The 72,089-nt window shown below is 42.5% G+C and overlaps 1 protein-coding gene across 3 annotated transcripts; it reads right to left on the bottom strand.

The window, feature by feature from the left end:
• Positions 1-16,131: 16,131 nt before the first annotated feature.
• On the bottom strand, positions 16,132-56,627 carry RRAGD (Ras related GTP binding D). Of its 3 annotated transcripts, XM_028494648.2 has the most exons (9): positions 56,132-56,491; positions 41,367-41,662; positions 35,737-35,936; positions 34,820-34,934; positions 33,881-34,023; positions 27,348-27,496; positions 22,284-22,358; positions 21,090-21,145; positions 16,132-16,275 (listed from the first exon to the last, which is right to left on the bottom strand). In XM_028494648.2, the coding sequence occupies exons 1-9, from the start codon at positions 56,271-56,273 to the stop codon at positions 16,234-16,236; spliced, it is 1,218 nt and encodes a 405-aa protein (XP_028350449.2). In that variant the 5' UTR covers positions 56,274-56,491; the 3' UTR covers positions 16,132-16,233. The 3 variants fall into 3 exon arrangements, with proteins under 3 accessions (XP_028350449.2, XP_054943599.1, XP_007103188.1); XM_055087624.1 differs by lacking the exon at positions 22,284-22,358 and having other exon boundaries at positions 56,132-56,489; XM_007103126.4 differs by lacking the exons at positions 16,132-16,275; positions 22,284-22,358 and having other exon boundaries at positions 17,581-21,145; positions 56,132-56,627.
• Between the last annotated feature and the right edge of the window lie 15,462 nt (positions 56,628-72,089).

The following is a 72,089-nucleotide window of genomic DNA, read 5'->3' as shown; positions in this document are numbered from 1 at the left end:
ATAGGCCTCACAATGGAGAGGCTTATGAAGCAGATACTGTTGTTACTGATCACAAGTTCGTGCACTGGATGCACAGTGAGGCCAAACAAGCCAAAACATTGAAGTTTGGAGCAGAGAAATGTTTATTGCAGGGCCAAGCAAGGAGAACGGGCGGCTCGTGCTCAAAAGACCCAAACTCCCTGATGGTTTTCAGGGAGGAGTTTTTAAAGGCAACATTTGGGGTGAGGGCTGTAGGGTGTGTGACTTTCTTCTGATTGGTTGGTGGGGAGGTAACAGGATGGTGTTCTTGGGATCTCAATCATTAACCTGGTTCCCACCAGTCTGGGGTCTCTGTAGTTGCCATCCTCCACCTGGATGGGGGCCTTAGTTCCTGCAGAACAACTCAAAGATCTGTATCAGATTGTTATGTATATCCCTTGAGGAGGAACTAAGGCTCTGTTTTAATCACTGCACTATTATTTTTGACTGCTTTTCCTTTGTTTCTGCATTCCCTCACTTCCCTAATTAGTAACTGCTGGAATCTGCCCTTTGGAACTCATGGAAAGTATAGGAGGCTGAAGCCTCTTTCCTACAAAAAAGAATGTGGGGAGGGTACACAGAAAGGCTTTTGTACCTGGGAGGGCCCCACAGGGTCCTGCTGGGTTTCAACCTGATAGCTGAGGAAACAGCATTCTGGAAGCACTAGGAACCCCTTTGGTTATTCAGCCTCCAAGTCCATCAGTCAAGCTCTGGAAGCAATAGCCCTCTGAGCTCTCCTTTTCTCCCTCTCCAAAGAGATGGGGACATTTTGCTTCTCTTTCATTTTATTTATTTATTTATAAATTTATTTTATTTATTTTTATTTTTGGCTGCGTTGGGTCCTCGTTGTGGTGCACGGGCTTCTCATTGTGGTGGCTTCTCTTGTTGCAGAGCACGGGCTCTAGGTGCACGGGCTTCAGTAGTTGTGGCATGAGGGCTCAGTAGTTGTGGCGCACGGGCTTAGCTGCTCTGTGGCCTGTGGGATCTTCCTGGACCAGGGCTCGAACCCGGGTCCCCTGTGTTGGCAGGTGGATTCTTAACCACTGCGCCACCAGGGAAGTCCTTCTTTTTCATTTTATAAGTCACCACAGAGGCAGGAAGGGGCAGGGCACAATTTTTAAAAAAATGACAGCCATTGAGGACATAAACTGGTTAGAACCAACAAAGTCCAAGATGGCAGACGACTGACTTCCACTAGACCTTGAGCCTCAGTATACGCTCATTGTAACACATCAGCAAGCTAAACGACACACCCACAAGCGCCATGACAGTTCCAAGGCCGATAATAAAAGGCCAAAAAGTGGGCGGTGACCCAATTCCTGGAAATCCCCACCCCTTCCCCAAAATAGTTGGAATGCTCCTCCCACTCATTAGCCTATGAAATTACCCACTCCTATAAAAACCGACAACCCTGTACCCTGGCACTTCTCTTGCCTTCCGAGATGGCCCATACTCTGTCTGTGGAGTGTGTTCCTCCCTGAATAAACCTTCTTTTACTTTACTATGGCTCGCTCTTGAATTCTTTCCTGAGCAAAGCCCAGAGTCCACACTTGGCGGCCATCGCAGGGACTCGCCTGACACCTGGGACGTGCCCAATCTCTTGCGCCCCACTCTCTTCCCTGCAACACCACCACGTAGTCTACTCCTTGAGGCACTTCTCCCCATAAGTCTGGCTCAGTAGGATTTATAGCCTCTCCTCTCCTGATTAAAAACAAACTGAAAATCTATTCTGACAATTTGGTTATGGGCACATGCTAAAGTTTATTACAATCTTGCTGTAGGAGCTAAGACCTCAAGGAAAACAATTCAAAGATTTCTCTCAGCAGAGACATTTACAGAGAAGAGTATTGGAGGGGAGCAGAATTTTCCACCCCAAAACGTGTCTCTTTGGAATATTATTTTAAGCTGGCTATGTTCTAGGAAACAGTAGACATGGGGAAAACTGTAAACCAAGTAGGAGCTACCTTTTTATAAGAAACATTTATATTTGTAAGGGAAATCTCCATTTGTAAGGATGTCTTCCCTCTCTGTACCTGGAGGAGGAGCATGACTAAATCTCTAGAAACTATCATGGAGAAGGCAATGACTTAAATCCACATAACAACCTTACCCTTGTTTACTATGCTTTTCCTGGTAACCTCCCATAACCGACCCTCCCTACCCTCAACATCCTCTTTTGTCGTTAGCTAAGGCTGTATTGAAGGTGAAGTTTTCACCATTTTGGTGCATTACTCAGTTTTTCTGGTTCTCTCCCATGTATACATGTTTTTAAACTTTGATTTTCTCCTGTTATCTATCTCATGTCAATGTAATTCTTAGATGAGCCAGGAGAACTTGGAAGGGTAGAAGAAAATTTCTTCCTCCCCAACAGTATTTAGATGCAAAAACAAGAGTAATTCTATTTAAAAGTCACTAGATTCTTGACTGTGAGAGGGGACCTAGTTTCTCCAAAACATTAAATTTATCCCCAAACTGCTTATATTTTTATCAGGATCACTTATGAGACAGGAGGAAAGGAAGCAGGGCACAACCTTTAAAAGAATAACATAACTGTTGAGAATATGACAAAAGCTGGTTAGAACTGGTACTTCCCTGGTGGTCCAGTGGTTGACTCCACGCTCCCAGTGCAGGGGGCCCAGGTTCAATCCCTGGTCAGGGAGCTAGATCCCACATGCCACAACTAAGAGCCCGGATGCCACAACTAAAGATCCTTCATGCTACAACTAAAGATCCCGCACACTGCAACGAAGATCCCACGTGCTGCAACTAACTAAGACCCAGTGCAGCCAAATTAATTAATTAATTAACTAAAAAAAAAAAGCTGTTTAGGACCAACTAGGTCCAAGAGGGCGGAAGATTCAGATTCGACTTCCAGTGGAACTTGAGCCTTATTATATGTTCACTGTAATACATTAGCATATGCTAAATGACACACCCACCAGTGCCATGACAGTTCTGAGGCTAACCATAAAAGGTCGAAAAGTGGGCGGTGGCCCAATTCCTGGAAATCTCCACCCCTTCCCCAAAATAGTTGGAATAATCCTCCCACTTGCTGGCCTATGAAATTACCAGCCCATAAAAACTAACCACCCCATATTTCGGGGATTCTTGCCTTCTGAGATGGCCCACACTCTGTCTGTGGAGTATGTTTCTCTCAGGGCAGTTCTTGCCTTTTGAGATGGACCACATTCTGTCTATGGAATGTGTATCTCTCTAAATAAATCCACTTCTTACCTATCACTTTGCCTCTCACTGAATTCTTTCTGTGATGAGAATGAAGAATCTGAGCTTCATTAAGCCCTGAGACCAGGTGTGTGATCTCAATTAAAAGACAGTGGTTTTAAGTCCCATCTGAGTTTTGGCTGGGTTCAAGTCCCAATCTGAGTTGTGTGGCTTCACTGGCAATGGCACAGATTATACCCATTTTACAGATGAAAACAACTGAGGTCTCAGAGAAATCAAGTAATTTACTTAAATTCTCAGTTTTTTCAACTATCAATACAAGTTCTTATCTGTGGACCAAAAAAATATTGCCTGCCATTTCAGGAAACAAAGAATGTTTGCCTGCCATTTCAGTAAACAATGTTGCCCGCCATTTTGTAAACAACAAATGTTGCAGCCATCAAGCCATCAGCTACTGCAATTGCCCCCTGAAGGTGCACCCTGAGGGGAATTCAGGATGAAGAAAAACACGATAATGGCCCTAGAGAGTTAAGAGGAATAATTTCAAAGAGTCCAGATTCTTGCATCTTCCCATAGGTAGAAAAGCACTAAAATCATTAACTTGAGATATGTGGTTTTTTGTGATTAACAGTAATCTTTTCACGTTCAACTACATGTTTTTTACATGTTCCCCCCCACCCCCAGCAAAAACTCCTATATATCCTGGCTCCTCTCTTACCTCTTTGGAACACTTTCTCAGAGATATCTGAGAGGCGGCATCCCAGGCTAGAGTCATCCTGGGCTAGAGTCCTCGGTAAGGCCACCGAATAAAACGTAATTCTTAACTTTTAGATTGTGCAATTTTTTCAGTTGACATATATTTCTGACATAATATTTTTTATCATATTGATGAATGGAAAATTTCTAGATTTTTATTAATTTCTTGATTTGATTTGAATACTTTGAAATCCAATTTACAGAGGTTCTTAAAGTTTCATTGACTTATTCAAAGCTACTTATCTAGAAAGTTGAAGAACGCTGATTCAATTCCAGGTCTTCCAACTCTGAAACCGGGATTGTTTTCACTGCACTAAAAAGGAATCAGGCCGTCTTGTGTTATATAAAGCCTTTCTTCCCTACCATTTGAAAAGAGGGACATGCTTCTTAGAACCTCAGTGCTATTTTCTTTTTTATTGGAGTATAATTGCTTTACAATGTTGTGTTAGTTTCTGCTGTACAATGAAGTGAATCAGCTCTATGTATACCTATATCCCCTCCTTCTTGGACCTCCCTTCCATCCCCCACCTCCCATCACCACCCAGCTAGGTCGTCAGAGAGCACCGAGCTGAGCTCCCTATTCTATACAGCAGGTTCCCACTAGCTATCTATTTTACACATGGTAGCGTATTTATGTCAAACCTAATCTCCCAACCTCAATGCTATTCTTGAACTGCTGTCGATGGCAAGTTCGTGTGCCGAACACACAGTGAGGCCAAACAAACCAAAACGTCGTTGTTTGGAGCAGAGAACGATTTACTGCAAGGGCCAAGCAAAGAGAACGAGTGGCTCATACTCAAAAAACCTGAATTCTTGGATGGGATGGTTCTCCGGGTTGTTCTCCGGGGAGAATTTTAGGGCTGCAGGGTGTGACTTTCTTCTGATTGGTTGGTGGCGAGGTAACAGGGTGGTGCTCCAGGGACCTTGTGCTCAGCCTAAAGTTACCATCCTCCACCCGGATGGGGGCCTTAGTTCCTATAGAAGGACTCTACGTTTATCCCTTGAGGAGGAACTAGGACTCTGCTTTCTCGCTGTACTATTGTTTCTTGAGTGCTTTTCCTTTGTTTCTGCATTCCATCACTTCCCCTTTGGAACTCATGGAAAGTCTAGGGGGCTGAAGCCTCTTTCCTACAAACAAGAAACTGGGGACACAGAAAGGCTTTTGTGCCTGGGAAGGCCCCGCAGGGTCATGCTTTAAAATATTTATTCTTCGGGCTTCCCTGGTGGTGCAGTGGTTAAGAATCTGCCTGCTAATGCAGGGGACATGGGTTTGAGCCCTGGTCCGGGAAGATCCCACATGCCGCAGAGCAACTAAGCCCGTGTGCCACAACTACCGAGCCTGCACTCTAGAGCCCGCGAGCCACAACTACTGAGCCCATGTGCCACAACTACTGAAGCCCACGTGCCTAGAGCCCGTGCTCCGCAACAAGAGAAGCCACCGCAATGAGAAGCCTGCGCGCCTCAACGAAGAGTAGCCCCCGCTCGTCACAGCTAGAGAAAGCCTGCGCACAACAACGAAGACCCGTAGCCAAAAGTAATACATTAATAATAAAATAAATTTTTTTAAAAAAAAATTTATTCTTCCACATTTAAAAGTGTTCATATTTTTTTTAATGATTTTTTTTCTTGAGCACAAAAGTAATACATGATTGTTGTTTAATATTTAGAATATGAGCAAAATACAAATCTCCTATAGTTCTGCTCAGAAATGGCCATGATTAACATTTTAGTGTATTTACCTTTAGCCTTTGTTTAGAAAGCATAGGTATGTTATTAGGGTTGAAATTCTATTGTTTATACTTTTTTTATACTAAAAATATCTGCCATGAGCTAACTGGATTGCTTGTTTTGCAAGCCACAGAGCTATTAATGACTTGTTTTTTGTTTGTTTGTTTGTTTGTTTTGCCACACCATGGGACATGTGGGGTCTTAGTTCCCTGACCAGGGATCAAACCCATGCCGCCTGCAGTAGAAGCACAGAATCTTAACCACTGGACCACCGGGGAAGTCCCTGACTTCTGTTGTTAAAAAGGAAATGATAGGCCCAAAATGGAGTCACTTGTGTTAAGCCCCATGTCAGCAAATCAAGACTCAATACCCAATTAACTGTAGTTACGACTTCTTCCAGGAATGCATTCTACACTGGTCAGGCGAATTTTCTGGTCAGCACCAATGAGGTAACCTTCCACATAGCCCCCTGCCATCCCAGTAGGTAGGTTATCTAAAACTGAAACAACCCACTCTTTTCCCCTTTCTGCCTATAAAAGCCTTCCATCTTGTACAACTCCTTGGAACTCCTTTTTATTTGTTAGATGGGATGCTGCCTGGTTCATGAATCCTTCAATAAAGCCAATTAGATATTTAACTCAGTTGAATTCTGTTTTTTTAACAGTTTGAATTGATAAATTTTATATCAGTGTCTTCCTAGAGTATAATTCAAAATAAAAAACACCTCGGAAAGCCATGTATGGACTTTATTGTAAACATTTTATTAATTACTTAGAATATTTCATGAGGTTCTGATTTTTCATTAAAAAAAACAAAAATAATGCTGCCATAGTTTTTCCTACTGTTTCCCCCCCCCAAGATTTCCCCTTTGTAATGGTTAATAAGAAAAATGGTACTAATTTGCTGGCTGGTATTAATGTTAGGAGACGTTGGTTATTATCGGGGGCACAAGTTTAAACTCTGGTTACCTAAACAAAAATGTCCGCCAGGAAGGAGTTCTTTGTTTTTTTCATGCCTCGCCTTCACTGCATTGCAGGTCTAATAGCTTTGCTTTTGTCTACCATCTGGTGGCCAGCTGAGAGATCCAGGAGAGAAACTGCCTCTTCATTTCTTCTTTCTCAATTTCTGCTATAGTCGAGATAATGTCTTCCCTGCTCATTCTATTTGAACAATTTTCTAATACTATATTCCAGAAGAAAATATTACGGAGAGATATCAAGTGAGTATACTTGAAATCAGTGGAGTGCTTACAGTACTAGTGCAGTAGATTTCTTCCACCAGATGACCCGTACCTCATTTTAAAAGATTTTCCCCATTAATAAGCAAATAAGCATTTTCTAAACACAGTACTTAATGCAACATTATTAAAATGATTTTTATTGTGGCTTTCTTAAAAATGATGTCTTTTCTTGGAAACCTAATTTGCTACCATAGCTTTGAATGATGACATCTCCTCCCAAATTACAGCTCTTGGTAGTAGGGTTGAGGAAAAGGAAACCTGCTTAGTATTGTGCTTTTGCTTTATTTGCATGGATTGCATTTCTTTGGGTTTTTTTTTTTTTTTTTTTTTTTTTTCAAATTAAGGGTGCTTTTAAAATTAGCAACAAAAATGACAATACTCATATTATATTCCTTACTCCTTAGCTCTGATGAACCAATGAGTTTGACATGAGATCTTTCATTTGCTAAACTTAGCTCTAAAGGAAACACCTGCAACTAAGATAAAACTGGTGTCCATGGGTGAAAGAAAGGTACTTCATGATGGGCCAGAAGAGAGTCCTACACAGCTGCGTCTTCTCTCTCGCACCCAGTCCTCTCCTAATGGCTCTTCAGGCACTGTCCCCCTGCCACTCTGTGCCTTTTTTTCTTGTGTCCCCATATCCTGTCACCCCGATTTGTCATTCTCTGGACCCCTTTTAGCCACTTGCTGATGGATAACACTCGGTCAGCTACAAACCAGCCAGAATAGCTTAGAACTCTGCTCCCTACCTTCACAGAAGTTTCGATTTCTATTTATTGGGAAATTGCAAAACGACAAAAAATACTATGAGTTCAATATATATATATATATATATATATTTTTTTTTGCAGTACGCGGGCCTCTCACTGTTGTGGCCTCTCCCGTTGCGGAGCACAGGCTCCGGACGTGCAGGCTCAGCGGCCATGGCTCACGGGCCCAGCCGCTCCGTGGCATGTGGGATCCTCCCGGACCGGGGCACGAACCCGTGTCCCCTGCATCGGCAGGCGGACTCTCAACCACTGCGCCACCAGGGAAGCCCGAGTTCAATACTTTTAAACAAACTTGTATTTTACTTACCACTGTAGCATCCACAAACTTTCAAAAAATAATAGTTCATAGATGTGCAAAACCATACGATGCTCAGGGTGCACAAGAATGATGGGACTCAGAGTAATTCTGCAGCCACAGAGCATTTAGACAATATTATTAACGTCTTTAGAACAAACAACCCTACCTGCTTCCTATGAAAATTCACGTTACAATTATAGGCAAATTTTGGATAATAACCAAGTCGTCCACATCTAAAAAGTGGTCCTGGACTTCCCCACGATGTATTCTTTTAGCACAAAATAACCAAAAAATTGCAGGTATGCCATACTCCGTCTGCCTTATAGCATCTTGTGAAAAAATAGCTGGGCCAGTCTGACTTCCCTAGAAGTTGAACTGGGCTTTAGGTGCAGATGTTCTTGAATGGAAGTATACACCATACATGCCAGGATAGAAAGCAAATTTTTCCCCAAAATATCGTTCTTCAGAAGAGAGAGTTGCCTTATATTTTTTTCTTTACTTTGTCCTTTTTGAACAAAGTACTCTTCAGGAAGACACTATCTCTTGAAAGGACCTCAAATGATGGCAGTTTTCTATCTTATAAAGGTCAGCTAGCAAAATTAGGGGGAAACGGTGAAAACATATTTATTAATTATTCCTGAGGTTATGACCACCGAGAACAAGCATTGGAGATCATAACTAGTAAGCTTCTTACAAAGGTATTAGAAAGAGGAATACAAGACCTATTTGTGGAGATTGTGAATATGCAAGGGAAAAAAAACACTTGTCCCAATGTTTAACAAATGGTTCCTGAGAGCAGTAAAATCTCCACTGACAGCACCCTACTCAATTCAAAACCTGTTCTATCTTAAATAACTAGAAGGGAACTGTTAGATGACTCAAAATGTTGTTCCAGTGATGAGAGACCCTGCTGTAGAAGATCCCTGTGAAGAATTTGACTAAAATTATTTGAGTGAAGAAAAAGTAACTTTTCTAAATTAATACCATTTTGTATAATTTTTGATATTAAATGCAAGCATTTAAATATCTAAATGAATAGATGGTTTAAATAAACTCTTAAATTGTTTCATTTACATCCATAAAAGTTCTACATTCAAATTGCAGATTAACTAATGTAGACTTTGAAATAAATCAAGTTGGAAAAGGACACCAATGCTTGAGGCATATGTGTGTGTGTACATATGTGTCCGTGTGTGTGTACGTTGATGGAGGAGTGACAAAAGCTCTCCCAGGTGATTCCAGTCCTAGTCCTTCACAATTTCTCTTCCTAGTCCCTTTTTATTTTTTGACTTAAATTTTTTTTTTAATTTTGGAAGTATTATAAATGCACAGGAAACAACAAAAGAATATACAGGGAGGTCCCAAACATCCTTCATGAAGCCTCCCCCATGTTAAGATCTTACATATATATAATACAATGTCAAAATCAGGAAATTGACATGGGTACAATGCATAGAACTTACTCAGACTTCACCAGTTATACAAGTACTGATTTGCGTTTGTGTGTATATAGTTCTATACAATTATATCACATGTGTAGCTCCACATAACTATAACCACAATAAAGATTCATTGCCAACAACTACAGGCCAGACAATGTCTCCCAAATTGTAAGAATTGCCTAGGTGCTTGTTTTAAAATACAGATTCCCAGACAGACCTCTGCCCAGAGATTCCCATTCCAGAAGACTGGGGTATAGATGGGAATTTGCATCTTTAAGCACCCTAAATGATGCTTAAGATCAAGTACCTTTGAGAAACACTGGCCTGGAGCATTAAATGAAACAGTATAACGTGAATTGGTGGCAGTATTTCTTGCACATTATAAACCTGATTTCCTTCCTCTTCCGCCAATATGGAAAGACATCCAGGCCTGGTCTCTCCCTGTCAGCGCCTTTACTGGTTGCTTCCCATAGAGGGGCAGTGAAAGCCTGTTACCAAGACCGCCTTATAGGGGTCTGGGAGAGTCTGGAGTTAGTTCCTGGTTACTATCTAGTTGGTGAAGGTGGAACACTGCAGGGGTGAGCTATCCATCAGCCAGAGGCAGAGAGAATTGACAGCAGCCAAAGGGACTTAGGTAATCATGGAAACCGGAAGCAAACAGAAATAGCTTATAGGAATGGAATTCTCCACAGTGATGGAGAGGGTTAGCATGGGAGAGTCTAGGTCTTAACTGCTCTACTGTACTTGGCCATTCAGGGAAAGGGCCTTAGTATTCTGACTCTCAGTTCTGGGGGACCAGAAAGATCCCCCTTGCCCCAGCAGCTTATTAGTACAGATTAAGAAAGCAGGGAGGTCAAGGCCTTAGGCAGCTGGACACCAGTTAATGTCTCCCTTCCCCCCACCCCCATCCTGAGTGGAGGGAGCTAGATCATCTCCCTTTCATGGGAAAGGGCCTTGTCCACCTGGTTCTTGGGAGTGTCAAAAGAGCACAAAAGGGCAAAACTCATGGATTCTTGATGCTGGATAAGACCGATGTCATCTGAATCAAAAAAGGACCCCTTAGAAGTTAAATATGAACTCATGAATCACTAAACTCCAAGTTAATTATATATTATAGTCAAGGATAGAGTCTATAGTAAAAGATGATCCTCTAGAGACTGCAGCCCCCGGACGACAACCCAACATACAAAAACATCCCAGGGATGGCAGTGAAAAGTGAAACTGCTCTGGTCAACACAGCAGAAAGCCCTGATCAAATGAAAGAAAAATTCAAGAACTTCCTCAGAATTTCCCTGTTTGGTAAGACCTTAAAATTAACACAGAGAGAAGGAAAACCTTTTAGGTTAGAAAGAAAATCCTCAGATATCTCTGATCTGCCCAGTGGGTTCCCTCTAGCAGTGCCTACAAATTGCAGGTCATGACCCATCAGTGGATTTTATAAAGGAAATGAAAGAGAAAAATACTAGAATGCATTGCATGTAGAAAGAATAGTACTTCATGAGATTTTTTTAAAGTAATATTTGTAAGCATGAGGGTATAATAGTTTGCATTGTGAATTGTATTTATTGTGGCTCACAACAAAAAGTTAAAAATGGACTTCATAAAGGGTTGACTCCTGCAGTTCTGTCCCAGGGCAGTTTTAAGCATCCATTCAAACATTGCTTTGAGTATGAGTTCACATGGTCATTCTGTTTTGTTTTGTTTAATTTTTATTGGAGTATAGTTGCTTTATAATGTTGTATTAGTTTCTGCTGTACAGCAAAGTGAATCAGCAATACATATATATTACCCCCTCTTTTTAGGATTTCCTTCCCATTTAGGTCACCACAGAGTATTGAGTAGAGTTCCCTGTGCTATGCAGCAGGTTCTTATTAGTTATCTATTTTATACATAGTATCAGTAGTGTATATATGTCAATCCCCATATGTACACTAATATGTATAAAATAGATAACTAATAAGAACCTGCTGTATAGCACAGAGAACTCTACCTTGCTGTACAGTAGAAACTAACACAACATTGTAAAACAACTATACCCGAATTTAAAACAAAACAAAACACTGACCATAAAAAGTGAATATTCTTGTTTATCTCTTTTTCCATAAGTGTTACCTAAAAATAAATTGACTTTTTTTTTTTTTTTTTTTTTTTTTGTGGTACGCGGGCCTCTCACTGTTGTGGCCTCTCCCGTGGGCACGCACCCGTGTCCCCTGCATCAGCAGGCGGACTCTCAACCACTGCGCCACCAGGGAAGCCCCTAAATTGACATTTTTGACGGAAAAAAAAAAATAGTGTATATATGTCAATCCCAATCTCCCAAATTCATCCCACCGTCCCCCTTTCTGCTTTTAAAGATTGTTTGCCTTTTCAATATTGAATACCGAGGACCAGACTCCATCTCAGCTTTAAGTGTAAATCATTTATTGAAGCTAAAAAATGTAACATTCTATAAAGAAAGACTATTGACTGGTATTTACTGGATTAAAGATCTTGTTTCGGATTTTCTTTTTTATTTACTTGTTTTATTTATTCACTTATTTTTAATCATTTTACTTATTTTATATATAATATAAATTTAAATTTACTTGGTTTTTTTTTTGGCCACCCCACATGGCTTGTGGGATCTTAGTTCCCAGACCAGGGATCAAACCTGGGCCCTCTGCAGTGAGAACTTGGAGTCCCAACCACTGGACCGCCAGGGAGTTCCCTAAATTTATTTGTTTTCATGAAATTGAATTGTTCCTTGGAATAACATGATACAATCTGAAGTATTTTTTAAATGATAATAGGGACCATTAAAGCCTATATTTTCACTTTACCCTGACAATTATAAAAAACTGCAAAGATACTGACGGTACAACTGAAATATAATCCCTGCCTGAACCGAACTTGAATTTTTGATAAAGGTAGATCTTCTGGAGGACCTGCCAGGCCAAATTTGACACCTTTAAAAATATCATCCGGACTTCCCTGGTGGTCCAGTGGTTAGGACTCCACACTTTCACTGCAGGGGGCACAGGTTCAATCCCTGGTCAGGGAAGTTCCACATGCCACATGTTGAAGCCGGGGGGGGGAAAAAAAAAAAAACCTCACTAAAAAAAATCATCCAACCCTTCAAAATTCTAAATGACTTTTAAAAAGCTCTGCATTAGCCCTATTTCCTACCATCAGATTCTCTTCACATCTTCCACTGTTCGTCATATCAATTTAGTAAGAGAATATAAACATCTACCTTGGACAGCACTCAAGAGTTCCTGGTACAAACAGATGGAAAAGAGGAGTAACAGTAAAATACACTTTTAAAAAATGGTTCTGAAGAACCTAGGGGCAGGACAGGAATAAAGATGCAGATGTAGAGAATGGACTTGAGGACACAGGGAGGGGGAAGGGTAAGCTGTAACGAAGTGAGAGAGTGGCATGGACATACATACACTACCAAATGTAAAATAGATAGCTAATGGGAAGCAGCCGCATAGCATAGGGAGATCAGCTCGGTGCTTTGTGATCACCTAGAGGGGTGGCATAGGGAGGGTGGGAGGGAGGGAGACGCAAGAGGGAAGAGATATGAGGATATATGTATATGTATAGCTGATTCACTTTGTTATAAAGCAGAAACTAACATACCATTGTAGAACAATTATACTCCAATAAAGATATTAAAAAATTTTTTTAATAAACTTTTTATTAAATCAAATTTTGTAAATGATATTGACTTCATATATGGATTAAGTTAGAAAAGTCTGAACATTAAAGTAACACTTAAAACACATTTTTAATATAATTCACCTCTTCTCTTAATTACAGGGAAAGGCACTACTTCAATAAACATTTCTACTTTCACAGCCTACCTCTTGTATTTAGTTACAGTAAATTAATAATACAATAAATATAGCTATTGATCTGCTCTTGGTAGAACAACTCAACTTTTCAGATGCTTGTTATGACTCTCCATGGTCTTTGCTGGAGAGTGGTAAGATCCTATACAGCGGTGGTTACAAAAACTAACATCTACAGGGCCTATCTAAAACTAGTTTATTTTCTATTATTTTTAGATATTAAAATCCTTCTAGGGCTTCCCTGGTGGCGCAGTGGTTGAGAGTCCGCCTGCCGATGCAGGGGACACGGGTTCGTGCCCCGGTCCGGGAAGATCCCACATGCCGCGGAGCGGCTGGGCCCGTGAGCCATGGCCGCTGAGCCTGCGCGTCTGGAGCCTGTGCTCTGCAGCGGGAGAGGCCACAACAGTGAGAGGCCCGCGTACCACAAAAAAAAAAAAAAAAAAAAAAAAAAATCCTTCTATCTTCAGTGTCTGTCTTTGTGCTATTTTACTAGCACAAGGTCTGGCATACAATAGATATCCTATCAATAACTGTTGAATGAAAGAAAATTATAATTTAACTCAGAAAATGGTTGATAAAGAAAGGAATGTGCTACTGGTCCAGCACTGTTGAGGGAGAATGAACCAAGGCTGGAGAAGGCGGTCAGGACTGGGCAGGCAGGGTCTTGCAAACTTTTTTGAGGAGTATGACTGATACCTGTAGTGGAAACCTATGAAGGTGTCAAGCAAGCGAGTGATGTGGTCAGAAGTGAGGTTTAGATGGTCACTCTGGGTCTTGTGTGCAGAATGGAACGGATGGATGGCCGAGGCTAAGGGATACTAGTTAAGCGGCCACTGAGATTTAGATACGAGGAGAAGGTGGCCTAGACCAGGAGAGTGGAGGGGAGGTGAAGAGAAGAGATTCAATAGACCTTTGTAAGGCTGAGCTGAAGGAACTGGGTGATTGCTTGGAGGAGGTGAGCAGGAGGGAAGAGTCAAGAATGAGATCCAGGGCTTCCCTGGTGGCGCAGTGGTTAAGAATCCACCTGCCAGTGCAGGGGACACGGGTTCGAGCCCTGGCCTGGGCAGATCCCACGTGCCGCGGAGCGGCTGGGCCCGTGCGCCACAACTACTGAAGCCCGCGCGCTGTGCTCCGCAATAGGAGAAGCCACTGCAATGAGAAGCCCGCGCACCGCAATGAAGACCCAATGCAGCCAAAAATAAAAATAAATTAAATAAATTTTTTAAAAAAGAATGAGATCCGGGCAGCGCGCTCCACTGTCCCGCAGATCTGTCTCTTGCTTTGACAGTGTTTGGATGGAACAGACCCAGGGACGACCCTTGCTCCAGCCTCCCACCAGCCTCCAACCTTTTTTATCCAGTCACAGCCTTTGGAATCAGCCACTCAGCTATCATTGGCCTCCAGGACGAGCCAACACCATTTTCTGAGCTTAGCTCCTTATTACCGATCAACCATGAGCTCCCAGATTCGTCAGAACTGTTCTAATGACGTGCTGTAGAGCACAGGGAACTCCACTTTGCTGTACAGTAGAAACTAACACAACATTGTAAAACAACTATACCCTAAAAAAAAATTAAAAAAATAAAAACTGTTCTACCAAGGTGGAGGCCGTCAGCAACTGCCCAGTCAACATGCATCTGTGGGACTCCTGCACCTACCTCTTCCTGGGCTTCTATTTCCATGGCGACGATGTGGCTCTGGAGGGCGTGGGCCACTGTTTCCACGAACTGGCCGAGGAGAAATGCAAAACCAGTGCGATGGTCGCGCCCTCTTCCAGGACTTGTAGAATACTCACCAAGATGAGGGGGGGTAAAACCCAGGACACTATGGAAGCCACCATTCTCATGGAAAAGAACCAGACCCAGGCGCTTCTGGATCTGCATGCCCTGGGTTCCGCCCATGCAGACCCTCACCTCTGTGACTTCCTGGAGAGCCACTTCCTGGATGAGCAGGTGAAACTCATCAAGAAGATGGGTGACCACCTGCCCAATCTCCGCAGGCCGGCTGGTCCCCAGGCTGGGCTGGGCGAGTCTCTCTTCGAAAGGCTCACCCTCGAGCACGAACAGGAGCCTCCGGAGCCCAGCAGCCTTTGAGGAGCCCCTCTGGTGTCAGGGCTTCTGCCTGAAGTCCCTCTCTGCAGCCACTAGGCAGCTTTTTCTTTTTTTTTTTTAATATTTTTTAAAAATTTATTTTATTTATTTTTGGCTGCATTGGGTCTTCATCACTGCTCGTGGGCTTTCTCTAGTTGCAGCAAGCAGGGCCTAGTCTTTGTTGCGGTGCGCAGGCTTCTCATTGCAGTGGCTTCTCCTTTTGCGGAGCACGGGCTCTAGGCTTGCAGGCTCAGTAGTTGTGGCTCGCAGGGTCTAGAGCGCAGGCTCAGTTGTTGTGGTGCGTGGGCTTAGCTGCTCTGCGGCATGTGGGATCTTCCCAGACCAGGGATTGAACCTGTGTCCTCTGCACTGGCAGGCGGATTCTTAACCACTGCACCACCAGGGAAGCCCTAGGCAGCTTTTTAATCACCCTGGAGCCCTCTCTCAAGCCTTGGACCAAAATGGAAACAATAACTTTCTGCCGAAAAGAAAAAAAAAAAGAGACCCAAGTTTCTGGCAGGGACCCTAGGGAGGGTGGTCACGCCATCACAGGGAGAGAAGATTTAGCAAGAAAGAAGCCAGTTCCATGTGGGACATGTTAGATCTGAGGCACCTCTTATAGGAGAGTCCAACAAAGGTATGCTAGCGGCAATTTTAAATATAGGTTTGAAGGATTAGGATTGAAATGTATCTTTTAGAATTTTAATCCAGATCAGTGTTTTAAGTTATTGTTACATATACTAAAAAATCAAGGTAAAGGTTGAATATAGCTAAGATCAAAGGCTTATTCTCTCTTGATTTTCTTACAGTTTGATATACTGTTGCTTCTCAGAAAATCAGATGGCTTGGGGAATTCCCTGGCGGTCCAGTGGTTAGGACTCAGTGCTTTCACTGCCATGGCCCAGGTTCAATCCCTGGTTGGGGATCCCGCAAACCACGCAGCGGAGCCAAAGAAGAAAAAAAAAAAAAAAAAAAAAGAAAATCAAAAGGCTATAAAAGGTATTTAAATTTTCTGATATTTAAATGCTGTTAATATTATTTTTGGCACTAGAGTTATTTAATGGATTAGGAAGAAAAACAGCATAATCTTTGTTGAGTTTCCCCTCCAAGTGAAGCACATTAGCAGACTGCTCCTATTGATTCTTATGTCAGAAAAGGTATTTTAAACACCTCAGCATGTCAGCCTTCATAAGCCCGTGCAGCAGAAACTCTGAACTTCAAGTCTCCCTCTTCCTAGTCATGAAAGGAGGGAATTTTAAGGGACATTTGGTGAGGCTACTTAGAGCAGTAACTGACAGGGTGGACGCTTAGGTCCAACTCCGGGCCTTGTATCTTGCTAGTAATATGATCTCCAGGTATTTTCATTTTATCTTTTACAGCTGCCTCCTCTGTAAAATAGGAGTGATAATAGTACCTACCTCTTGGGCTTATGAGGATAATTATGTAAAAGCATTTAAGAGCAGCGCATGGCATATCGTGTGCACTCAATATCTGTTAGTATTAAATAATGCTTTTAATGACATTTTCTTTCCCCTAAACTCAACATCACCACTGATTAAAAATCTTGGGGAATCCCCTGGCGGTCCAGTGGTTAGGACTCTGAACTTCCACTGCAGGGGGCATGGGTTCAATCCCTGGTCGGGGAACTAAGATCCCACATGCCATTACAATGCAGCCAAAAAAAAAAAACCTTGGAAATGATTTTTTTTTTTTGGTTGCACTGGGCCTTCATTGCTGCGTGGGCTTTCTCTAGTTGCGGCGAGCCGGGGCTACTCTTCATTGCGGTGCGCAGGCTTCTCATTGCAGTGGCTCCTCTTGTTGCGGAGCACGGGCTCTAGGCATGCAGGCTTCAGTAGCTGTGGCACGCGGACTCAGTAGTTGTGGCTCGCGGGTTCTAGAGCACAGGCTCAGCACTTGTGACGCACGGGCTTAGTTGCTCCGTTGCATGTGGGATCTTCCCGGACCAGGGATCGAACCCATGTCCCCTGCATTGGCAGGCAGATTCTTAACCGCTGCGCCACCAGGGAAGTCCCACGCACGGGCTTAGTTGCTCCGTTGCATGTGGGATCTTCCCGGACCAGGGATTGAACCCGTGTTCCCTGCATTGGCAGGTGGGTTTTAACCACTGCACCACCAGGGAGGTCTGGAAATAATTATTTCAGTTCAGATTTTCCCATCAGAAACAGGATTTCATATATAACATCTAATGCTAGCCCTCTCTGAAAACTCTGAAGGGATCTGTAAAAGTCATTATACGGTGGAATCTTACTAAGCAAGTAAGAATCAAAAGGTGGACTGTTAGGAAAAGAATTTTCAGATGGCTAGGGATTAGGGCCAGAGCAGCAAGAATATCTGAAGTTTACTGAAATAAGTTCTACAGCCAAAACAGGCATGTCCCCATCAAAAATATGGAGAGATACGAGTGTTTAAAAAAATAAATAAAAATGTAAATCCAACTTAAATAGATCAATTTATCCTCATTTTCATAAAGCGACAGCTGGTTAATTAGGACAAACACAGTTATCTAAAGGAACCCAGCAGTGATACGCATGTATACAGTAAATAACCTCACAAACATGAAAGACCATGCTTTCTTTTCACCAAAGAGACCATTCCACTCCCAAAAAGATTAGTTACGAATACGCCTGAAATAAAATGAGAGTGTTGCCAAATCATGAGCGTATGACACACGCTTTTAAATGGGCAGCTAACGTTCTTGAAAGGAATGCTTTAACAATGGTTATAAATGATGTACTGCTTAAAGTAAAACATAATACTAAATACTATACTTGATTACAAATTACATCCAGTCCGCATAAGTTGAATGCATACCATACTTTAATAATCAAGACAATTCAGCTGTTTTTCTCGAGTACGTTTCATATAACCCATATATAACAATATTGCTGTGTTTTTAGGCATTTTTACATTTAAGGGCCCAAAATATATCATGTTCACAAAATATTACTGTCTGTGAATGTCAACCAGTTTTTGATTTATATTCCTTCAGAAACACGCTACCCTGGCCATACACACTAATCTACATCACTGAAAATAACCAAAGACGGTATTTCACAAGAAGCGTCTCATCCCCACATAGAAGTTCTAATTGCCCTGGAAACCTGTAGGTCAAGTTCTCAACCTTTGAAAACGAGCAAAAATGTTCCAGAGCAGTCAGTGTAACCATGTATTTGGGCTTTGTATTTATACATTATTTTGTATATTTATACATATTTATAGCATTACATTTGAGACCTAAAGGTGGCCATACACAAGTAAGCTAAGTCCCATATCAAAAATAAAATGAAAAAGTAATTGAAAAGATTTTGTAATTCCAATAGCACAGTCTTCAGAAACTGAATGCTTAGATATAACTCCTACATTTCTCTTTCACTAAGAGGTCATTGCCATGCTTACGGCTTTGAGGCAGTAGTCTATATATCAGTGTGTCATTAATCAAAGAGTGCACTTACTACCATGAACTTGGGTCTGATGTCATAGCATTAACTTTGCCTTTCCCCCAAAGAATCATTTGCTCTTGAAGTAATAGGCTTTTAAGGCACATTTTAACAAAAACCCATCATATACCCAGCTTAAAAATGGAAGCTCCACCTGGTTATAATAACATATATACCTAAGTAATGTGTGATTTACCAGATAGGTAAATGTCTCTATCTTGAGGATAAAGTCACTTTAGAAAAGTGATTCTTTATTTGCTTATCCAAAAAGAAACATTGTGTAAAAAATATTAAAGAATAGATTTATAAGAATAACTTCCATGTACCATGTTGGCAAAGTTCTAACAGGTTATAGGTCTGGAAATTAGGAAAAAGACTTCCCTGGAACCCTGGCTTCCTACCCACCTGTGTTTCTGAGTAGGAATCATGAGGAAGGGAGTTAGGGCACCTTCATGATTTTTAGAAATTTCCTTCCAAAATGCACAGACCCTAGGGAGGGCTCAAACCTTAAACCCCAATCAGCTACCATCTTAAATTACAGTTACCAGCCTCAAAGGAATAGGACTTAGGAAAAGGATGGAAGGGAAGAGGATGGAAAGAAGCTGCAGATAGTAGTGGGATAGCGTCAAGAACAAGTTGCTTTAGGAACCTGATTCATTTTTGCTAAGATCAGCATTGCTATCCCTATGAGGCTCTGCTAAAAACATATATATATGTACATTTTCTAATATCTGCCAACATGCTTTACTTAGGGCACTGACCCTTGGGATGGATCTAGAATAATCTACTTGGAATGGTTTGGGATGGGGGTAGATTTAGAATCTATTAACTTGCTGTTTGCCTAAAGTAAATGTTAAGTGGAAGAATTTCATAGAAACCGACACAAAGCTAACTGTAATGCCTCCTCTGGCCATCCTTTTCCACTGACCTTTAGAGGTTTTCAGGATGGCTATTTAGCCATGCAGAACACGCTGCTGGAGAGCCGAGCTCTAGTTCAATCATAAGGTGGGAACAGGCAGAGTCCACAAGGCACACTGTCACAGGTGAGAGGGAGACTCAGAGGTGACAAATGTGCCCATCAGGATTCAGCTCTGTGGCAGAGAACTGAGATATTGCCTGTGGTTGTGGAGCAATGCAAAAAAAACAAAAACAACAACAACAAAAAAAACTGGTCCTAAGTAAACACTTGCAATGCTGCACGGTAAGAGGCTCATTCCACAGGGGCCAAACATTGTATAGGACATATTTTAAAATCTGCAGTTGCCAATCACCTACATTTGGGAAACCATGTGGCCTCTGATGTTATTACTTTAGCCTGAGTGGCAGGTACAGAAAAGCCTCCAGAAACCCTGCAATTTAGCGACATTCTGATTTCTCTCCATTGATCGGCACCATTTTGGAAATCTGGTCCCAAAGGTTCTAAAGAACAGTAATGCAGCAAAAAGAAATAACCTCTCTGTATAAAATGATTATAGAGATGTGTGTTGAGGTAAAGAGTTTTGTAAAAAGGGTCGACTAGGGAAGCACTGTCACGGCTAAAGAAATTTTTCGATAAGTTCGGTGCTAATATTATTCTATAAAACTTCTATTTATGTCAGTTATAAACAGGGGACAGTTCTTATTGCTCCTGGAGCTTGCTGCCCCAATCTGTTCCTCCACTGAAAAATGTTTTTTCTCAACAATTGGTAGCAAAGATTCCCAAATTTATAAAAAGTCATTGCCAATGCATCACTTTTTGATTACTTTCTGACTGCCCTATAGATATGGACTCGGTATGCATGTCCTAGATACCAAGGACAGAAAAGAGCCTAGAAAAGTTGTTTTATCAAAGTTGAGTTCAATGAGGGAAAAAAAAAAAAACATGAAAAAGTGCAAAATATATACAGTTCCTGGCAGTTCTCACACAGGATTTTTTCTGACTACAGACCATAAAAGTTTACATTTGTGTAATGAAGTTACAGTAGATTTCACTTCATTGTTAATATACGTTTTTGCTTCAAAGTGCTTACTTTATTTAAAAAAAGAGAAGATCAAGAGAGTGGCAGGAATTTTTTTTTTTTTACAACAAATATATGTCATGTGTCCCAATCTCCTTCTTCCTCTTCCTTTAGTGCAACACAGAGCAGCAGCCTCATTGAAAGGTCTGATTTCAAAAGATATTCCTGAAACCTCACCTACAGCAGCACCCTAGGCGTCCCGTTAGGGGTGGCTCCTTTTTTCTTCTGCAGCCTATTCTGAACCTTTCGTGATTTCACCACTTTCATTCTCACCTCAAAAACTTCATGGATGGCCTTCCGGAAGCAATGAAAATTATAGTCAATCAGCCCTGGAGAAGAAAACAAAAATATTTAGAGAGGTGCCGCCTAGAAATAATCTCTTTTCATGGCAGCTATGGCGAAGATAAGCCAGTAGGGAGCGGTAGAGGAGCAGGCTTAACATAAGATCTATAGATTTCTCTAGGAAGTGTGCAGCTGGGCTTCAGCAATTGCAGCCAAAGTCTTGTGAATATATATATTTTTACTAAGGAAAGGTTCCAGAGTATATACCACATTTTCAAAGGTGTCTATGACCCAAAAAGTTTGAAGAACCAATTGAACTGCCTTTTTAAAAAATCTTTCAGGGCTTCCCTGGTGGCGCAGTGGTGGAGAGTCCGCCTGCCGATGCAGGGGACACGGGTTCGTGCCCCGGTCCGGGAGGATCCCACGTGCCGCGGAGCGGCTGGGCCCGTGAGCCATGGCCGCTGGGCCTGCGCGTCCGGAGCCTGTGCTCCGCAACGGGAGAGGCCACAGCAGTGAGAGGCCCGCGTACCACCAAAAAAAAAAAAATCTTTCCGAATTAAAGATTGTAAGAACAATTAAGATATATCTTCAGTGAAATACTTATTAGTATTTTTTCCCCAAAAGGTATTATTAAATTGACTCTGAGTGGAGGCAGAGCCTGACTTGGAGTGTAGCTGAGATCTCAAGGTCACAGAGCCGTTGTCATAAGCCCTGGGGAAAACAAAGTGCCTGATTTTAGAGTGGTTATAACATCACCTCAGGTGAACTCTGAGCTCAGGAATTCAACAAGCAATGACACTCTCAGTTTTTCAATATTAAGTAAATTTTAAATGGAGAATAGTAGTGGAGAATCTTCTTGTATTTTCAGAAATTAATAGAATTTTGTAGAATTGATACAAAATAGAATAAAATATAATCTAAGTCTTGAGCACATTTCTCACCATCACCACTAACTTGTAAAGTGTTGAGAGCAGCATTACATTTATACCAATTAGGATAAGGCAGTGGGTTCCATTTACTACCTTTACATTTATTAAAATAACTAGTCCCAAAATTATTTCCATCCACTCAGGTGATGCTTCCAGAGTATCCCCCCACACCACCCCACCCCACCCCACCCCCCCAAAAAAAAGAATTGTTTTCCAGACAAGAAAAGAAATGCTTCAAAGCAGTCATGTAACCAACCACAAGTATGCTGGAAGAAACACCATCTCAGCTTCCAGGAGCAGGAAACTCTCTGAGTGGCGTCCTCTGCTGCTTCTGCAGTGATAGTGACCACAGTGCAATAAAACTAGGAGACAATTTCCTCAAGGAAAGACCAGTGAGGTAAGAGGGAGAACGTAATAAGAAATAAGCAAGCCCAGGTATGGGCATCTCTTCTCTGCCTGAAGCTTTCTTTGGCACACAGACAGGTACCAGGGCTATGGAAAATAAACGTTTCTGAGGGTATCCCTCACACAATGGGACATGGGAGTTGGTGGACAAATGTGGAAGTCTTGCATGCCCAATGGGGGTGATTCCGAATTTCTTGCACACAGCTTCTCTGAGATTCCCCCAGCAGGAGTGAGCATACAGCTCCCACTGTGGATGGCTTTTCTATCTCCCTTGTCTATTTCCCCACTTCCTCACTTTTATTTCTTGGAACCATCTTCCAAACAAAGCATGAACTTCAAAAAAAGAAAGAAACATGGAGCATAGAAATGATTTTATTTAGTGGGAGTTTGGATTAGAGAGGTGAGAACCACCTCAAAATTCTCTGCCTACATGTGCAACCAACTGCCTTAGGCAGAAAGCTTAGCTAGAGGACTTTGGCTCAATTAGAATTCAACGTGGGAAATTTCAGATCCAGCCTACTGATGATTCCTGACAAATCTCTATTTATTCATGGTGCACATTTAAAATGTAACAGTAGGGGCTGCCCTGGTGGCCCAGTGGTTGGGAATCCACCTGCCAATGCAGGGGACACGGGTTCGAGCCCTGGTCCGGGAGGATCCCACATGCCGCGGAGCGGCTAAGCCCGTGCGCCACAACTACTGAGCCTGCACTCTAGAGCCCGCATGCCACAACTACGGAAGCCCATGCACCTAGAGCCCGTGCTCTGCAACGAGAGAAGCCACTGCAGTGAGAAGCCCACACACCGCAACAAAGACCCAACACAGCCAAAAATAAATTAAATAATTTTTTTTTTAAATAAAAATAAATAAAATAAAATGTAACAGTAATCTTGCTGCATTTGGAGCTTTAAAAGTGAAAATTCACAACTGACGTTTTTAAAGGAAGTGCCTACAAAGAGTTTGCTGTTTATTTCAACTCTTTCATAAAACGCAGTTGAAAATACAGGAACAGGGCTTCCCTGGAAGCACACTGCTTAAGAATCCGCCTGCCAATGCAGGAGACACGGGTTCAAGCTCCGGTCCGGGAAGAACCCACATGCCGTGGAGCAACTAAGCCTGTGAGCCACAACTACTGAGCCTGCGAGCCACAACTACTGAAGCCCGTGTGCCTAGAGCCCATGCTCTGCAACAAGAGAAGCCACCGCAATGAGAAGCCCGCGCACCACAAGGAAGAGTAGCCCCCGCTCGCCCCAACTAGAGAAAAGCCCGCGTGCGGCAACGAAGACCCAACACAGCCCAAAATAAATAAATAAATAGATTTATTAAAAAAAAAGAAAATACAGGAACAGAGACATGACCAGAACAAGCACTATCTTCAGCACCATACGCAGTTATGGGATGGTCCTACATCCTTCTCTTGGTTCAGTGATTCTCAATCATAGCTGCACATTAAAAGCATCCAGAGAACTTTTTAAAAATTAACAAACCCCAGGTTCCTCTCCCAGGAATTCTGTTCTAATTGTTCTGTGGCAGGCCTCGATGGCCTATTTTTTAACCACCTCCCTTCCCAAGGTGCCTACAATGTGCAGCTAAGACCAAGAACCCCACTTCCGCTTTCTATCCTCCGCTTTCTGCCAAAGCAGTCAGAAATCATCCATGGAAACACAGACAGAGACCAACATCAGGACAAGTCAACCAACAAGTGCTGATTATCAGCACCAGTAGGACTCAACACTTGAGATTAAAGCAGCAAAAACAAATCGAACCACTCCATGCATATGTAAAGCATCAAGCTCTTTCTAAAGCTAAGGTGATCAACTTAATGCATTTGCCTGGGACTTTCCCAGTTGCAGCCCTGAAGGTCCCTGTTTCAGGAACCCTCACCTCTGTCCCAGGCAAATGGAGATTGGTTAGTCACCCTAAAAAGCAAACGAGTTTAACATCATGGGGTTAAACCTTGTCTGCCTATTTATCTCTCTTATCACATTAAAACAAATACTCAGGTTTCTAATTAGTTTAATAAATTTTACAAAATCTGCCTATCTTCAGAGGTGATCCTCCCTAGGTGGTTTAACAATAACTTGCCCAAGATCCACATGAGAAATTCCTGCCTAAATTAACTCACACGACCATAGATGGACATTAAAATTAGTGGGCAAAAGTGTGAGGAGAAAGAGGATTTGCATAGTTTGAAAGTATTTATTAACTACAAAGTGACAAGTAGGAACTTTCCAGGGGAAAGACCTGGTAGACCCTATCTTAACTAAATCAAGGTCAATCACCAGTAATAAGCCAAACCAACATCATAAACATATGATACACTAAGGACACAATATCATTTCTGTGTGGTATTCTGGCCAAATTGCATAATCTCATTCCAATTGGGTGAAAATATCAGACAAACCCAATTTGAGGAACGTTGTACAAAATAATTGCTGAGTACTCTTCAAAAGTGTCAGGGTCATGAAAGACCATCACAGATTGGAGGAGACTAGGAGAAATAATAACTAAATCAATTTGGGATCCTGGAACAGAAAAAAAGCTATTTTTGGAAAAACTGGTGAAATTTGAATAAGGTCTGTAAGTTTTATTAATATTGATAGTATTATACCGATGTTAATTCCCTAGCTTTGATAACTGTACTACAGAACGTAACATGTTAACATATCGGGAAGCTGGATGAGGAGTATATATAAACTACGTACTATTTTTGCAACTTTTCTGTTAAGTCTAAAATCAGTTCAAAATAAACAAGCTCTCAAGGTTGATGTTATTGTACCCTAAATTTTAGGACCTGCCATCACCCTAGATGGTTTGGGGTCTATAGCTGTACTATTTGCATTACTTTTACTTTTCTCAGTTTCCAAAATCAACACAAAATATTAATCACCAAATATAAATTCTGGAAATATCTTTAACCAAGGGAATGTATGTATAATGGTTTAAAACACAATACACAGAACTGATTCCATACAGGGAGAAGCCTAGAAATCTTTAGCCCAGACTGCCATACACTGGTGGTATGACCACAGGAGAAAGTCACTTCTATTTCCTGGGTCTGGGTAAAATCATCAGTAACTGAGAGAGTGAAACACAGGATGGTCCTGTCTATCTTCAAAATTCCATGAATCCATTATATAATCTGTCTTTAGTTTCAGTAAGATGAAAATAAAAAGTAAAAGATTACCATCATTTAATTAAAAGTTTTGAGGGCCAAGGACATAACAGGCAATTTGGCTGGTAATAGTAAATACAGGAAAAAATATACAACTTCACTAAGAAGCAGAAAAAATGTAAATTTGTTTTCAATGATCAATTTTAATGCTAATACCCAATATGAATGAGAATAAAGCAAAATGGACACACTCATATTCTCTTAGTAGCATAAACCTGTAAAAACTTTCTGAAGGACATTTTGGTAGTATGCATTAGAAGCTACCAAAATGTATTGATCTAAGTAATTCCATTTGTTGAAGTCTTTCCTGAGGAAATAACCAAAGATGTACACAAATATTTAGTGGAAAGAAGGTCATTATGCATTATTTATAACCTCAAAATCTAGAAACAACACACATTTCTAACAATAGAAGAAACTAATCATTAAAATGATGTGGTTAAAAAAAGATTTAATGAATTGGAAAGATGTCTGTAATAATTTAAGTGAAGGTTATAAAGTAGTATTTATCATATAATCCCATATATAGAGATATCTATGAAAAAACTGGAAAGTTATACAGAAAATATCAAGAGTGATTATGTGAGTGAGAGGCTTATCAATAATTATTTCTTTTTTGCTTATTTATTATATCTAAATTTTCTAAATGAATCTATTATTCTGTAACAAAAAGAAGTAATAAAAATCTAAATCATGTTTTCAGGCTCAATGAATTAAGAAGATTTTCATGATATCAATAAGTGAAAACAACAGCATAGAAAATTATATAGGCAATATGGCACAACTTTTGTTGGAAGAAAGGAAGGAAAGAAGGGATGAAGGAAGGGAGGGAGGGAGAAAAGGAAGGAGAAAAAAAATCCCAGAAATTTAACATGGAGTTTAGCTCTAGATGGTGAAACTGACTTTTTTATACTTTCCTAAGTTTTTATACTTTCCTAAGTTTTTTTATACTTTCCTAAGTTTTCAAAGTATTTTTATAATGAACATGTATTGCATATAGAAGAAGAAAGGTTATTTCAGAAAATGTTACTATTGCCACTTTGGTGGGAATTTAGGGTAAATCATCCCCTAATTACTAGCAAAAATCCCTAGCTACATCAGTAAACTGATATTTCCCAGTTTACATAGTGGTGCGGGGCAGGGCGGGGGAGTATGAGTATCTTTATGAGGGTTAATTGCTTTTGTCTCAAAATAAAACTAAATTTGGTCCTAAAAAGATATTTGGTGATGTTATTAAATATGTTCACATCTCCCTGTTTTGAAATCACGATGCTGTCCCTGTGTTTTAGGACTAAAGAATGGACAAGAGCTGAACAGAAGTTAAATAACATCTAGCTTTAATGTTGTATGAGTTTCATCCTTTACACTGGGAGGACAAGTGGTCACAAGGTCCCTAATACCTTCTAGAGGTGTGGACCAAGAGGGAGGCCTTGGCACCTCCTGTAGGCTAGGGGCCCTCCCCGGGGTAAGAGATCTACAGCCTGGCAACAACGCCCTAGCTGGCTCTGCTCCCAGAAAAGCTCAGGCCCCTCCCTGGGAGGATGGTCTGGTTCCACTACCACCTCGCGGCAGCTGCGTCACTAGAGGGCAGGCTGGTTCACGGATCCCAAAATCCCATGATGTGGGCAGGAGCCAAAGGGGCCTGTGACTAAAGCCTGGAAGCCTCCCAAGGCACACCGCTGTCCACCCGCATTCAACGTCTGAATGGAAATGCTTCATTTAAATCACACAAAAAATTACCTTTTCTTTCAAAGCTTTCCTCTCTGACAAAGCAAACGAGAGCCAGGAACTTGGTCACCTCTTTTAAATAAAGAACTGTTGTATTATTCAGCTTTATAATGGCTGTTGATTCCTTGTCATAAGGGGTTCCTGCTCCATCTTCTTTGAGACTAAATGGGGACAGAAACCAAAACATATTTGACCATTGAGAAAGAACTTCAGTTTGTAACCCAGCGACGGAGACCAGCTTTCACACAGAGAATGATAATCATAATGACAGAGAGTTTACACTTACAGTGCCTTTCGGCTAAAGATCTCAGAAACCCCCAATCACAAGAATGTACACAGCATATGACAGTCACTTTCCTACTGACACACTGAGTGTGGTGTGTCAGCTGGGCAACCCTCCAGGCACCTGAGGAACACAGGTGAGGGACGGAGGTTAGTTCTTCTCCCCTCCGTGGCCCACAAGGGCTTCCAGTTTTATCTCGTGACAGAATAACCAGGCTGTCCAAAGCACAGCCTGATGAAAGACCAAGAAGGGGTGAAGAACTGATCCAAAATAAAGCAGCCTGAAGAGAAACGGCAGCAAAATGCTGGGCTAGATCCTGGATCCAGCAAAAAACTGCTATGAAAAAGAGAATTGGGACCTTTGGTAAAATTTGAAAATGGACTCTATATTAGATAATAGAGTAATGCAGATATGTTAAATAAGTTTAATTTGAAAATTAAAACTGTGATCCTACAAGAAAACATCCTTGTTATAAGACATGATTCCTATAGAATCATGTTACAAATTCCTCCCAATTAGATCAGCAAAAACAAACACGTTCAGTCATCCCTCAGTATGGGGGGGGGGGTTGGTTCCAGGATTCCCCCCAGCAGATACCAAAATCTGCAGATGCTCAAGTCTCTTATATAAAATGACACAGTATTTGCATATAACCTACACACATCCTCCCATATATTTTTTTTTTAACATCTTTATTGGAATATAATTGCTTTACAATGGCGTGTTAGTTTCTGCTTTATAACAAAGTGAATCAGCTACACATATACATATAACCCCATATCTCCTCCCTCTTGCATCTCCCTCCCACCCTCCCTATCCCACCTCTCTAGGTGGTCACAAAGCACCGAGCTGATCGAGCTGATCTCCCTATGCTATGCGGCTGCTTCCCACTAGCTATCTATTTTACATTTGGTAGTGTACATATGTCCACGCCACTCTCTCACTTCGTCCCAGCCTACCCTTCCCCCTCCCCGCGTCCTCAAGTCCATTCTCTACGTCTGCATCTTTATTCCTGTCCTGCCCCTAGGTTCTTCGGAACCTTCTTTTTTTAGATTCCATATATATGTTTTAGCATATGGTATTTGTTTTTCTCTTTCTGACTTACTTCACTCTGTATGACAGTCTCTAGGTCTGCTGGGTCGTATGATAGTTCTATCTTTAGTTTTTTAAGGAACCTCCATACTGTTCTCCATAGTGGCTGTATCAATTTACATTCCCACCAACAGTGCAAGAGGGTTCCCTTTCCTCCACACCCTCTCCAGCGTTTATTGTTCATAGATTTTTTGATGATGGCCATTCTGACTGGTGTGAGGTGATACCTCATGGTAATTTTGATTTGCATTTCTCTAATGATGAGTGACGTTGAGCATCCTTTCATGTGTTTGTTGGCAATCTGTATATGTTCTTTGGAGAAGTGTCTATTTAGGTCTTCTGCCCATTTTTGGATCGGGTTGTTTTTTTGATATGGAGTTGCATGAGCTGCTTGTAAATTTTGCAGATTAAGCCTTTGTCAGTTGCTTCATTTGCAAATATCTTCTCCCATTCTGAGGGTTGTCTTTTCATCTTGTTTATGGTTTCCTTTGCTGTGCAAAAGCTGTTAAGTTTCATTAGGTCCCATTCGTTGATTCTTGTTTTTATTTCCATTTCTCTAGGAGGTGGGTCAAAAAGGATCTTGCTGTGATTTATGTCATAGAGTGTTCTGCCTATGTTTTCCTCTAAGAGTTTTATAGTGTCTGGCCTTACATTTAGGTCTTTAATCCATTTTGAGTTTATTTTTGTGTATGGTGTTAGGGAGTGTTCTAATTTCATTCTTTTACATGTAGCTGTCCAGTTTTCCCAGCACCACTTATTGAAGAGGCTGTCCTTTCTCCATTGTATATTCTTGCCTCCTTTATCAAAAATAAGGTGACCATATGTGCATGGGTTTATCTCTGGGCTTTCTATCCTCGTCCATTGATCTATATTTCTGTTTTTGTGCAAGTACCATACTGTCTTGATTACTGTAGCCTTGTAGTATAGTCTGAAGTCAGGGAGCCTGATTCCTCCAGCTCCATTTTTCGTTCTCAAGATTGCTTTGGCTATTCGGGGTCTTTTGTGTTTCCATACAAATTGTGAAATTTTTTGTTCTAGTTCTGTAAAAAATGAAGACTGGCCCATTTTTAATTGGGTTGTTTGCTTTCTTCTTGTTGAGTTTTAAATGTTCTTTGTATATTTTAGGTAGTGTATCTTCTGCAATTTTTTTCTCCCAGTCTGTGGCTTATCTTCTCTAGCTCTTGACATTGCCTTTTGGAGAGCAGAAATTTTTAATTTTAATAAAGTCAAGCTCATCAATTTTTTTCACGGATCATGACTGTGGTGTTGTATCTGAAATGTCTTCGCCATACTCAAGGTCATTTAGGTTTCCTCCTATGTTATTTTCTAGGAGTTTTATAGCTTTGCATTTTACATTTAGGCCTATTAACCAGTTTGTGTTAATTTTTATGAAGCACATGAAGTCTGATTCTAGATTCATTTTTCGGCACGTGGATGTCCAGTTGTTCCAGCAACATTTGTTTCAGAGACTATTTTTGCTCCATCGTATTGCCTTTGTTCCTTTGTCAGGGATCAGTTGTCTACATTTACATGGGTCTGTTCCTGGGCTCTCTATTTGTATCTTTGATTTATTTGTCTACACCATCTTGATTACTGTATCTTTATAGTAAGTCTTGGAGTCAGTTAGTCTCAGCCCTCCAACTTTGTTCTTCTCCTTCAATACTGTATTGGTTATGCAGGGGTATATGAAAATTATAAATATATATGTATCTAATATCAGAACTCCCAAATATATTAAGCAAACACTGACAGTTTTGAATGAAGAAATAAACAGCAACATCATAATAGTAGAATTGATAGACTTTGCCTGTGAAGCCATCTGGTCCTGGGCTTTTGTTTGTTGGAAGATTTTTAATCACAGTCTCAATTTCAGTGCTTGTGATTGGTCTGTTTATATTTTCTATTTCTTCTTGGTTCAGTCTCGGAAGGTTGTGCTTTTCTAAGAACTTGTCCATTTCTTCCAGGTTGTCCATTTTATTGGCATAGAGTTGCTTGTAGTAATCCCTCATGATCCTTTGTATTTCTGCAGTGTCAGTTGTTACTTCTCCTCAGTTCTAATTCTATTGATTTGAGTCTTCTCCCCTTTTTTCTTGATGAGTCTGGCTAATGGTTTATCAATTTTGTTTATCTTCTCAAAGAACCAGCTTTTAGTTTTATTGATCTTTGCTACTGTTTCCTTCATTTCTTTTTCATTTACTTCTGATCTGATCTTTGATTTCTTTCCTTCTCCTAACCTTGGGTTTTTTTTTTCTCTTTCTCTAATTGCTTTAGGTGTAAGGTTAGGTCGTTTATTTGAGATGTTCTGTGTTTCTTGAGGTAGGATTGTATTGCTATAAACTTCCCTCTTACAACTGCTTTTGCTGCATCCCATAGGTTTTGGGTCGTCGTCTTTTCATTGCCATTTGTTTCTAGGTATTTTTTGATTTCCTCTTTGATTTCTTCAGTGATCTCTTGGTTATTAAGTAGTGTATTGTTTAGCCTCCATGTGTTTGTATTTTTTACAGATTTTTTCCTGTAATTGACATCTAGTCTCTTAGCATTGTGGTTGGAAGAGATACTTGATACAATTTCAATTCTCTTAAATTTACCAAGACTTGATTTGTGACCCAAGATATGATCTATCCTGGAGAATGTTCCATAAGCACTTGAGAAGAAAGTGTATTCTGTTGTTCTTGGATGGAATGTCCTATAAATATCAATTAAGCCCCTCCCATATACTTTTAATTATCCTTAGATTACTTATAATGCCTAATACAATGTAAATGCTATGTAAATAGTTGCCAGCATGCAGCCAATTCAAGTTTTGCTTTTTGGCATTTTCTGGTATTTTCTTTTCTGAATATTTTCAATCCGCTGGTTGGTTGAATCTGCGGATGTGGAACCCACATGGAGGGTCGACTGTATTAGAAAAAGAAAGAAAGAACAAATATGGCAAACTGATAAAAATTGGTGAATCCCAGTGAAGGGTACCTAGGAGTTCACTGTACTATTCTTGCACATTTTCTATAGATTTGAAATTTTTTCAAAATAAAAAATTAAATAAATAAATTGGTCTATTTAAGAAAAGGTGTGGCCTGCAAACACAAATGACTTGGGTTTGAATCCCAGCTCTCTTATTTATCGTATAAGTTTGGGCAAATTGAGTAACTTCTTTGAGCCTCAATTTCCTCATCTGTACGTGAACAATAATTACCTCAAAGTTTCCTAATGCAATGAAATAATACATATATAGTGCTAAGCATAGTGCTGAGAGCATATAAAATGCACAATAAGTGCTAACTGCTATTATCATTATTAATATGGCCTTACTGATCAAAATTGAGCCCTCTGAGGACACTGATGTAATCAGTTATGTATCCTTTCTTTATAGGCAAAGGAGCATGTCTTGTACCTTTTCCCTTATCTGAAACTGTGTATACGTTTTCAGAATCCCAGCTGAGATTCTTGAGCAGACCAGGTCACCTGCTTCTAGGGTCTCCAATTACAGGGCTGCCTGCTTCCCAGGCTGTGGCATGCATCCCCGGCCACCCCCTGCAGGCCACGTGGGCTGGCTCATGGCTGCTCCACCAAACAGTCTCAAGAAACCCCAGAACTCACGCCCCATTTGTGACCCATACCCAGCCTGGTTCTTACTGAACCGGGCGGGCTTCCCAGGAACACTGTGCTCAGCAACAGAAAAGCAATCTACCAGCAAGGCCCTGTTCCCTCCTCCGCCCAACCCCTCCCTCCCCGTGTTTGTTTTAGCTGGATAAAAGTAACTCTGATTAACATCATTTATATGAACAACTTACCACTTATGTCTAATTACCATATGGCAAAATAATGATTATGCATATCATTAAATATGTGCCAGATTAATTGTGTTGTTCATTGTATTTGATTACGACAGCCATCTAGACTGTAATCAGGGTAGTTTCAGCTTCCATGACTAATTCAAGGTCATCCACTTAGAGTTTAAAAACAAGAGAATACTGCAGGGCAGCGATTGTGGAAAATAAGGTCTATTTCTAAAGCCGGTGGCAGTGTTTAGTAATAATAACAATAATTAATAATAATTATAATGGCAGCTACATTTATCCAGGGTCCACCAGGGGAAGCCTAATGATATTGCATCCTCACTACAGAACTGTGAGGTAAGAATCACTTTCCCTGTTTCATAAGGGAAGGGACTGTGGGTGTTCATGTGTGTATAACAGTTAACAGAAAGAGTGTAAACTGAATGGAAGAGAGACATGGTAAGACTGAGGCTCGCCCAGAAGCTGGCAGAGGAGGCTGTGTAAAGCGAGTCACAGCCAGTGAGTAAAGAGGAAGATGAAGGAAAGCTTTATCTCATCAATGAGTGTGTGAGGATGTGAGATTCAATATGAATTCAAGGCAGCAACAACGTGATGCCTTAATAAGATAGACATACGAGGTCACACTCACTCACTCTGTAAAACACCCTGAATTCAGCAAATTCACAATTATGTGGAATTATTTCTATGTTTGGCAACAGAATCAATTTTCCCCACGCCTGTTTATTTTATATTATTTTAAATGTACAAGAAGTACTGTTTTCTAAGAATATAAGATAATAATAATAAGCAGGTAATGTTGTTTGCTTACTTTAATAATTCTCTGCTGTCCGCCATAGAAGACAATCAAAAGTATATTGGAAAAAACAAACAACTCAGCAGTTATTTCATGTAATGAAGAAAATAATAGAACTGTGGTAAACATGAGATATTTATGTAGAATCCAAGGATCCTAGTGGTCTCCCTCAAGTAAATACATTATGATATGACAACAGATTTTTCAGCAGGGGAAGAAGGTATCAGACTTGAGCTCAAATACAATACTAATTCTGTCCCTTATTGACAGTGTGAGCAGGGGTTAGAAACTTAACCACTCTGAACCTCAGTGCCCCATCTATAAGATAGTGACAGTAATTCCTGCCTCGAGGAATAGTGGAGAATTCAATGATAATAATGTGGGCAATGAAATTATTAACATAATGCCAGGCATTTACTCAATAATGTTTTGTTATTATTATTACATACGAAATGGTGTATTTATAGATCTCAGTCATTTCAAACAAAAGTATTAAGATCAAATAAGTAAATGCAAAATTCTCAAAGGTTATGAAAGAAAAGTATGGCTCAATTGTAGCCTTTCCGAGTGTTCTACTTACCCATAAATACAAGAAATGTCGATAACCACATCGATCATGTCACAGCAGAGCTCATAGGTTTGCATATCCACGGGGGTACTATCAGTTGCAATGTAAATCTTACTGACCACATCAAAGAGAAATGCCTTTTCAATTCCAGAATTCTGAAACAAAAAAGGAGATGCAGCTTTAAATGGACAGCTGATTGCAGAGCATGTCATGGTTACATAAAATGATATGCCATCCTCAGTCTCAAATATGAACCAGCAAAAATTTAGGTTGTTCCATTTTATTACAATTTAAACCTCATTGTCATAAACTTCTTTATAATGGACTTGCACAAGAAATGAAAACGGAATTATCACGAATTATTTACTTTGGGTAAACAAATTAAGTGGTGTTTCCTGACTCTTAGAAATGTACCTGCAGTTAGGAAGAAGGCCAAGTAAAAAAAAAGAATTTTAAAAACTTTAAATTTAAAAATAGATTTTAAAAATCTAGACAAACAAACTCTAATTTGTGCAGTGAGAATCAATGTGAATACAACCAAAGGTCTGCCTTAATTCTATTTTGTGAAGTTTGACTTGAGGTGGTAGTTTTTAGGACTCAGCCAGCCAGCACATCATTCACAGTGTTAAACATATTTTTAAAAATTCAACAGTATATATCTTATAGCCAAAACCAACTTTTATGCTCCCAACCTCTGGTAGGATTCCATTAACATTGAATGATTTTCTACAACTTGAATAAACATTCCGATTATACCAGTGAAGTACAGGAATCGTTTTGGGAGTTAAATTTTAAAGGCCCTAAAACAGTACATAGGCGCAATCTTCAAAAATAATATTTCAGTGAACTTGAAGTGCTGTAAGAGCAAGTAGAAATAAGATCATTTTCACTCTTGCAATGTTATTCTTAAATTCCACAAATGACTCTAACAGGACAGTATTATTTACTTACTGAGATAAAGATGTTTAGCAAATTCTCCAGGGTGGGGAGTTGTGGAATCAGTTTCTGAACCACTTTGCTAAAAGCTTCAAATATTGAATGATCATATATGCTTGTCAGATAAAAGCTGAAAGATGAAACAATATTTCATCACTTTTTACCTTTGACTGTGGAATAGACTGTTCAGGCTATGTCATAACACCAGAATCATGCCTTCTGTATTTACTACACACACATTCTAGCCCCCTTCAGAATTCAAAACAACCTCAGTGAAAAAATGAACATGTCTTAACAAGACATTCCTGCCCAACTCCCCAAAGCAAGAACTGTGCCCATTCTGATCTGCTGACTGGCTGGACTAGGAGGCTTAAAAATGCAGCCGTATATGCCTATATCAGCATCCTTACATTCTGCAAGAGAATCCACACCAGATCATCTTTATACACACCTCTCATGTTAATAACAGTTATATTATTGATACTGAAGCATCTAATCTTTCCATTTTTCCAATTTGCAAAATGAATGATGCATATACATACTACCCCACAAAAATTAGAGAAATGGCTTTCCTCTGTGAATATTTCTATTTGAATTATTTTCAGAGTACTCCTTTACTTATGATTATAGATACTATCTATAACAGTAAACTTCAGCATCGATTAACTTCCTGGATGCAGTTCATGGGTTTTCTCCTACGTGTTTTTCATAGGGGGAAAGAACCTTAGCTTTGACCTTTGGTCCAAAAAATTTTTTTAAAACCCCACCGCTTTTCCCAAAGATTAGAGTTGGCACATGCAAAGCTTGCTTTTCCCAAATACTACCCCAATGTCTACAGCACAAAACAGGGTACACAGGTAAATGACTGTCCGGGCCAAACCACTCCTGATGGCTCTGGACCCCAGTGATCCCAGATGGGTTTCTGTTCTCACCTGAGGTGAATTTTTTCTAATCCAGCATCTGCAAGGTCATCATTTGCCCTCTGGTGAATATCTCTCTGGGTTTCAATTTTGTGGTCATCTGACAGACCATCCACTTTGTGAATAAACACCTCGAAGTTGATGTCGGTGTTCACTTTGTAGGCCCTGGTCACCGTGAGGTGGAGCCTGGCCAGGGCCTCCATGTAATCGTCCTGGGAACAAAGCACACTCCTGTCAGGGAGGCTGCTTTGCTTGCCTTCCACATACAGTCTTCACTCCCAGCTTTACTGAGGTATGACTGACAAACATTGCATGTATTAAGGTGACGACGTAATGTTTTGGTACCATTGTGTACCCATCTGTACCCATTGTGAAAGGATCCCCCCAGTCAAGCTAATGAACCAATCCATCACCTTACAGGTACCATTTTTTCTCTTCCACATACACTGTTAATCTTACAACAACCCCCCCAAAATATTTTGCAAATGCCCAAATAAAAGCTGTTTCATAGAATTCAAGACTGAAAACTTAAGTTTTGTTAACAAAGAAATGAAAAAGAAAGGCCAGAAAAATAGTTATGATTTCGCTTGATGACAGTCACAAAGGTCAGAGCTGCAGTTTTATGTATTGAAAATGACCACACACCATCCAGGACCTTCCCTGGAATACTGTCCCTCCAGGATTCTGAGTCTCTTGGTGAAATGTAATGAACAAGTAGGATGAAAACATCATAGGGATCACTGGGAAGATGGGGAAGGAGCCAGGAGGAAAAACTTTAAGAACCACCGATCTAGAGCAGAGGTCAGCAAACCATGGCCCTCGGGCCAAACTGGGCCCACCTATTGTTTGTAAGTAAAGTTTTATTGGACCACAGTCACACTCATTTGTTTACACACTGTCTATGGCTGCTTTGAGGGTACAGTGGCAGAGCTGAATGGTTTTCCTCTGTGGAAACTCCTCAGAGACAGCACAGCCTGCAAAGCCTAAAATAATTACCATCTGGCCCTTTTCAGAAAAAGTCTGCTGACCCCTGGTCTAGAGTAATTGCCCCAAATAACACAACACTATTTTTTTCTCCTTCCTACAGATTATACCTATGTAATAATGTAATGAATGCCTGTGTATGCATCTCTCTGTTTAAGAAATCAAACATTAGACACTGAAGCCTTGTATGTTTCTCCCCATCCTCCCTGCCCATCCCATTAGTCTACCCACACCCTCCAGAGGTAACCAGTATCCGGACTTCTGCCTGTATCATCACTTAACGTCTTTATACATTACTTCATATATATGTATCACTAAACAACATACAGAATTCATTTACACTGTTTAAAACTTTACAGAAATATCAACGTGCATGTGGATTACAGTTTGCCTTCTTCACTCACATTATGTCAGTGAGATTCACCTTTGTTGAAGCACATATCTCTAGTACATGATTCCTGTGAACAACTCTATAAAATTCCATCGTATGGACGGTCTAAAATTTATCACTCACTTGCCAGTTGATGAACATTCAGTATGTTTCCAGTTATGTGCTAGTTCAGATGATGATGATAATGTGGACAGTCTCACGCACACATCTCTGTACCTGTTTGCAAGTTTCTTAGGGCTTACCCTGAAAGGAGGCTTGTTGGGTCATAGGAATGAGCACCTTGAACTTGACTAGATAATGTGTAAGAGCCCCTGAGGCTCCAGACTCGCAACAACACCCAGTGTTGTCAGGTCTCTGCATTATTGCCAATTTGAAGGCTGTGAATAGGTCTTGTTTTTACAGCAAAAAAAAGGAAAGGGGGGAATTCCCTGACGGTCCAGTGGCTAGGACTCTGTGCTTTCACTGCCATGGGCCCGGGTTCAATCCCTGGGAGGAACTAAGATCCTGAAGAAAGGGATCTTCAGGACAGAATTTAAAGGACTTCTCACTGCCCCCTGCCAATTCTGACTCCAAACCTGGACAAATACAGAAAAGCCAATAAAACAGGGGATGTTTTTAGGCATTCTTGTATTCCCCAAATTAAATTAATAAAAACGTATCCCTAGTTTTTAGATAAATCAAAATATTAAAGATACTAATAGGAAACTATGAAGAGAGACAAAGGTCAAGTGGAGTTCTCATCCTTTGTACTCTAAAGAGTTGTTTAAAATGAAAAACAAATATTGGACACTGGGATAGCAGATTAAGCATTTTGGAAAAATTCTAGATTAATAATTTGCAGCACTTTTTTAATACCTTACAATATCTCAAATAAAAACTAAAGTCCACATACTGTACAATTCCACATATAGAAATTCTAGAAAAGGCTAACTACTCTATAGAGAAAGAAAGCACATCTCATCAGCAGTTGCCTAGGGCTGGGGTCTTGGGGGCCGTCTGAGAAAGGACACAAAGAAGATTTCAGGGTGGTGGAAACATCTGTATCTTGATTGTGAGGTGGTTAGAGGTATATTTGTCAAACTTGTTGAACTGTAATTTAAAATGAGTGCAATTTATTGCATGTAAATTACACTTCAAAAAATGTTATTCCTTATGTCTTTAACTGAAGAGAGGAGTTCAGGGCACATGTCTGTGAGCAAAACTGGCCAAAGTCAAGAGTGTTATCACAGTCTCAAAAGATTAGAAATCACTCCTCTAACCTCCCTGCCAAGCATATAAAATGGTCTGATTACCAACAAACTGATGAAGTGGTCCAGATCTACAAGGGCTAAAACTGACATGAAAAGAAAGGAAATACTTGATTTATTATGGCAGAGGGATTGTGAATGATTTTTTTTTCTACTGTGTTTGTTATTATCTTCTACAACAAATTTAAAAAAGGAAAAATACGCTGCCTGGTTTCTATTCCAAAATTAGATCTAGGAATTAGAGGCAGATCACAATCACCTACGTGGGTCAAGCCAACACTCTAGTTTGGATGCCAGGCACATGTGAAATGGCTCCCGGGGGCCGAGGGTGGCCCTGGAGATGAGGTCCTTTCTGTGGGCCGTGCCGGGGGGCTGGCAGTGTCACACGGGGAGCTCACGGGAAATTACTCTTGACGCTTTCATTCTCTTTTATTTTACAACATTCTGTGAGGACACATTTTCTCCTTGATATGATATATTTATCTGGCAATCCTGTTATTGTGAGGAATTTGCAAGCAAAAAATAAAAAAATATGAGGTGTCAGATGAACATAGCACCGCTTAGAAATGAAGGCAGTGACATTCAAGAGCTGCCGAGACACTTCCCTCAAGTTTGGTTTTGTTTAGTGCTTGCAGTCACATCAAGTAAAGATTCCCCCAAATGTGATTTTTATCAGCTGCTTCCAGTAGAAAAGTCTATTAGGCAAATTCTGGAAACTGCTTATTTAACTATTCCTTATTTTTGGTAAATGACAACTCTCAGCAAAGTTTTTTTCTACCTTTTAAAAAGTGTAATTTAAAAAGATGTATTTTTCATTCTTATAACTTTGTCCGCCCTACGGCCAAAACAAAACCCAACAAACCAAGAAACAAACTAAAACAAAGCACACATTTACCAACCACAATCGAAGGTCCACTTTTCATGCTCAGGTAAAATTAAAACCAAATTACAGTTCCAATTTAAAAATAGGCAAAATAAATACATAAAAAATAAAAAAATATGAAATAAAAATAGGCAAGTGTGAGAGGGGGAGGGATAAATTAGGAGTTTGGGATTAACATATACACACTACTATGTATAAAATAGATGACCAATGAGGACCTACTGTATAGCACAAGGAACTACACTCAATATTTGGTAATAACCTATAAGGGAGAGGAATCCAAAAAAGAATATAAATATATATGTATATATAATTGAATCACTGTGCTGTACACCTGAAACTAACACGATATTGTAAATCAACTATACTTCAATAAAACAAACCAACCATAAAAAGGGGATCACTTTGAAGCAATAAAAACACCCCAAACAATGAAAAATAAACAGACAAGTATGACTATTTTAGCCATATTACAAACACCTGAGATAGAGGTGCACTGGAAATTCAAATTCCATAAACGTAAATTGCTATGTATGCACAATATTGTACTGAAGGAAGTACTTCCTAAGCCATTGTCTTGAAGTGATGAGTCAGGGTTGGAATCTACTTACCCATGGGTAGGGCTACTACAGCTCCACAAGTTCACCATGCAGTCGCTTGGAACTAAAAGGCTTGAGTTGAAAATTTCATTTTTATATTAAACAGGCACCTTGTTCCATGAAGGAATTTATGATACTCTCGGGCATGAGTAGTCTTGTCCAAGAATGGTTTTCTAAGAGTGGGCTCAGAACCATTATTACTAAGGGTCTTCACAGCCCTTCCTCCCTAACACCACTGGGCTCCTGAAGGGCTGGGAGTGCTTGGCCCTACCTGTCTGATTGTAGGTCCACAGGTGCAGGGAAACGTTGAGACCTGAGCTTAGAGTTGGCTTAGGGCATTCCTGCAGGACTTGTTGCCTTTTACTCCCCCACAGCTACAAAAGAGAGCCCTCAGGAGGGCCTTCGGGCTGGGCCACCCATTGGGGACACTTTCTAAGAGTCCCTGCACGTGGAGAGTTTGAAGAACGTCAATGTCAACGTCCCAGTCCTGCTACCTGTGCTCTTTGCTAAGACTGACCTGCCGGAGATGCAGCTGTGGTCCTGCTTCCCTCCCCCTCCTCCCCTTAAACCACCAGCTCTGCCCATACTTCACAGGAGAAAGGCCCAGGGTCTTAAAAACCCAGGGTGCCAAAGAGACTGTTCAGAAGGCTGGTCTGAATACCAATAAAGTGAGCAATGCCTGGGTGATAAGGTTCTTCACCAGTCAAGGGGCTCCCAATTCTTTGCTTTCAGCAAAGTTAAAGGAGGACACAATCAGGATGTCTACTGATAAACTATGAAAAAATAATTTTTTTGTGATAGAAAATTGGGTAATTTAGGGGATATAACTTAGAAGGAGTTAAACAATTGAGTGAATGCTAGAACAAAACTCACCCCATATCCACCTTATGTGAACAAAGTTTCTCAGTACTTACAGCTATACAAACAAAAAAAGAATTGACGCCAAATCCTGTCTTAGTCAAGCATAGATACATGAATTAAGTGGAAAAAAAAATATATGTATCTCAAATTTTACATTTTGTATTTAGTTAACTATAAAATACATACTAGTCATGCTGCTGTAATTGTGTACTAGTAGTAATTACAATAATATGATTCAGAAGAAAAATGTTCACACTTAGAACTTTATCTTCAAAGGAAATAGTAAACATTTTGAAATGTAGATATATATGTATTTTTGTTATAGAGAACTTGTGATCTTTTATACGTCTGCCAAGAGTACCAGAGGGGGGGACACATCGTTGGTGTCACTGGCCTGCACGGTGGTCCCCCCCCGCCCCCCGTCTGTGAGGTTTCCTCTAGGGTTTGCTGAGAGCACACAGTTCCCGAACATCGCATGTTGGTCAGGGCTGTGTGAAGGGAGTCTTTTCCCCTTTGCAAAGCCTGAGAGCCCCAACTGAGAAATGCTAGTCTGGTAAAAAGTCCTATTCCTGACTCTAAAAACCAAACCGAAATGATTGCAAAGGAACTTGTTTGCAAGAAGGGGCTGCCTGGGGCAGGGGGCTACAGTCCCACCGTACCCCGAGACTGAACCTTACCTGGGAGTCTATGACAAATATCAGTGCTCCTGTCCCCCGGAAGATCATCTCATAGTCAAAGGTAGGGTCAAAAAAGTCAATCTGCCCTGGGAAGTCCCAAATCTGAAAATTAACAAAGGAGCTGTTGGAAACATCTTCCCGGCAGATCTTGTTTGTACTTTCCAAGAACAGGGTTTCGTTGGGAGACATTTTATGAAAGACAACTTTCTGGATGGATGACTTGCCACTTCTTCTCAGGCCCATGAGCAGGATCCTCGGCTTCACCTCCGTGCTGAAGGGGTCGCTAAAGTCCAGAACTGGAGAAACCACAAAACAAGAATGAGGGTGAGATGCTGTCACAGCGGTTAATAAGATGAGTTTCACTTCCACCTCAGATGAGATTTATGATCCACAGACAGTGCTACGTTTCCAAATACAGACAGCGCTAACTCCATCACCCTGCTCATGGAGGGGCCAGCTTTTAGAAAGTGCAAAACCCTGAAAAATGCTGCATCACCACCTCTCACACAATTTCAGAGGGCCAGAAAACCTGGGATATTCCCCATCATGAGCAGGGACTCTGGAGTGTGAAGCGCAGAGGTTTCCTGGAGGAGACTATGGGGGGTGAGAATCCAGTCTTAGCATTCCAGAGCAAGGTCCTTCTTTGCCCAGATCATCAGTCTCCGCGTTAAATTGATGCTTGTTTGAGTTACGCCTCAAAGAAACAATTTTGGACTTCATCAAAATTTAAAACTTTTGTGCTTCAAAGGACACTTATGAAAAAAGTGAAGACAACCCAAAGAATGGGAGAAAACATTTGCAAATAATATATGTGATAAGGGTCTAGTATCCAGAATATATAAAGAACTCTTACAATTCAACAATAAAAAGATAAGCCAATAAAAAATGTGTAAAGGATTTAAATAGACATTTCTCCAAAGATACACAAATGGCCAATAACCACATGAAAAGATGCTCGACATCATTAGTCCATAAGGAAATGCATATGAAAACCACAATGAGATGCCACTTCATACCCACTAGGATGGCTAAAATAAAAAAGACAGACAATAACAAATGTTGGTGAGAATGTAGAGAAATGGGAACCCTCTTACACTGTTGGTGATAATGTAAAATGGTGTGCTTTGAAAAACAGTTTGGCAGGTCCTCAAAAGGTTAAACATTTGAGTCACCACATGACCCAGCAATTCTATTCCTAGGAATAAAGAAATAACATATGTCCAAGCAAAAACTTGTACATGAATGTTCACAGCAGCACAATTCATAATAGCCAAAAAGTAGATACAATCCAATGGCCATCAACTGATAAATGGATTAACAAAATGTTGTATATTCATATAATGGAATATTATTCAGCCATTGAAAAGGAATGAAGTACTGATTCATGCCACAACATGGATGAACATCAAAAATGTTACGCTAGGGCTTCCCTGGTGGCGCAGTGATTGAGAGTCCGCCTGCCGATGCAGGGAACACAGGTTCGTGCCCCGGTCCGGGAAGATCCCACATGACGCGGAGTGGCTGGGCCTGTGAGCCATGGCCGCTCAGCCTGCGCGTCTGGAGCCTGTGCTCCGCAACGGAAGAGGCCACAACAGTGAGAGGCCCGCGTACCACAAAAAAAAAAAAAAAAAAAAAAAAAAGTTAACCCTAAATGAAAGAAGACAGACAAAAAAGGTCACATATTGTTTGATTCCATTTATATGAAATGTACACAACAGACAAGTCCATAAAGACAGAAAGTACTTAGTGGCTGCCAGGGGCTAGAGGGAGGGGGAAATGGGAAGTGACTCTTAATGGGTATGTGTTTTCTTTGGGGTGATAAAAATGTTCTGGAATTAAGGCTTCATGACTGACTCCAAAAAATAAGTAAAGAAAAATAAAAGACCCAGTATGAAACTTGGAGAAAGATCAAGAAAAGAAACCAACATTTTAAGAAAAAAGGCAGAATATAGGAAAATAAATATACATATATTATTTTTCTACATTTCTTTTTTGTTTCCTTCTGAGCTACACCTCATTATGTCTTTTTCAGACCCTGGTCCTGATCTAAGCATAATCCAATACAGACTGGAAAGTAATCCTTTATTACCCTATTGCAACTAAGAATTTTTCCCGAAGTTCTACAATTATCTAAAACACAGGTTACTACCTGATAGAATCTTAGGAAATTTCATTTACTATATATAATATTTTGATGTTTCACTTTGCAACAGGTGCAGGGAAATACATAAATTTCAGGTAAAACAGTAAATGAATAAAGAAAAAGTAAGTAGCTGTAGATGTACACAGACACTATTCCACTATAAGCAACATTTTACTCCCATCCTACCCACACACACTTTTCCCATTCAACTTAACCCAACTCAACAAATTGCAGATGATATGCCCTAGACAGAGTGATGTGGAATTAAACCACCCAAAAGATCACCAGCTTTCTTCTTCTTCATCAGGGATTATACGCTATACTTGCAGTACTGTCATTACAAGTCAAAAGCAAAAGCAGGACATGAACTGAAAAAGAAAACAGGACTTCCAGTTGCAAAAATATCAGACTAAGAACATGTCACAGTCTCCCCTTCCCATACTGAATCCCTAAGCACAATAGAAAAGGTATGAACAATAAATAAATAGATGAACAAATAAACACGGATAGCTGAGCTTGAGACCAAAGAGAGAACTCAAAATTGACAAATTAATGAGAAATCCCTAAGAAACACAAAGATCAGATTGAAGGGGGAACCTGCAGCCCTTGATTATGAATGGGAGGGTTCTGCTGGAAAAGGTAGAACTGGAAGCTCAAACAGGAAAGGACATGAAAACAACCAACAGGGTTGTTATTTGGAAAATCATAGTGAGAAGAGCCAAGCAGATAAACTCTGCACCTACATACACACTAGACTACACACTAGACTATCTTCCAAGTGGGAGCAGTGAATGTAGGAGTGAGGTATGAGAGGGAGGGCAGTGCCCTAGAGGCACTGATGCCCAGAAGCAACAGGAAGCACCCACAGTACCCCCTCCAAGTACTCTGACCTTCCCTAACTCTCACTGCAATGTGTGTGGAGTTCAAGAGGTGGAAGCAGCACCATCCTCCCTCTAGACATTTCCTCAAATGCCAAATATTTGAGGTAAGACAAGATTATAGAAGAGAATACAGACTCAACAAATGGAAGAATGTATACCTGAAGAAGCAGAGTTATACAGGAGTCAGAGTAAACTTTCAAGTATAATTAAAGTACTCACAGATCAGAGAAAATATGGCATTCATGAAACAAGAAAAGACAGTTTCAGAATAAGAGCAGTTATGGAAAAGGGCCTTATGGATCTTAGAAATAAAAACACAACTGTTGGGCGGGGAAGATATATGGATTGAAAAGCAGAATAAACACAGATGATAAAATAAATAAATTTTATCATCAATATAAAAATAAATAAATAAATAAATTTATTTATTTTTTAAAAAAAGGATGCACTCCTGGAAGAAAATACACTCAAATATAGTGGAATGCAACAAGCAATGGAAGACAAATTTTACTGAAACCTATTGATTTGAAATAAGTATTGATAATTTTTTTTTTTGGCTGCATTGGGTCTTCGTTGCTGCACGCAGACTTTCTCTAGTTGCAGCGAGCAGGGGCTAATCTTCGTTGTGGTGTGTGGGCTTCTCACTGCAGTGGCTTCTCTTGTTGCGGAGCACAGGCTCTAGGCGTGTGAGCTTCAGTAATTGTGGCACACGGGCTCAGTAGTTGTGGCTCGCGGGCTCTAGAGCACAGGCTCAGTAGTTGTGGTGCACAGGCTTCATTGCTCTGCAGCATGCGGGATCTTCCCAGACCAGGGATCGAACCCATGTCCCCTGTATTGGCAGGTGGATTCTTAACCACTGAGCCACCCAGCAAGTCCCTGACTTTAAATTTTTGAATAAAAATCAGAAACTAAAATTCCAGACAATGTAGACATGGGAGATTGGTGAGGGAGAGGTAGGCAAAAGGTAAGTAAAAGAATGTTACGGTCCTTGTTAGAACAGCCCAGTTATGTATCAATTTTTTAAATATAAGGATAAGCACCTCAAACTAATAGAAAATATAAAATAGGCATACCACATTTAATTATGTACAACTACAAAAATATTTAAGTGCATATAAATGTCTTTATTTCTTCCCAATTTATACTGTTGGATGTGGATGCAGATTGTAACTTCTTTTCAGCAGGGTCTGCAAGTCTCTATATGGCATGATCATTGACACTGGTGCCCTGGAGGTTGGATCTCCTCCTCCTGGGAGAGTGGGGTGGTGATGGAGACCACTGTGGAAAGAGAAGGGAGTGTGTATGTGTGTTTACATACATAGAGTGGCTGGGAAGTGAAATACACATACAGCTATAACATACACACACAGCTGGAGGCATGAGCCACCAAATGTAAACAGCTGGGAAATAGTGAGTCAGATCAGCAAGAGTACCATCAACTCTGTAGAGATCCCTTACACCCATGCAGATGCATTCTGTCATATTTAACTAGCATGTACAGAAATATACTGTGTGCCAGGGACCTCGCTAGACATAGACATCTCTACAAACTTTACCCACGCAATGAGGAGGTACAAGTCTGCTTTACGCCTGAGGAACTTGGGGGAAGGAACCTGCCCAAGGACGCAGGACAGGTATGTGCTAGAGCCCTTACCCAGGGCCTTAGCCACCAATCAGCTGGCACTGTACTAAAACTGCAACAAAGACAAAAGAAGAGACCAGAAAATATCAGAGTGCGTTATGCATAACAAGAGTAAATACTGCTAGTGAAACTCTTTTACATTTACTTATACGTAGGTGGGTGCTGGTTCCCAATATAAACGTATTTTTTAATTGTGGACTCACAGTCAAAAATGTTTGTAGGCCACTGCTGTTGAATAGGGGAGGTGTCTTACATCAGAAAAGCCTACTGGCAAAAATCTTCTGCTTCTGAAACCCTGTGGGGTTTCTCAGAGGATCTCCTTCCACTCGAGGAGGGGTTGCACGGAGCTTCCATCAGAAAAGGAAACACCCCAGCCTCCCGACCTCCTGCAGAGGGCTGCCTCATCCCACCCCCCCATGACATTTCCCTGAGTATCACGCGCTTGCTCAAGCTTGATAAGAACCACCTGAGAAAAATGAAAGCGTTAAAGAGGATGAAGAATGAGAGCTGCTTTGAAAGGGGCAATAAAAGGGCTAGTACTTTATTATTTTTTTAAAGGAAAATCAGAAAGGAACTACAGGAGAATCTGGGACTAGACATGGGACCCCAAAGAGGGCTCTTTAAAAGTGTCCGCGGGGGTTTGGAGGAAGTTGCCAGAGAGAGGTGAAATTTACAAGAGGGCAGTTTGTTCCTGTTTCATAAAGGTTCCCTGAACGTCTGCCAAGTGTTCTTTCTGTTCGGCAGGGCTGAGCCAGAGGCTGCAGACACAAAGAAAAGCTTCATTCCTTAGCGATTAGGGGGGGAAACAGACAAGAATAACTGACAACTACAATGCACTGTTATCTAGGTGTTATGGGTTCAGGGAGAAGGTTCCCTGGAGAAATAGCATCTGAGTCTTAAAAGGAGAGGAGGCATAAAGGAGATGAATGAGGGAAAGGTCGTGCTAGGAAGAGATGTGGCCTTCCTGGAGTTTAGGGAACATAGTTTAAAGACAAGAAAAGCCTGCACACTCTCCAGCGGCTTCCCACAGCATTTAGAATAAAATCCAAATACCTTCTTAGCCCAAAAGGCCCTAAGTGGGCTACCCTCTCATCCCATGCCTGGTTCATCCTCCCCACCACTTCCCTACCCTGCAGCCACACTGGCCTTCTGCTTCCTCACCTCAGGGCCTAGACTCGCTCCTCTCTCCTCCCTCCTCCCTCCGACCCCCTCCTCCCTCCGACCCCCTCCTCCCTCCGACTCCCTCCTCCCTCCGACTCGCTCCTCCCTCCGACTCGCTCCTCCTGACTCCCTCCCACTCACTCCTCCCTCCTCCCTCCGCCTCGCTCCTCCCTCACTCGCTCCTCCCTCCTCCCTCCGACTCGCTCCTTCCTCCTCCCTCCGACTCCCTCCTCCCTCCTCCGACTCGCTCCTCCCTCCTACCTCCAACTCCCTTCTCCCTCCAACTCCCTCCTCCCTCCGACTTGCTCCTCCCTCCAACTCGCTCCTCCCTCTGTCCAGCAGGCTTTCCCCAGGCCTCCCCTGGCTCCTCCTCCCACTCAGCCCAGAGGCAATTTTACCTCCTCTCGCCTCAATGGGGTCCCATCACTTCCTAATACCCCTGTGTCTTCTTCATAGTACTTCACTATACAAAATTATCGTTTTACTTTATATTATCTTGTTTGTTTACTTGTTTATTGTCTCTCTCACATATACACAGGCAAAATACATTGTAGCATGTGGTGTGAACCCAATAAATATCATTCAATAAATTGATAGATAACAGGCTAGCTCATGAATGAGATGCAAGTTTGGATTTTACTCTGCAAGCCATGAGGAAATCACTAAGGATTTTAAGGGGAGACTAACATGATCAGGAAGCTCACTCCAGAAACAGACTTCCTTAGAGGGGGTCAGTGTGCGGACAGCAATAAGCCACTATGGAATAAAAATTTTTTTGAGCTAAAGGCACTGGAGTTCCTGAAGTCCCTTATTTGCCTAAAGCAGACCCTCCCAAAAGAACTCAGTTGCCAAAAATGTCCTCCCCAGCAGCAACTCTCATCTTCTCTTCTTGGAGACTGAGAGAAGTCAGCCCTACACCCAAACAAACGTTATCGCCCACCTTTTCTCCTATGGGCCCATTTATCTTTCCAGTGATTTGTTTTTCCATAAGTGCCCCTTCCCACATTCCCTTTGAAGTCATTTTTTTTCTCCCAGAAATGCCCCTCTACCCCTCCTCATCCTCTGTTAAAATGGTATATAAGCCCCAAATTCTAACCACCTCCTTAAGTCGAATTTTTTGTGAACTCTCATGCATTAGTACTTAATTAAACCTACTTTTCTCTTGTTCATGTCATTTATCAGTTTAATTTGCAGGACTCCAACTCAGAACCTAAGAGTTTTTCCTCCCTGACAATAATTAGGTTGTTCTAGAAACACAAATGAGAAGCATGTGGAAATGGGTAGATGGAATGGATTCATGAGAAGCTCAAATCCACTCAGTAGTACTTTGTGATCCTCTGAACATAGGGGACAAAGGAGAAAGAAACCCCAAGTTCCTGACCTGGAAGATCAAGTGAATAAGGACCTGTTCGTGAAGTTCATAAAGGCAAAGAGGCTGAACACGGATTTGAAGCTGTTGAGTCTGGGCTGCCTGTCGGCCTTGGCTCAGGTGAGGAAGAGATCTGGGACCTCAGAAGGCAATATGAATACGAAGCTGCAGGCAGGTTTGAAGCGGCAATGCAGTTTGCTGAGGCAGTCCGTGCCCCATTGGTCCTTTTTTCCCCTGATCTTGTTGGCTGAGGGTGAGGGCACACTGGAGAGGTTTTGGCCTCGGCCACCAAGAAATGGCTCAAACCAACCCGCTCCAACCGCTTATCACCAGCAGTTACCATTTACTAAGCACCTGCATAGCACACAGTGTCATCTCTAATCCTCAAATTGATAACATTTATCCTTCACAGATGTGAAAACTGAGGCCTTGGTGTTTACCACGATAAACACTCAATAGATGCTCGCTGGTTGGCATGATTAAATGAAAGTGATTGAGCAGAATGTGAAGCTAAATTAGCTGAAGCTTTAAAAAGAAACTCCAGGGGCTTCCCTGGTGGCGCAGTGGTTGAGAGTCCGCCTGCCGATGCAGGAGACGCGGGTTCGTGCCCCGGTCTGGGAGGATCCCACATGCCGCGGAGCGGCTGGGCCTGTGAGCCATGGCCGCTGAGTCTGCGCGTCCGGAGCCTGTGCTCCGCAACGGGAGAGGCCACAACAGAGGGAGGCCCGCATACCACCAAACAAACAGAAAAATAAAATAAAATAAAAAGAAACTCCACACCCGACTTTGGCCCAGCCCAGCATGTAGGTATCAAGAGGATAAGCTTTATGCCCAGGTGAAGTTTATCCACTGTGGTCAGGACACTGAACACACCTTACCTATATCTTCCACTGGATCCTGTTCGTACCCCAATTTCCCAGATAGCTCAGCTTTGTAACTAGACTGCCAGGAAACCCAGGGAAACTCAGTCACCCAAGGAGAGCAGGATTATGGGGAAGGGTTACTTAACTGAGCCACTGTCAGCCTTTAACACCTGCAGGCTAATGACTTAACCCAGAAATGGCAGAGCCCTGTCAAAAACGACAGAAGGAAGGGAGAGAGATGGATCAGTGACTTGGGGACAGGGCTGCCTGGGGGCCACACCTGACTGATCTGTGGGCTGGGAACGTTCACAACAAAGAAGGAAACAGAAATCAGGAAAATGGGAATTGAAGTTCTGACAGGCTTGGCCCTGGCTCTCTGGGGAGAACAAGGTATTGTATGAAATGCATTTCATAAATTCTGATGTATCAGACAATTGAGAGCTATTATAATTTAGGAAAGTTCCCCAAGAGATGACGCCTTTGAACAGACCCCAAACTGGAAAATAAAACAAAGATTTAACAAAAGAATTACGATAATGTGATAGCAAATGGAATGGTTGAAAAAGTACTGTGTTAGTGCCAGACTGGGGCTCAAATCCCAGCTTGGCCACTTACCATCTGTGTAAATGCCCACACATGTCCCAGAGCCCATGAGCCTTTATTTCCTCATCTATCAGGCTCTGTCGGCGTGTACGTACACACACACACACACACACACACACACACACACACACACACACACACACCTGCTTCTTTTTTTCTTTTTTTCCGCAGCCCAAGCCTAGGTAACGAGGTCTTTTTTGTTTTTTGTTTTTTTTTGTTTGTTTGTTTTTTTTTTTCTGTACGCGGGCCTCTCACTGTTGTGGCCTCTCCTGTTGTGGAGCACAGGCTCCGGACGCGCAGGCTCAGCGGCCATGGCTCACGGGCCCAGCCGCTCCGCGGCATGTGGGATCTTCCCGGACCGGGGCACGAACCCGTATCCCCTGCATCGGCAGGCGGACTCTCAACCGCTGCGCCACCAGGGAAGCCCACGAGGTCTTTTTTGGAATGTGACCACAGCAAGAGGCTCACTCAGCCTTAAGGGAAAGTTAGAATGTCTTTGCTGTTAGTATTCTGTGGGGTCCACAAAGGCTTAAGGTTCTACATACTTACTTACGGTTTTAGGAAGAGGCCTCTGGTTTGGTTCTATTTGCATCATTGTAGCCCTTTACATTTCTGATCAATGGAACTACTTACACATTCAAGAGCCAGGAGTCCAGTAAGAAATTCCAACCCAAGTGGCAATTAAATATATGAATATTAATACTGTTAATAAGAGAATATGCAAAAGTCATGAAGATTCATTGTCCATTTGATTAACGAACTACTTAGTAAGGAAAATTTAATGCAATCAGAACATGTATTTTCAAAGGCACAAAGGTTTTTGAAGGTGATTTTTATTTATATGTGAAGACCTAATCTTTTTATATGAAATCCTCTCACATCACACTGGCGGGTAACTAAAAAACATGATTCTATATGTGAATATTTCCTTTACATAAGCATCCAATAACATTTCTGGGAATTCCCCGGCAGTCCAGTGGTTAGGACTCGGCACTTTCACTGCTGTGGCCAGGGTTCAATCCCTGGTCTGGGAACTAAGATCCCATAAGACGTGTGGCACAGCCAAAAAAAAAAAAAACACGTTTCTAATGTGTTCTGATTTACCAATTCTTCTGCAAGAAGGGAGAAGTGTTCTTGTGAGGTTTTGTTTTTTTTTTCTCCAAATGATCACTCTGAGTGTAATCAAGGTTGGTTTTATGTCGTCCTCGATTTTACACGCTGAGAAACAGAGCTGGAGTCTTCCCCAGAGGTCCTCAAGAGGAGAAAGTCCACCAGCTCTCTGGGCGCATTAGGCCAGGAGTGAAAAACCCATCCGTCTTGCATGTTACAGCAGAACCAGGGAAAGCCACTGTCACAGGACAGCTTTAAAGCCCTCTTTAAAAGAGAATTGAAAAGTTGCTTTTAAAAAAAAGGTAAGGAAAAAAATATATAAAAAATAAAAATTTAAAAAGGTAATGAATACAAGAATAAAGGAAGTAGAGAAGTAAGAAAAATAAGCAGGAAAGAAGTGATTGTGATAGGAAGTAAAATCATATCACCAACAGTGATGCGAGTTGGGGGGACTGAACAAAGCAGCTGAACTCTGAGACACAGCGCCGGAGGACAGAAAAAGATAATTCTTCAAACTCTGAGCCACACCCCTTATCCAGAACTCCAGAACTTGCTGATTCTGCCTCTTTTTTCCATTAGACTACCCCAGGTCTGTTCTAATATTAAAACGGGAGATATTTCTTATAAAAGTAGAGAATCAAGATTCTATGATACCAGGAAACACTGAAACATGTTTACAAACATCTGATATAAAAATATGCTCTCTAACCATATGTATTTGAATAAGCTTTGGGTCTAAGGTGTGACCTTGGTCACATCATTTTTAACTATTCTGTGTTTCCATCTATTCCAATACTTATATATCTCTGTATTTTCAGGACCAGAAGGAAACCCAAGAGATTAGCTATAGCCAGGGTTGCAGTCAATCCAACTCTTTTTGGACAAGGCAGAGTTACAAGGGAAGGGACTTACATTTCCATGTATTTGACCCTCTCCTAAACCTTGCTCAGTTCTAGCCCATGTTGTGGCTGCAGAAAAGTCCCCTGGCATCTGTGAGCCACGGATTCAATATCAGAAGAACAATTCTCTCTACCTACCCTCAAGAAACAGTGAGAAGATAACTTCACTAATAATTTTAAAAATTATTTTAAGAAAAACAAAGCTGACACTAATGATTAGAAGTGAACCGCCAGATTCACTGCCTTTATAGCCACCAGGGAAGGATCACCTGCTGACCCTGGATTTTCTGTGCCTCCAGGGACCACCTAACTGTTACTTCCTCAGACCCTGAGAGAGTGCACAGGCTGCTACAAAAACAAGACCGCACTTAGCTGGACTGTGGCACAGCAGCTGTCTTAGCCAAATTTCCCTTAAAAATTGGGAGGGGGGGCTTCCCTGGTGGTGCAGTGGTTAAGCATCCACCTGCCAATGCAGGAGACACGGGTTCGAGCCCTGGTCCGGGAAGATCCCACGTGCCGCGGAGCAACTAAGCCCGTGCACCACAACTACTGAGCCTGCTCTCTAGAGCCCACGTGCCACAACTACTGAAGCCCGCGCGCCTAGAGCCTGTGCTCCGCAACAGGAGAAGCCACCACAATGAGAAGCCCGCGTACTACAAGGAAGAGTAGCCCCCGCTCGCCACAACTAGAGAAAGTCTGCCTGCAGCAACAAAGACCCAATGCAGCCAAAAATAAATAAATTAATTTTTTTAAAAAAACAAAAAATTGGGACTTCGGGAAAAAATAATTTCACTTTCTGATTAAATATGATCTTTTAATTGGTTTCCTTGTTATTATAGTTTTTAAAGAACTGTAATTGAAAAAAGACTTAACAGTCAATGTGTCTAAAAATAATCAATATTTTTGGTGCAGTTGTTTTTAATGGTTTAATTATTGTCTCCTCTCTCTGGAGTTTTATCTGGAGCATGGGGGTTGAAGATGAGATTCATCTTATCTCTGATTAACGACCCTGAAAGGGGGGTGTTGAGAAGTGTCCAAATCTGTCCTTAACAGAACTAAAGTACTCAAGAACACTCCTGCTATTCATGAATAAAATTTGGAACGTAAGCCAAAGAAGTGCAGTTTAAGGCTCACCTTAGCTGCACTACATTTTCAACCTTAACACAATGTGGTAAAACGTACAAGGCACTCGGTTTAAAAATAAGATCAGAGGTTCCTTGTAAGACTATGGGAAATAAAAATCACACTACCCACCTTCAATCACATTCTTTTGCACAGAAATGCTGGTCAGGCCTGCATCCTACCCACCAGGGTAGATTTCTGAACCTCATGGAAAAAGCCCCAGGTCTCCGAGAAGCTCAGGCACTAAACCAAGTCCATTAGGATGGTCTGGAATTCATTAGAGAAATGCTTTGCTCATGGTTCAAAGTGCACCATATACATCTCTTTTCAGAGGAAATAAGTCCTCCTCCCCACCCCCTACTTTCCACGTCTTGAGTTTGAGAGTACGTAAATGTAAAATTTACCCCAAATAACACAGGGTTATAAGGCAACACCTGCCCAGGGCCCATTAGAAATCGGGATGACCATTTGGTGGCACCTTGATGTTTCAAGAACAGAAGGTCACAGGAACAGAAGTCACAACTCCCAGCCTCCACCCCCATCCTGACTCCCCAGGACCATACCAGCTGGCATGACAGGTGTCAGGGACAGTCCTTGCTAGAACTGCTGACTGAGGGGCCTATCTGCTACCCTAGAAAGCGAATGTTCTGATAGAGATTCTACATTCAGGCCTATACCCTAAAATCAAAGCCAGCGACACATGGAAAGAACAGCAGCCCAAGATAATGGAGGAAATCTTCAGAGAACAGACCGTATCCACAGCAGGCCCAGGTGGAGAAAGGCCAGGCTTCAGTAATGTTTGCTCTTCTTACCACACAAATATACTCAGGGCTTTTATAGCAAGATTTCAGTTTGATACCAAGAACTCACGAGGGAGGATTTTATTACTAAGGTAATCATAAGCATCGGTTACAGGCCGGTTTGCCTTGGGCTGGGAGCAGTGGGAGCATCCTACACCCGGATCTGGGGAAGCCCTTTGTTCAGGAAATCCCGGCCCCTCAGCCAAAGCGTTAATTTCACTTCAAGGCCCCAGATCAAAATGTTAAAGTGCCCCCTTAAAGAACTGCAGAATAAACAAACAGGTCCCGTGCTTTTCCTGGAACCCAGTCTCTGGCCCCCAGGACAATATCAAATTACAGGGTTTTTCTTCCCATATACGGTCTCTTATTTCTTTTCCTTTTTTTCAAAGAGGATCACAATTGCACCCTGTTGTGTGTCTTCGGTTTCAAATACCTTGCAAATACATCCCCATTCTAAATCTCTCCAGAGCTTCCGAAGAATCCAGGAGGGGCTAACAAACGCAATTTGAATAATAATGAAGCGACTGAACAATTTAACTACCAAAGGTAGCCCTGGAGACTCCAACAAAAGGGTTGAAAGCCTTTATCTACAAAAATGTGGCCACCTGCTCGACTGTGGGACCAGTTATGGGGAGTGCAGAAGAAAGAGGCGCACAGGTGCACTCACGAGTTTAAGCAAATAGGGAATTAGTACAAATGCTCCCTGGGGCCCAGACACGATGAAAAAGGGTGACTTGGAAAGCTCCTTTCTCATCTATCAGGCTCAAGGTTTAGTTAACAATTTTCCCTTTCTGATTAATTGAAAGTAGCACTCACCATTCGTCAAATAAGGAAAACTGCCCCCCCTCCCGAGAAAGGCTTTGTTTGTATGGAGAATTTAAAACAAGTCCAGTGAATTTTCAATAAAAGTTCTTCAAAATCAACAGTCACGGGCTTCCCTGGTGGCGCAGTGGCTGAGAGTCCGCCTGCCGATGCAGGGGACACGGGTTCGCGCCCCAGTCCGGGAAGATCCCACATGCCGCGGAGCGGCTGGGCCCGTGAGCCGTGGCCGCTGAGCCTGCACGTCCGGAGCCTGTGCTCCGCAACGGGAGAGGCCACAACAGTGAGAGGCCCGCGTACCGCAAAAAAAAAAAAAAAAAAAAATCAACAGTCACGAAAGTACTTTTTATCCCTCATGCAATTTCTGCGAAGTGAACATTTTAAAAGTTAGTTCCTTCTTTAGGATGCTGACAGTTCCACCTAGATGTTATGTTTACCAGCCTCATTCTACTGACCTTTCCAAAAGACCTTACAATAAAGGACTTTTTCCTCGATTTTGGAGGGAAACAAAAAAGATGAACCTTTCTGGAATCCTATAACGCTCTCAACTCCCTTAGTCCTTAAGAATTAAACGCAGGAAGCCCCCGCTGGCTGAACAATTGCTAAATCCTGCTTCTTGAACAGGAAACAGAGTTTGCTTCTGAGTGGCTCCATCTTCCCCCGCCCCGCGCTCACTCCAGGGCAGGCGCTGCCATGCCCAGGTGGTGACGCTGAGCAGAGATAAGGTGTCCTGACAACCTTATTTGCCTGGACCTCTGGGTACCCGCGGCCAGACGGCGACTGCCGTATCACCTGGGTGCATCCCTCCGCACACCCTCCGCCGCTCCACCGGTGCCTCCACGCCGCCGACCTGGGCGGCCCCGGGACCCCTCCCGCGGCGACACAGGGCAAGACTGACACCCGCAGCTGCCGGCGACCCTGCCAGTCACGCTGCCGCCGGCTGCCTTTTTTAGCCACGACATCTGACCCCGGCTCCCACAGCAGCATTAAGGGAGAGATCCCAGAGCGCGCCGGGCGGTCCCCTCCCCTCCCCAACCCCCAGACCCTGCGGAGAGCTCGGGGTGAGGCGTGGGGGAGGTACTGGCCCTGGAACTGCCGGAGAGCGCGCGTTCCTCCTGCCCAGACGCTTCCTCTCTGCCCTCTCCACCGATCCCGGCCCCCGCTCCGCTGCCTGCACCCGGGCTCCCCCATTTTGCATCGCGCCGCGGCTCCTCTGGCGCCCCTCCCCACTCCCACCCCGCAGCTCCGCTTGCCTGGATCCCCTCCAAGTCAGCTGCCCGCGCGCCGGGCCCGGCGGGGGTGCGGGCCGAGGACGCTCGGGGCTGGGGGCCGAGCGGGGGACCCGATGCTCACCTCCCTCCTCCGTCCCGCTGTCCGGCTCGGCGTCCGAGGAGTCGGGCCCGTCCCCGTAGCCCGCTAGCCCCACCAGCTCCTCCTCCTCCTCCTCGTCGTCGTCCTCCTCCTCCGGCTGAGGCTTCCCCAGCACCTGGCTCATCGCGCCCACGGCCGGCCGTCCCGGGGGCGACGGGGGTCTCTGGTGGGGGGCGCCAAACCTTCCGGCCTGCCGCTCGCAACCTATTTCTGAATTGGGGTTTTGTCCCGAGGTTCGCGGGCAGAGGCGGAGGCCGCGCGTCGCCCGCGGCGGTCGGCGTCCAGGTCTGGGTCCCGCCGTTCCCAGCGCGCCCGGAGCCCCCCTGCCCCGCCCGCCCGCCCGCCAGCGGAGGAGTCAGCCAGAGCGCGGCAGTTCCTCCCCAGAGGAGGGAGAGAGAGACTGCGTGACCCAAGTCACCTGACACACACTGTCATACACTCACACACACACACCGCACGGGCGCGCGCGCGCTTTCCCGGGAGCACCGCTCGCTGGGGCGCTGGGCCGAGGCCGCGCGCACACACTCAACCGGGAGCAGGCCGGCGCGGGGCCCTCCACCCACCCAGAAGCGCACACAGACACTCGCCCGGTACCCGGGGACCTGGGACGCGGCGCAGTCACCCACCGCGGCTGCTCGCCCTGGGCCCCCCAGCGCCCCTCCTGCACGTGGTCCCCGCACAGGCGGGCGAGCTGGGGTACCGCGCACCCGGAGAACCTCTCCCCGCCCACCCCTGACACACACACGCTACCTAGGGCGGCCTTCTCCAGCTTTCGGTCCCGGCCGAGGGTTCCAGTCCCAAGTGGGCTGCCCCCCGCCCCGAACACTGCTGCGCCCAGGCACCCTCTCCGAGCGGCGTGCCTAGGACACCCGTGGATACTGAAGCGCCCCGAGAAGAAAACTCTAGAGAAATGCGCCGCAGAGGCGGCGCAGTCTCCATAGCAATTGCCTTTTAGTGCGCGTTTGTGGTTCACAGTGCTTCCCACCAAGAAAACAGACGTATTCACTCATCAGGCCTACCCAGCTGTAAATGTTCCGAAAAAATAACATGCCTCGTGGCTGCCTAGCCTGAATAATAATTCCTCTGCGGCGTTTGGGCAAAGGTTTCAGGTGTGTAACACACCAAGGGGCTATTCATGGCCACCTCCTCCTGTCTCACTGTTGAATAGACTGTGATCCCAAATCCCACATCTCAAAATAAAATGTTTCAAGGCTTTTGGGGGGAGAGAGGGGCGGTGGACGGGGAGACAGGGCTAGCGTCAGTGTGAGGGTGAGACTAAAACCGGCATTCCTCCACAAGCTTTTCACCACAGGACATACCGTACCCGCCCTTTCTGGATACTGCAAAAAATCACGTGGATGAACTTCCTTCTGTCAAGCACAATGAGAAATAAACCAGCTGGCCAGCAGGATAATCCAGATTCTACAGGTGCCAGCAGCTCCGCAGGTGGTATGGGGGAGGAGAAGAGGAGGAAGGGAGCTGAGGCTGGAGGCCCTTGGGGCCCCAGGGTGCTGCCTAGTTAGGGAATTTGGATGGAGAACCTACCCTATGTCAGGGGGCTGGGCTAAGGGGTGGAGGGTGCGGGCCTCCACGTAGGCTCAGAACAGTGTTCATGCCCTGGAAGAAATCCCAGTCTAGCAAATCATGACTCCGGTCCTGGATTTTGTAGTAGCTGTAGGTGTTGAACGTGGATGCGGACACCTTCTAGGAGGTGGCCGCTTCTAATCTCGGAAAGGTTTGGGGATTTTCCAGGTGGAGGCAGTACAACCTGTATGGCTGTATCAGTCAAGGTCCTGGATTTTGTAGGTGTTGAACGTGGATGCGGACACCTTCTAGGAGGTGGCCGCGGTGGCCGCTTGAAAGGTTTGGGGATTTTCCAGGTGGAGGCAGTACAACCTGTATGGCTGTATCAGTCAAGGTCCTTCCCAGGAGAAAAATAGATGGCACATGCAAAGATTTTAATTTAAAGGGCTTTATAAAGTAAAAGGGACAATTTACTAGGATGTGGGCCGAATTTAGGGATCAACACAGGGATTAGCGACAGTGGGAAGAGGTTATCTCCCCTAAACTAGTTGGTGTAAAGGAAGGGAACTAGAGTCCTGGACAGGGGGCTCAAAACAGGAGCTATAGCTGGTGAAGCCACTGCCAGGGCCACCTCCTGTCAAGGAGAGAGCAGTAGGAAGGAATACACTGACCTCTCTTGCCTTCCATCCTCTATTCTTTTTTTGGCCGTGCTTCCCGGCTTCCAGGATCTTAGTTCCCCCACCAGGGATTGAACCCAGGCCCCCTGCAGTGGAAGCACAGAGTCCTAACCACTAGACCGCCAGGGAAGTCCCTTCATTCTCCTGAAAGAGGTTCCCAGTGGCCAAATCCAACTGGACGCCAAAGGGCTAGAGAGACTGCAACCTAGTCCAGGACTCAGAGATTGGGTAGGGAGGGTAGTGGGTTCCAGGGGCAGGGGTAGGGGCAAGTAGTATATCCAGCACAAGCAGGCTCTATTCGTGCTTATCAGAGGAAATTATTCTAGGAGTAATCTTCCTAGTCCATCTTCATCCATTCTGTTTAAGGAAAGAAGTACCTGGGAGGTAGGCTCTTTTAGAGTGGTTTTCAGACTTTCAGTTATCCCAGAACAAACCACCAGCCTGGGAAACTGTTGAGCTGGCCTGATTCAAGGTGCAGAGGGCTATAGATGGGGCCCTAGAAGCCAGTCCAAAGGTCAGCCCAGACCATCAGGACATCCTTTGGGCTGTTTGCTGACTGTGTATGCCTTGGGAATCCAGGGATTCAGGCAGGACAGTCGCTAAGCCAAAGGCCCCTCTGTGCCTGAGATCAAGAAAAAACGGAGATACCTGATGGTTCTCTGCCTTCCCCCCCAAAAAAGAGAGATCCTGAGGCGGGGAATACCAGCAAGAGATTGGAACATACCCTAGGATATTTGAGAATTTGACCATTCTTGAGAAAAAAAGGAACAAATCCACACACACACACAAAATCAATAAAAGCCAAATCCTCAATTATGCTCCACCCCAAGGTAGGTAAGAGTCATGTACAGGTTTAAGAGATTCAAATTCACTGTCATTTCAGAAATGTCCAGTATTGATAAAGTTTGAGTGAACAGAACAGGAAAAATCTTTATTGCTTTTCTTCTTTTCTGTTATCATTTCAACACTGTCAGCTTTCAAATAAAGAATATGTCGAGGGGCTTCCCTGGTGGCGCAGTGGTTGAGGGTCCGCCTGCCGATGCAGCGGACACGGGTTCGTGCCCCGGTCCGGGAAGACCCCACATGCCGCGGAGCAGCTGGGCCCGTGAGCCATGGCCGCTAGGCCTGCGCGTCCGGAGCCACAACAGTGAGAGGCCCGCGTACCGCAAAAAAAAAAAAAGAAAAGAAAGAATATGTTGAAAAATATCTTAGAAATTTTAAAAGTCGTGTGTGTGGATCCTTTCAGAAATTAAATAAAAATAGAAAGACACTAAACACTGAAAGCCTTTGAGACACTCGGTATGGTATCTGCTTAGTGAATTAGCTACCGCCTTGATCACTCTGGCCTGGAGCTCAGGCTCTGTGCGGTCTCCCCAGGAGGGCGTTCTCAAGAATGTGAGGATTTGTCTCTGGGCTACTCTTGGTTTTTGCTGTTGTATGTAACCATGGCAGGTTGCCATATACATGATAGGTGCTGAGGTTTATGAAATGAATGGAAGAAAAGAAGGGAGGAAGTCATACAGTACATGGCCAGGCATATTTTTGAGAGAAACTTCAGGAAAAAACAGAAACCAAATTTTCTACTTACTCTAAACCCTGGGAAATGCCACAGTGAGGTAAATATGAACTATGCTCTACAAGAGTGAAACCGGAATGAGTAGATGTGCAAGAGATGATGACTCTCAGGTTTTCATCCCTTCAGGACTGCCTGAAGATTGGAAGGAATTACAGTATAAGGACTATGGAATGCTTATTCTATTTTTGCTAACCCTTCCTTTCTAAAAAAACTCCTAACTTTCAGAGATATTTTGTAGCATCATGAAATATGAGATTTGTCTTCTGTCAAAATTTTCCAACTAATATTGGGAGAAAAAGACATGAATAAGGAAGGAGCTCTTCCAAAATAATATGACCTTCAAAATATTCCCATTAAGTAATATTATTGTCCTTAATTTACAGATAAGAAGTATTCACCCAAGGTACCACATGGAAGGTACCAGATGGTGAAACTACTTTGGAACTCAGCTGGACACTAGACCTATTCCTATTTAATGGCATTAAAGCTAAAGTCAATTACATTATGGCCTGAAACTGAAAAGAGAGAAGGGGAAGGGAAAAGCTGGCTCCCAATCTCCTAGGTAAAGAACCGGAACATACATAGACACTAAAAAATGGGTCTGTTGTCTCAGGCCACTAATTTACAGGATTCACTGAAAGGAGGGAAAAGAAGAAAAATTGAGAAGCTTCCTGATGAACAAAAGTTACAAAACTACTTGTCATAATAAAATTGTTGATCACCATCACTCCTTTTATTAGGAACACAAATAGTAAGTGAGGGACTTCCCTGATGGCGAAGTGGTTAAGAATCCACCTGCCAATGCAGGGGACACGGGTTTGAGCCCTGGTCCAGGAAGATCCCACATGCCGCGGAGCAACTAAGCCCATGCACCACAACTACTGAGCCCACACACTGCAACTACTGAGCCCACGTGCTGTAACTACTGAAGCCAACGTGCCTAGAGACCGCACTCCGCAACAAGAGGAGCCCCAGCAATGAGAAGCCCGCACTCCGCAATGGAGAGTAGCCCCCGCTCGCCACAACTACAGAAAGCCCGCGTGCAGCAACAAAGACCCAACGCAGCCAAAAAAATAAAAAAGTAAACCTAGATCATTTAAAAAAAAAAAAAAAGACAGTGATTTAGTTCCCTTTCTGGATAATATGGCTCTATTGTACTACATGCTTAGCTAAACTATAACATCTAAGTGTATTTTTGTTTAAAATTTGAATTTTAAAGGCCAGAAGTTTGTGCCCTTATTTTAGTGAATTATTTTGCTGTTACCAATTAGATGCTTTGTGACAAGGAACATGAGAGCTATTTAAAAGAGACCTGTACAGGCAGAATAATTGCAGTCCTGAATAGGGCAAGCAATTAAATTTCCGGACCGGGGCACGAACCCGTGTCCCCTGCATCGGCAGGCGGACTCTCAACCACTGCGCCACCAGGGAAGCCCCAAGGCTTTCTTTTTAAATATGTATTTAAAGCCATTAATTCTCTCTTGATGAAGCAAACAAAGGAAAGAGCCTTCTACAGAATCTTGCCGCACTCCTGCTAATCCAGGAAAGCCAAATTTTTCAAGAGAGCAGCTCAGAGTCTCCGGTTCTCCTAAGACAGTTGATGCCCTGATGAAATCATTAAATCATTTCCACTGAGGCAAACCATCATTAAATATATTTTATTAAAATAATGTTTTGATATTTTAAGAACATGCATGTGCGAAATAGTCAAACAGCATAAAAGAATATCCAATGAAATGTTAGTGTCTTCCCCCAACCTGCCCCCCTCACTGGCCTACAGTCTCCTGGTTTCCCTCCCCAGAGGGAAATATTCTGCTTTAAATGTGCAAACATATTTTTAGCCTTTATAGATATAGATATAGATATTTGATAACTTTATTTCTTTAATAGTCTACAAATTTTTTTTTAATGAACGTGAAGACAATTAGATTTTTAGGGCTGTACTTTGAAGGAAATAAACAGAGAGAGACGAGAGAGAAACCGGGGATGAGAGAAGGAGCCTGATTTAGATGGGGTCACCAGAGAAGACCTTTCAAAGACGGTGACATTTGAGTTGACCGTGAGACGGAGACAGACAGCAAAGTGAGTCAGGGTGGAGCGTGTTCCCCTGGAAGGTATCTCCACAGTTGGAAAAATCAAGGAGAAGTGAAAGGACTTGGTGTTGGAGGAACAATATATCAGTGTGATGGGAGAGGGGGAGGGTGGTAGTCATGAGAAACAGGTAGTCTTCTCCACCAGGATAAAGAGTTTGGATTTTATTCCAAGTGCCACTGAGGCACTGAAGAGTTTTAAAAACGGAGGTGAAATGCGTGGTTTACATTTCTAAGAGCTCACGCTGCTAGATTGTTTCCAAAGATGGCCTCAACAATCGTGCCATCCCACGTGCCCTTCTGCAAATGTGACTTTGCCACTCCTTCCTCCTATTTTTCCTCCTCTTAAATGTGGGCAGGCTCTGTGACTTGCTTTAACTAACAAAATGCAGCAGAAGTGACAGTGACACTGTGCAAAGTCTGAGATAGGGTCATAAAAGACCTCGCTACTTCCTTTTTCACTTTCTTGGTGCCTTTAGCCACCAAGAAGTCTGGGCTAGCTTACTGGAGAGGCCCCATGGATGCAGAGGCCCTGAAATGTTCCAGAGCACAGGAATATAGAGGCCCCAGAATTCCAGACATCCATCTGAGGGGCCAGGCATGTGAGTGACAACAGCTTGGATTCTCCAGCCCAAACTGCAACCACATGAGCAAGTCCAGCCCACTCTGCATGAAACACAGACTTGCTGTTACAGCTGAACCCTGCCAGCCAACCCGCAGAATCATGAACAAATAAAATAGCTGTTTTTTTTTTAAACCATTAAGATATGGGGTGGTTTGTTACATAGCAGCTGGTAGCTGATGAACATATTCTGGCTGATGTGGGGAAAATGGATTGTAGATTTCAGGTTGGAAGAAGAGGAAATCACTTTAGTAGTCCATAAGTGAAATGAATGGAGACAGTGGAAACTGAGAGAAGTGGATAGATTTGATATAAATTTTGGAGGTAGATGAGATCAGATTTATTGATAGCTTAATTAACATGGATGGTCAGGGAAAGGACTCGTACCGGACATTTGATTTGAGCAACTAAACGTATGGTAATGCCATTTATTAAAGTAAGTTAACCCCAGGATTGGGGGATGGGAGGTGAATCAAGGTCCTTGATTTCTAACATTCTAGTTACTGCATATGGCCACAAGGCAAGCTACCTTAATCCTGTGATTTTGTCCGTCTCTTAGATGTCTATCATGTTGTCTTTGGAATAAATAATGAATTTTTCCAACTACAAGCTATGAATGAACTGAAGATGACATTTGTAAAAGTTCCAAACTAGTGAGATGGAATTGCTACATATGGACTTCCATAAAAAGTTAACTTTTTATTCATATGGATTTTTAAGGACAAGCTTCTAACATAAATGGTGCCATAACATGAGAGGAGAAATGTCTTGACTGTAGAGTCAGCCAAAGAGAGGTACTAACAGCTCCACATCTGTAGATCAGTTTGGACTTGACAACCCCTGCCTTGGCTGGGAGGGTTACACTAACTTCAGTGATACAAAAAAGCAGATTCTCCAAGACAAATGACCTTATTAAAAATCCACAAGAATGAGAGAGTTCCCAAGATGGTGGAGTAGGAAGACCCTGAGCTCACCTGCTCTCACGGGCACACCAAAATTACAACTATTCACAGAGATACTGTTGCTGAGAAAGACCAGAACCTACCAGAAAAGACCTTCTATAACTAAAGATATAAAGAAGGAACCACAACAAGACAGGTAGGAGGAGAGGAGTTGCAGCACAGTCAGGACCCATGTCCCTGGGTGGGCAACCCACAAACGGAAGAATCATTACAATTGCAGAGGTTCTCCTCAAGGAGTGAGGGGTATGAGCCCCACATCAGGTTCCCCAGCCCGAGAGTCCTGCACGGGGAAGATGAGCCCCCAGAAAGTTTGGCTTTGAAGGCCAGTGGTGCTTACTTTAAAAAATTTTTTTTTTGGCTTCACCACATGCTACGTGGGATCTTAGTTCCCTGACCAGGGATTGAACCCGTGCCCCCTGCATTGGAAGTGCAGAGCCTTAACCACTGAACTGCTAGGGAAGTCCCCAGTGGTGCTTACTTTCGGGAGACCCAGAGGGCTGTGGGAAATAGAGACTCCACTCTCAAAGGGCGCACATAAAATCTCACCTGCTCTGGGACCCAAGGCAGAAGCAGTAATCTGAAAGGAGCTTGGGTCAGACCAACCTGCTGATCTTGGAGAGTCTCCCAGAGAGGCAGGAGGCAATTGGAGCTCACCCTGTGAACACAGACACTGGCGGCAGCCATTTTTGGAAGCTCATTCTACCACATGGATGCTGGTGCTAGCAAAAAATTTTGGAATCCTCCCTCTAGTTTATTAGCCTTGGGACCCAGCCCTGCCCCCACTGGGACCCCCACCAGGTCCCAGGTAGAGACTCCAGGACCTGGCTCTGCCCACCAGTGGGCTGGCACTAGTCCCAGGACCCAGCTTCACCCACCAGTAGGTGAGAAACAGCCCTGGGATCTCCTGGACCCCAAACCCATCCACCAATGTGTGGACACCAGCTCCAGTACCACAGTCCCACAGCCTGCCTTGTCAGGACTCAGCCAACACACCAGCAGGCCAGCACCAGCTCCAGGATACCAGGGCTCAAGCCTTGCACACCAGCAGGCCAACTCCAACTCTTGCTCACCTTGGGGCCCTCAGCCAGTGGCCCTGGGATCCAGCACTGCCCACCAGGGGCCTGACACCAGCTTTGGGCCCCCCAGGGCTCTGCAGCCAGAATACCTGGGAACTGGTTCCGCCCAACAGTGAGCTTGCACTAGCCCTGGGGCCCCCAGGTCCCTGGGCTCACCCACCTTCAGGCCAATACCAGCTCTGAGATACCTTGGACTCCTTAGCCAGCCACTCCAAGATCCAGGCCCACTTACTGGTGGGCCAGTACCAACTTTGGGAAAGCCCATTACCTGCAGCCAGCCGTGTCAGGAACTGGCCCTACCCACCAGAAAACCAACACTAAATTCAGAAATCCCAGCCCCACAAGCACCCACCCCAGAACCCACCAATGAGCCAGCACTAGACCCAAGACCCACTAGGGTTGCGCTGCCAGCCACCTCATGACCCAGCCCCACCAACCAGTGGCCAGCAGCCTCTGCACAAGGCAGGGCCTGGCAACCGAGCAGACTGAGGCCCAGCCATACCTACCAGACTGCCCATAGTAATCAGCTCGCCACAACAGAAGGACGCGTGTTGCCCACATGGGGGCGTCCTAGAGCATATAGCTCTGGTGGCCAGAGGGGAGTGCACTGCCAGGGAGCGTAGGACATCTCCTCAAAAGGCCAATTCTCCAAGGTCAGGAAACAAAATCAACCTAGCAGATACATAGAAATAAAAAGAGCAAACTAGGCAAAATGAGATAACAGAAGAACATGTTTCAAATGAAGGAATAAGTTAAAACCCCAGGAGGAGAACTAAGTGAAGTGGAGATGGGCAATCTACCTGAGAAAGAGTTCAAGGTAATGATGATAAAGATGATCAAAGAACTTGGGAGGAGAATGGATGAACAGAGTGAGAAGTTAGACATTTTTTAACAAAGAGTTAGAAAATATAAAGAAGAACCAAACAGAGACAAAATATACAATAACTGAAATGAAAAATACATTAGAAGGAATCAAGAGTAGTTTAGATGATACAGAGGAACAGATCAGTGAGCTGGAAGATAGAGTAATGGAAATCTTTGAAGCCGAACAGAAAAATGAGAAAAAAGAATAAAAAGAAATGAGGACAATTTAAGAGACTTCTGGGACAATATCAAGTGTATTAACATTCGCATTACAGGTGTCCCAGAAGGAGGAGAGAGAGAGAAAGGAGGGAGAACATATTTGAATACAAAGAGCTAAAAACTTCCCTAACCTGGGAAGGGAGATAGACATCCAAGTCCAGGAATAACAGAGAGTCCCAAACAGGATCAACCCAGAGACAAATACTATATATCACTTATATGTGGAATCTGAAAAAATAAAACAAGCAAACAAATAAAACAAATGAAACAAGCAAACAAATAAAACAAATGAATATAACAAAACAGAAAAAGACTCACAGATATAGAGAACAAACTAGTGGTTACCAGTGGGGAAAGGAAAGGGGGGAGGGGCAAGTAGAGGTAGGGGATTAAGAAGTACAAGCTACTATGTATAAAATAAATAAGCTACAAGGATATACTGTATGGCACAGGGAACATAGCCAATATTTTATAATAACTTTAAATGGAGTATGATCTATAAAAATTTTGAATCACTATGTTATATGCCTAAAACTAATATAATATTATAAATCAGCTATACCTCAATAAAGAATACTTAAAGCCATAAGAAAAATCTACAAGAATGAAATCTAGGAACTGTCACTTATACATACCACTTAATGTTACCTAAAAACATGGCAGATGCTGTCAGTCAGCTACTTACCATCCATCCCCAAACCCTTCTCTTCTCCTGTTTCCCAAACTAGCAATGGGGAAAGTCAGATCATACTCAAACTCTGAGACTCCTTCACGTCTTGTCAGTAAGAAGATAGGGGGAATCCTGCTGGGGAACTTCTAGGAAAGGGTTTGCTTCCAAATAAAAGATGCCAGCGTATCAGAAGAGCCCCCTGACCCCCCGCCCTCACCCTTTCCTGCTTTGAACACAGTTGTGTGAGAACATGGTACCTGGAGTTAGGAAAGCCATCTTGCAGCCTTGAGGTAACAGGCCTAGACTAAAAGCCTGTCCTGGAAATGGTAGAATAGGAAGAAGGAAGACCCTGGATGACCTTGCTGAGCTACTGTACTCAAACCTGTAAAAGCCTACCCCCCAAACTTCTTATTTCATGAGAAAATTAAAAGTCCATTCCTTAAGTCAGTGCTTCCCTACCTTGACCAGTCATGGCACACATATTTATATGGCACACTGACCTAAATGGACAGGCTGCTTGCAGCCAGAGGTGACTGGCCCAGAGACTTTGGCCGCCTCAGGTCCTGCCCAGCTGTCCCAAAGGCTGAGGAGGATCAATAACTTGGCCATATCAGTAACCCATTTATGGCACACAAGTAGTGGTGGCAAACCAGTTGGGAAGTTCTACTTAAACCACTGAAGGTGGGGTTTTCTGAACTTTGCGGTAAAACGTATCCTAACTGATACAACGTATAACCTTTATAAGTGGAGGGAGGGAAGGAGGGATGGATGGATGAAACGTGATCATATACCTATCAGTGAATTCAGAAGTTATGTCATATTCAGAGGATCCTAGGAAAGGTGTCTCAGGACATATCAGGAGATAATCACAGCTTCATTAGAAAGGGAACTTGGTTTTGCTTCTCTCTGTACTCCTCACTTCCTTCTTCTCTCTCTGCATGAAAACTGGCTTTCTGTGCTCCCCCCACCAGATGGCAGGAGATGGCTGCTCCACCTTTCCAGGCCCAGTGATAGTGGGCTCAGTTTCCGGAACTAGGCTACCTGGGTAGCCTAACTAGCTGTGTGACCTAGACCAAGAAACTTAACCTCTCTGTGCCTTGATTTCCTCATCTCTCAACTGTTTATAATGTTATATACCTCAATAGGGTTGTAGAAAGAATTAAATCTATTAAACTATGTAAAATCATTTTTCAAGGTGAGCACAATATAAGTTTTAGCTATTATTATTTTTGATTCCTAGGCAAGAAAATCTGATTAGTTTAGGCCAGTAATCCATTCCTAATGCCCCAATCATATTTTACATAATATACTGCTACTCCTTTAGCACATGTACCTCAGCTATCATTTAATATTTGACTGAGGACTGTATTCACCACTAGACTCTAGGACCATTGTTTGTGCTTATCGTTTTGTTCTCAGTGCCTAACACGGTGGTCAGAACCTCTATGAAGCACAATTCTAGGGCACACCATTTACATTGTATTTTATGTGCAGTATGGTAGCTTGATGGTGGTCCAGTTCCAATAAGTATGCTGAATTAATGGCCCAGTCCACTACGGCTGGGGGTGCAGCTTGTGGCTGCAAAGGTCTACCCTCATGAGTGGGGAGACAGCTCTGAAAAAAAGGGGGAAAGGCTGAATAGAAATTTCCAAATATATCTACCATGTGCCTCATGTGGCCAGGCACAGGGAATACAAAGTCAAACAAAGTCAGACAGAGATTGCTGGTGTCATAATCTCCCCACCACTTTGTCCTTAGTTTGATATCCTTAACTGTTCTTGAGTATCAACATACTCGAGGAAGGAAGCCCAGGCTCAGAGGTTGAATCATGATTGGTTTACACTGGGTATGATAACCAGCCCCTCACCTTTGTGACCCAGTTGTGATCAATGACATGAAAGGAAAAATAGATTTAAGGGGCAGCTGTGAAGAATTTTTTCTCAAATGAAAATAAACACAGTGAGAAGGCCTGCCCCTTTCCCCTGCCTAGATGTCAAGCCAAAGACAAAAGCCAGTACTGAGGTGGTAGAGTAGAATAATAGAAAGAGCCTAGACCCAGATATTTTTATTACATAATTTTTTATGTGTTTAAACCACTCTAGTCAAGCACACTCTTTCCAGCAGCCAAACACATTTTAACTGATAAACATGGCCCGTTTATCTTTATAACTGAAAGTGAGTGAGGGAGACAGATCAGATAATCAGTAGCTTAAGATCAGGAACTGAGAAGGAGGCCCACTACCATCACTCCTATTCCACAGTGTACTGTAAGTCTTGGATTGCATAATAAGGTAGGAAAAAAGACAAAAGGATTATGACACTAAAGCACATAGTATCCATAAAAGAAAAAAATCGATAAGTTGGACTTCATCGAAATTAAAAACTTTTGGGAATTCCCTGGCAGTCCAGTGGTTAGGACTCAGCACTTTCACTGCCATGGCCCCGGTTTGATACCTGGTCGGGGAACTAAGATCCTGCAAGCCTCGTGGCACGGCCGTAAAGCAAAAAATAAAAAACAAACCCAAAAAACCTTTTTCTCTGCAGAGTCTGTTAAGAGAATGAAAAGACAAGTTACAGAGCAGAGTAAAATATTCATTAACCACATATCTGACATGGGATTCATATCTAGAATATACAAAGAATTTCCAAAACTCCACAGTAAAAAAAAAAATCCAATTAGAAAAATAACCAAAAGGCATGCAGAGACATTTCACTGAAGAGGATATAGGGGTGTCAAATAAGCACATCAAAAGATGTTCAGCCTTTTGGCTTCCAGTATTTACCCAAATGACCAATCCAAAGGGAAAGAGGTAAGGCATCCACTGTATGCCTTTTAGAAAACAGAAGTTGTTCTTTTGGCCGCATACATGTGAATTTGCAATAAAGGTGATATTGTAGACATCAAGGGAATGGGCCCTGTTCAAAAAGGAATGCCCCACAAATGTTCCCATGGCAAACCTGGAAGAGTATGTTGAGTGTTACCCAGCATGCTGTTGGCATTACTGTAAACAGGTTAATGGCAAGATTCTTGTCAATAGAATTAACGTACGTATTGAACATATTACACACTCCAAGAGTTGAGGTAGCTTTTTGAAACGTGTGAAGGAAAATTGTCAGAAAAAGAAGGAAGCCAAAGAAAAAGGTACTTGGGTTCCACTGAAGTTCCAGCCTGCTTCACCCAGAGGGGCACACTTTGTGGGAACCAATGGAAAGGAGCCTGAGCTACTAGAACCCATTTCCTATGCATTCATGGTATAATAGGTGTAAAAAAAAAAACAAAAGAAGACCCTTGGACTATTAAAAAAAAAAAGAAAAAGAAAAAAATGTTCATTACCACTAGCCATTAAAGAAATACAAATTATTAAGACCACAATGAGTTACCACTACATAGCTATCAAAACCTGTGCACAATTGTTCGTAGCAGCTTTATTCATGATAACCAAAAACTGTAAAAAATCCAGATGCCTTTCAACACATGAATGGTTAAACAAACTGGCACATCCCTACCATGGAATACTACTCAGCAATAAAGAGAATGAACTGTTGATACATAGAACAACTTGGATGGATCTCAAGGGCATTTATGCTGACCGAAAAAAAGCCAGTTTCAAAAGTTCATATACTATATGATTCCAATTACATAATATTCTTGAAATAACAAAATGTAGAGATGGAAAAGAGATTAGTGGTTGTCAGGGGTTAGGGATGGTGTGGGGAGGAGGTTGGAAGTGACTGAAATGGAGTAGCACCAGTGGTGATGGCATAGTTCTGTATCCTGATTGTGATGGTGGTTACACGAAGCTACACATGTGGTAAGATTTCATAGAGCTTTACACACATTGTACCAATGCCAACATTTTGATATTGTTTTAATGTTTTGATATTGTACTATAGTTATGTAAGATGTAACCACTTGTGAGACTGGGTGAAGAGTACACAGGACCTCTCCATACTATTACAATTTTTTTTATACTTAAAATGTTTTAAATTTATTTATTTTGAAGTATAGTTGATCTCTCTATACTATTTTTGTAACTTCTTGTGACTCTGTCATTATCTCAAAATAAACAAAAAAAAATTTTAAGATATAAGGGGTGGAAAGTAAGGAATAAAATATCATTACTTGCAGGTACATAGAAAACTAAAGAATCTATAAATTACTAAAGCTAATAACAGAATTTAACAATGTTGCTGAATATAAGATCAATAAACAAAGATACTGTACATTTTTCTTATTGACAACAAAAGAGTAGAACGTGTATTTTCAGAAACGTCATCACTTGTGATAGTAACAAACAAGATAATTAAAAATAAATCTCAGAAAATGAAAAGTTGTAAAACGTTTGAAGTCACTAAGATTCTAAATAAATGGACAGGGACTTCTCTGGTGGTCCAGTGGTTAAGACTCCGTGCTCTCAATGCAGGGGGCCTGGGTTCGATCTCTGGTCAGGGAACTAGATCCTGCATGTCACAATTAAGACCCTGCATGCCACAACTAAAGATCCTGCATGCCGCAACTAAGACCTGGTGCAGCCAGATAAATAAATAAATAAATAAATAAATGGACAGACATGTCAAACATGTACATAGACAGGAAAAGTCAATAGTATAAAGATGTCAATTCTCTCCAAATTGCAGTAGCAGCAAACGATTTAGTTCTGGTTCCCATTAAGTGAGGGCTGCAGACTGCCTACAGCCATACTGGGCTCTGTGTAATTCCATGTATCTTCTCATTCTGGGATCCCAGCTGAAGGAGCAGCCACTCTTTGGGGCATGTTAGTCTCATAACAGAGGGCAAAAGCTCAAGGGGGACAGGAGAAGCACTAAAGCACACCACATATTTAAAGCTTCTGCTCCAACATGGTGTTGGTCAAGGCAAGTCACACAAGCCCCAAACCAGTGGGGCAGAGGAGTCTACACCAGTATAGGAAAGCATGGCAAAGATGGGAAGGGAACAAATAATTGTGAATGACTAATGCAATCTACCACACAGATTCACTGCAATTCCAAATCAAAATCCCAAATTTTTCATGGAGCCTGACAAACTAATTATAAATGTCTATGGAAGAGCAAAGGGCTAAGAATACTTGAGATCCTTACGAAGAATATAAAGAAGCCAGGGTAGGACTTCCATAATCAGAAATCAAGATTTAATATAAAACCGTAGATTTTCAGGCTGCATGTGACCAGGGATAGGCAAATGGAACAAAATAGAGCATCTAAAACTGATCCATACAAACATGAAAACCCATTATAAGATAGCCCTGGCATTGCAAATGAGAGGAGAAATTAATTTCAGATGGAATGTGAAAGGTAAAACTTTACAACTTTTAGAAGAAAATATGGGAGAATATTTTTATATCCTCAGGGTCAGGAAGGATTTCTCAAAACACATAAAAAAGTGCAAAAGACATGAGGAGTTAACAAAAGAGAAAACAAGAAGAGTTAGTAACCATTAAAGATGAACAATCATACCTATAATTGGAGAAATACAAACCTCACTCATAGTAAGAAACCATTCACACCCACAGGAAAAACAAGCTGGCAAAGATGTGGAGCAAGGGGACTTTCATACATCACTTTTGGGAATTAAAATTGGTACAACGGATTTAGAGAACAGTTTGGCATTACCTAGCATGTAAATTTGAGCACACACATAC

This window comes from Physeter macrocephalus, chromosome 10 (assembly GCF_002837175.3).
Source record: "Physeter macrocephalus isolate SW-GA chromosome 10, ASM283717v5, whole genome shotgun sequence".
Taxonomy (NCBI): Eukaryota; Metazoa; Chordata; class Mammalia; order Artiodactyla; family Physeteridae; genus Physeter; species Physeter macrocephalus.
Note: the sequence above shows the minus strand (reverse complement) of the source record. Positions and strands in the feature narration are given on the sequence as shown.

What these genes read in the sequence shown, in the direction of transcription:
- RRAGD (XM_028494648.2), bottom strand. Translation starts at nt 56,273, where the DNA reads ATGAGCCAGGTGCTGGGGAAGCCTCAGCCGGAGGAGGAGGACGACGAC. An exon ending in TATTTGTCATAGACTCCCAG is followed by an intron (nt 35,937 to 41,366) that starts GTAAGGTTCAGT and finishes CTTTGTTCCCAG; the next exon opens with GACGATTACATGGAGGCCCT. An exon ending in TTAGAAAAAATTCACCTCAG is followed by an intron (nt 34,935 to 35,736) that starts GTGAGAACAGAA and finishes TTCATCTTTCAG; the next exon opens with CTTTTATCTGACAAGCATAT.